The sequence below is a fragment of the Lontra canadensis genome, unplaced genomic scaffold (genome assembly GCF_010015895.1).
Source record: "Lontra canadensis isolate GAN:19392208 unplaced genomic scaffold, GSC_riverotter_1.0 scaffold13, whole genome shotgun sequence".
In the NCBI taxonomy this organism is placed as follows: domain Eukaryota; kingdom Metazoa; phylum Chordata; class Mammalia; order Carnivora; family Mustelidae; genus Lontra; species Lontra canadensis.
In genome coordinates this window covers 10280019-10351049 of record NW_022631007.1, presented here as the reverse complement: position 1 = coordinate 10351049, position 71031 = coordinate 10280019, and the positions used below count along the sequence as shown (strand labels likewise).

General features: G+C 44.4%; 2 protein-coding genes across 14 annotated transcripts in view; one reads left to right on the top strand and one right to left on the bottom strand.

The window, feature by feature from the left end:
• Nucleotides 1–19743: 19743 nt before the first annotated feature.
• LOC116867737 (nuclear body protein SP140-like protein) lies at nucleotides 19744–50617 on the top strand. Of its 6 annotated transcripts, none has more exons than XM_032857456.1 (6): nucleotides 19744–19793; nucleotides 42821–42977; nucleotides 43899–44067; nucleotides 46446–46529; nucleotides 47867–47944; nucleotides 50255–50617. In XM_032857456.1, coding segments are annotated over exons 1-6 (651 nt in total). In that variant the 5' UTR covers nucleotides 19744–19791; the 3' UTR covers nucleotides 50416–50617. The 6 variants fall into 6 exon arrangements, with proteins under 6 accessions (XP_032713347.1, XP_032713353.1, XP_032713352.1 ...); XM_032857459.1 differs by lacking the exon at nucleotides 19744–19793 and adding an exon at nucleotides 31940–32020; XM_032857458.1 differs by lacking the exon at nucleotides 19744–19793 and adding an exon at nucleotides 31945–32027.
• Nucleotides 50618–57192: 6575 nt separating this feature from the next.
• Nucleotides 57193–71031, bottom strand: part of LOC116867736 (nuclear body protein SP140-like protein) — an 87651-nt gene continuing 73812 nt past the window's right edge. For 7 of the 8 annotated variants that reach the window (XM_032857448.1, XM_032857451.1, XM_032857449.1 and 4 more), the window contains 8 exons: nucleotides 69744–69886; nucleotides 68171–68212; nucleotides 65750–65794; nucleotides 61269–61384; nucleotides 59361–59481; nucleotides 59007–59078; nucleotides 58359–58502; nucleotides 57194–57371 (listed from right to left, as the gene is read on the bottom strand). In XM_032857448.1, coding sequence (XP_032713339.1) covers nucleotides 57246–57371; nucleotides 58359–58502; nucleotides 59007–59078; nucleotides 59361–59481; nucleotides 61269–61384; nucleotides 65750–65794; nucleotides 68171–68212; nucleotides 69744–69886 — 809 coding nt within the window. In that variant the 3' untranslated portion in view covers nucleotides 57194–57245. Of the gene's footprint in view, nucleotides 57372–58358; nucleotides 58503–59006; nucleotides 59079–59360; nucleotides 59482–61268; nucleotides 61385–65749; nucleotides 65795–68170; nucleotides 68213–69743; nucleotides 69887–71031 lie in introns of all 8 variants that reach the window. The other variant, XM_032857453.1, reaches the window with a different exon arrangement.

The window sequence follows — 71031 nt, the reverse complement described above, 5'->3', positions numbered from 1 at the left end:
GTGGGATAAACCCTGAGTATCCCTGCAATGCTCCTGTCATCCCCATGTCTTGGGCAGACATCTGGGATTCTGGGTGGGGGAGGGAGAAGGACTAGGTCCCTCTCCTGAGGTTTCTTTTTTTGGGTGGGGAGGATATGTATCTGAGGAGACAGGTCTTGTGGAAGAAACATGGTCCCACTTGACTTAGTGAGAGTTTTACGCCTTCCGGATGGAGTTTCAAGGCTGATTTAAACTTTGAGCTCTTTGGATGTTATTTGCTAACTTTGGACCTAACCTCTGTGAGGCTCCTGATGCCCCTGTGTAATAAAGTGGTCATTCATTCATTCATTCGTTCGTTCCAACCATACTTACCTAGCACTTATTTGGGGCACGGTTCCCAGCCAGCGCTGGGAATACAGGGTTCCACTGTGCCTTCAGTCTGCAGATGCCCCAGGTGCTGGGGGAGGAGAGCTCTCTCTGCAAAGAGGTGGTCAGGACAGCTTTGTTTGGAGGGGTGGAACAGGGGTAGGTAAAAGAGGGCTCGAAATGAGATGGAGGAAGGGGCTTCCTTGCAGGGTGGGTGCGGGGGACACTGTGAGTGAAGGCGCCATCTGATCAATGTGCATTCTCCGGGCCAATGGAGATTAGTGGGCCTCAGGCAGGCTGGGGAAAAACCTAAAATTAGCCCGACCAGCTGGGCCTGGGCTGGGCAGGACCCCCCCCACCCCCCCCCCCCCGCCTCCTCGGATTTCAGAAAGCATGAGTGTGTGCAGGAACAGCGTGCTTTGCCTGGGTCACTGCAGGCAGAACGGGTCACCTGGGGCTAGGCTGGGCAAGGGGTGTAGCTCCCAGCAGGGATGTGGTCTCCCCTGTGGGGCCCCCCCAGTCCTGCAGGGCCAGGCAAGAGGGAAGGGGGAGCCCCTGCCCTTCCCCCTCTCCTTCTCAGTATTCCTTCCTCTTTTGCTTCCTCATTCCCCTTCCAGATCTGCAGCCTCTGGCACTGTGGCCAGGGGCAGGTCAGAATGCTGCCCGGGCCAGTGGGCAGGACAAACCCAACCCAGGGCAGAGGCCAGGACAGGCACCTTCCTGGAGCATTGGGGGAGGGGCAACCAGAAAACCTTATCTTCACCCACTGTACCCCGTGCCAGCCTCCTTCCTGACCTTGCCTGAATTTCCCCCATTAGTCATCACAAGCAAAGAGCGGGTGCTGTCATCAAGACTTAGAAGTTGTTTGAAAAGCTAATCTTGCCTTAGAAGGCACTGGGGCTGGTTTGAGATGTAAGGAGCAGTGTGGAACCATGGGAATTATGGGCGGGGAGGTGGGAGGAGATGGCCAGCCCAGTGGTGGTGGCAGTAGTGGGGGCTGGGGAGCTAGACAGCCTCTTCGGTGTCCCCCTACCCTTTTTCCATTCAGCATCCATCCCCACCCACCTCAGATGTCCCCAGCATAGCTTTCCTTGTGGGGTAAACTGGGTCCCCCCAATTTTAATGTTGATGTTCTAACCCCCAGTGCCTCAGAATGTGACTATCTTTAGAGACAGGATCTTTAAAGAACTCATTATGAGGATGGGTCCTACTGTATTATGAGAAGAGGAGATTGGGATGCTGACACCCACAGATGAGAGATCATGTAGGGACACAGGGAGAAGATGGCTAGCTACAAGCCAAGGAGAGAGGCCTCTGAAGCAGCCATTCCTGCCAACTTGATCTTGGACTTGTTGCCTCCAGGACTGTGGGGAAATAAATTTCGGTTGTTCAAGCCGCCCAATCTGTGGTGCTTATCATGGCGGCCCCAGCCCACTAACACAGTCTTTCTCCCCAGAATGCCCTGTCTAGTGTCCTGTCTTCTCACCTCTCTCCACTCTGGGGTCTTCCCTCCTGGGCCAGCAGCTCCAGGTTTCAAGTCTCTGTGACCATTACAAAAGCGAGCCCTTGGGCCCGTGATGTCTCCTGAATGGCAGGTGTGCTGGAACTTTCTGGAGAAGGAAGCATAACTCAGCATGGGCAGGAGGGCCCTGGGGGGCTTCCATAAGCAGGTGTGATGAGGGCAAGCTCCTAATACCCTCTCGTAAATGGCTCAGCCCGAGCTAACGGCAGCAGGAGCTGTCCTTTGCACAGCTGTCAACGTCTTGGAGCCCACAGGCCCAGCGACATCATCCACTGAAATATTAACTTGGGGTACCTCTCTCTCCACAACTGCCTTTGCCCCTTTTCCAACACAACACCTTGCTTGTGTGTCCCAGCCTTATGAACTGGTGGAACCTAGCATGGCCAGTCTATGAAAGACCTCAGCAAGGGCAGGCTGACCAGATTCACTAGGAAGAACAATAAAACTAGCATACAACCCCCGCTCCCCAGCTTTGCAGCCCTACTTTTGCAGAGGGGAGGGAGAAGACCTTCAAGAGGCAGCGATGAGGGGCGGTCTCCATCCGCCACCCATTGGTACCACGCTCACGGCATCAGGGAGACCCTGTGGCGAGTGTGTTTGAGAGATAAGAGAGTGGCGGTCTGTAGAAATGGGGGCTGTGGATGCTGGTTCACAGGGACCCCATGAGGAGAGGAGAGGGAAGGGCATAATGTTAGAGGAAGGGAAAAAACCTACCTACCCCTGGCCTGTCAATGCCACGCAGGCCCTCCAGACCTGCAGCCCCAGGCTCTTCCCTCTCCTAGAGCCATGGCTGATGATGAGGGGTGGTCCTGGGCTGGACTCTTGGTTCCAGGCTCTGGCCTCACCAGGAGTCTGCTGCACACCCCTCCCCACCCCTTCAGTACTGAGCTGGGCTGAGAACAATGTGCTGGACACCTACTCAATGTCTAGTTTCCCCTTCTTCCTACCAGCAGGACCCTGAGTGGGGTGGGGGGGGGTAGCCTCGGACCCAGGTAAAATACTTCCTGGGATCTTTTGGAACTGGTGGTGGCCATGTTGACCCAGTTCTGCCCAATGGAATGAGAGGGGGAAATCAGCGGGGAGATATTAAAAAAGGAAGTGACTCATCTGGCATGTTCATCAGCCCTTTACCTCTGACTGCTGACTTCACCCTATCCATTTTCTACCTTCCTAGAAGACAGATTAGGTGCCTGGAGGCACAGCAGCCATCTTTCAACCATGAGGATAAAAGCCAGGGGCTGAGTATGCTGGAGGAGGAGGGGACAGGGAGGCTGGCTGACCCGAGGAATTAGCACCAGTCCTTGACTGCCGACTCAAGCTTCTTTTTCTGTGCGAGATTAAAAAAAAAAAAAAAAAAAAAAAAAAATCCCTTCTTTGTTTAAGCTCTTGTGATTCTAGTTTTCAGTCCCCTGCAGCCAAACATGGTCCTAACTGACACACAGCTCTTCCTACACAAAATCTGGTAGCTCCTTCTAAAATCTCAGCACCTACAGCCCCAGAGCAGCTTTGCCTATGGATAGCTGGGCGTCTGCCCTGACCCCACCACACTGAGGTGATGGCCCAGAGGTGGGCGGGTGTTGGGGGTCACAAGTTCAGAGAAGGTAGGTGACTTGCCCTGTATCACACAGCTGGTAAGGAGCAGAGTCAAGCGTCCAAGTCAGATCTTTTGTCCCAGGGACACCTTTTCTTCTCCAGTACTAGAGCTGGATGGGGGGGTAGGGTGGGTGAGCAGAGATGAGGGGGTTCACAGCCCAATAAATCTGATATTATTTCCTAGGAATAATAATAATAAATAATAATAATAATAGAGCAAACTCACTGAAGACTTTGCCAAATGTTACCTAAGTGAGGCCTACCATGATTACCTCTTCAAATTTCAATCCATCTTTCCTGATCCCCCTTACCTTGCCTTCCCCTCCAGCCCCATAAATGGATCACCTTCTAGGACACTATACAATTTACTTGTATTACATTGACTGTGTGATGTCTGCCCCCTGTCCCTCCACCCCCAGGATAAAGCACCACACAGATAAGGGTCTTGATCTGCTTTGTTCTTTAACACGTTTCTAAAAGCCTGAAATAATGCAGGCACGCAGAAGGCATTTGGCAAACTGAATTAATAGCTATGTGTCTTGAGCACCAAGTGTTCTGGGCTGACTTGCGTCCCCCCAAATTCACACGTTGAAGTCCCCCCAGTAGCTCAGAATATGACTATATTTGGAGATAGGGCCTTGAAGAGGTAATTAAGTTAGAATGAGGCCATTAGGATGGGTCCTGATCCCACTAGAAGAGCTCATGAGGACACAGACACACAGAGACCGCGTGAAGACTGAGCAGGGAGATGTCCGACACAAGCCCAGGAGAGAGGCCTCAGACCAACCCTCCTGACACCTTGATCTCAGACTCCCAGCCTCCAGAATCATGAGAAATAACTCTCCGTGGTTTCAGCCACCCGCCAGTGGCCCCCAGCAATGGCACCCCTAGCACACGGACCCAGCAACCATGCCTGGAACAGTTGAGCTAGTTTTTGTAGGCGTTGTCTCATTTGATCTTAACCACAACCTGGGAGATAGTACCTACGCCACAGAGGCAAACACGAAGGCCCGGAAATGCTGATGGGGGAGCCCGACGACAGCTACCTCTTGGGGTGCTGGGCCTCATGGGGCTGGGGGCAGAAGCCACAGTCACTGATCCATCAGACCCCTCCCTCCCCTGCCCTTACCTTGGAGTTCTGTGGGCAATCAGGCCCATCCTCTATCTGCCCCACTCCCAAACCCACCCCTCAACAGGCCTGTGCTGACCCCTTGTGCCCCAACCTGTTCTACCAGAAGTTGGTTTTGTTTGTTTGTTTTTAAAGATTTTATTTCTTTGACAGAGAAGGAGAGAGAGAGATAGTGAGAGAGAGAGCCCAAGCAGGGGGAGTGGCAGGCACAGAGAGAGGGAGAAGCAGGCTCTCTGCTGAGCAAGGAGCCCAAACTAGGAATGGATCCCAGGACCCCGGGATCATGACCTGAGCTAAAGGCAGAGGTTTAACCCACTGAGCCACCCACGTGTCCCGCCCCCTTTTTAAAAAGATGTTATTTCTTTATATGATAGTACCAGCAGTTTTGTCCAGAGTTCTGTCATCTGAGGCTCTGCCTGGCCTTCCATGGCGCAATTTCAATGCTGAGGCCAACGGAGGGAGGAGAAGTAAGACAGTTTTGGGGAAGACGCATTCCCTCAGCGAAGAGCCCACGGTTCTGCACTACTGCTCCTAGCCACTGCTAACGTCAGGCCAGTTCCTCGCACGTGCCAAGCCTGGTGTCAAGTGCACGACATAGACTTTCTCATTCACTCCTCTGACCAGCCCTGCAAGATGGTCACTGATACTGTCACCATTTTACAGATAAGGAAACTGAAGCTCAGAGAGCTCAAGCCACTTGAGCCCTCGGCTAGAGAGTGGCTGGGCTGGGATCCCACCTGACTCCAGAGCTGGTTCGCATCCCCATTAACTGACATCAGTTGTATACCCTGCCATGTGCTGTCTTAGGCTGTAGTTGGTTGGGAACATTCCCCAAACCCCCCTGAGCTGGAGAGAGAATTAGGAAGGAAGTTTGTGGGGGAGAAGATGGAAGCGGCCAGCCAGTGTGACAAAGACTGGAACTCCTGAGCGAGTGCGTGGCTGGTCACCTCTCCTCTTTGCTCTCCTTGCCCCTCAACAACGTCTCCCTGGGAGCTGAGGCCATCCTTTCTGTCTGATTTCCCCCTCAAGGCCCCCTTGTGCTTATCTCAGCCTGGTTCACAGGGAAGACAGAGGTGTCCCCTGGCCCTAGCTCTGTGTCATCTGTGTCTGGTTGTGAGACACCATGGCCAGCCCACAGTAGGGGGAGGGAAGACCCTGGGCCCAGACTTGTTCAGGCCTTTCCCAGAGGAACAAGGACAGCCTGGAGTCAGTCTGAAGCAAGTACCGGCTGCTGACCTGCCTGTGCTCTGTGACAGTGTGGGGCTGTTTCCCTTTGTGCTCCAAGAGCCCCGAGGAGGGGCCTTCAGAGGCTTTGACCATCTGCTCTGTAAGCTTGGCTTTAGGCTCCGCAGCCTTGGACACTGGGGGTCAGAGTCTCGGTGAAGGTGAATTGGAGCAGTCCCTTCTTTACTCCTTCCAGAGGGCAGCTCCCCATGACCTCATGGCCTCTCCCAGGTGTGGGGGTAGCAGGGTCTGGTGGTAGTGGTGTGCCCCCCACATCTGATGGGCCTCGCTGTGTTGGGGGAGGGGTGTAGGGATGGAGTGCAGGTGCCCAGGAACATGACCCTTCCTGCGAGGGAGCCTGCCCCCTGTCAGCCACCAAGAGGTGTTTGGCATGAGAAGAGGGCAGTGGTGTCAACAGACCGGGGCTCAGAGGCAGGTCGACTGGATGGCCTTGGTGGGAAGCCAGAGGGCATGACAAGGCGGCACAAGGCCACACCCACTTGCTGGAGTCTGAGGAAGTGACCAGGCCCCAGCTCCAGTGCCCAGCAGCCACTGCAGAGGCCAAGGGCTGTGCCCAAGCTGCAGCCTACAAGGGCTGGGCTGGGTCCCAGCTGATGGAGGACAGCCTCATGGGAGGGTGTGTCCCTGTGTGTTGGGGGGGTGCTCTCTTGGCAGGGCTTTCACCTTCTAACCACACTTATCCCACTGTACAGGCTGGCTTCTGGGCTCTTCTTTAGAAAAAAGCAGTGTAACTGCCGTCCTTTCTGACCCACTCCCCATCACCTGCAACCCCTCTCAACCCCTATCTTCACTATCAGCCCCACAACACCCTGTTTCTCATCTCCCGAATGACTCTGCAGTTCTAGAAATTAGGAGCTGCTGTGTCCTGAGAAGGTGCTTTCTGACTCCCCTGGGAAGCATGCCACACATGCCTCGTGGCTCCATGGGAGCGGGAGAGTGGGGCAGGAGCTATCCCAGGAGCAGAGGGCCCCAGGGGCCTACCTGAGATGGCTGTGCAAGGCCAGCAAGACTGTTGAGATCACAGGGGGCCTTGGAGGAGGCAGGGGAGCTTCCATCTGTGGGTAGATGTTCAGGTCAGGATGGAATCGGAGACAGGAGAACAAGGAACTTTTTTCTGGAACAGCCTGCCAAGTGTTTTGCTGCTGCAGGGGTCCTGAGGCTGTGCTGGGACCTATCCCCCGAGGGGGGCTGTCAGCTGGAGGAGGCATGGCCAGCCTGTGCTGTCTGGTCACCGTAGGGCTGTGGCAGAGGCCTGTGGTTTGGAGATAATAGCCACTGGGGGGTCAGTTCCCCAGCTTGGAGGGCAGAGGCTACTAAATCCCCCTTCTGGGGACCCCTATGCAGCTGAAAGGCTAGTTTCTCCCTTTCATGAAGAGCCTGGCCTGTGCAGGGTGCCTGGGAGAGAAAGGTGAACAATTCGCAGGAGAAGCAAAAAGCCCCAGGCACCCAAAGGGGTCTTTTTTTTTTTTTTTAAAGATTCAGATGTGGGCTCTAGAGTGGGGCCATTGCAGTGGTCTGGGGTGCTGAGTGACTGTGAACGGGGCCCTGAGGGCTGTATGGGCCCCAGACAGGGAGACCCCAGGGGCAAGGATGGTGGGAGGTGCATGGGATGGCCTGAGGAGTCACAGTGACAAGGACAAGAGCTAACAGTAATTAGGGATTAGTAATTGTAGGTCCAGTCACTATGGGCATGAAACCAGATGCTTGGAGGGGCTGGCTCCGGGCCTGGTAAACAGTAGCCATATCACCACAGAGCTGGGCCCCCAGCAAACCGAAAGCCAGCCTGAGTTTTGAGTGTCAGCGAACCCGGGTGGCTCTCTGTCCTCCAACCCCTTCTCTGTCCCCACACGCAGAGCTGGGCCCTGGGTGCACCCTGCACTCCTCCGCAGCCCAGCCCTCCAGAGCCAGGGGACTGTGGGACAGCCTGCACCATTGTCGGCCCCTCCGCAGGGGACCAAGATGTCCTTTCACCTTGGCCTGGTCTTTTCCACTGGGAAAGGAGGAGGGGCAGGGGCAAGTTCCTTTGCAACTTGGGGTGATGGCTTCACTACCCAGAGCAAGATCCAGGCTGTCCTTTCTGTTACTCCAAGGGCCCAAGTGTGGTTCTGAGGTACTTTGGAGCACGTTCCAAAACCCAGATGAGGAAGCCTCATCCCAACCCCGCCCACAGGAAGCCAGGGGATCATTTGGATGACTCTCTGTGCCTCAGAATCTGCTCCTTATCCAGAGACGTGGTCCCATCACCTACCCAGGTGTTACTCTTCCCACCCTCTTTCTGACTCCTTTCTCACATGTATCCAGCCGACCTCTTCTTCCGGCCCTTCCAGACTCTCTCAGATCTTCCCTCCTCTCCTCTCCTCTCCTCTGCAGGCTCCTGTCTTCTCCTGCCTGTTGTTACATGAACGTCTCCACGTCTGGCTCCCCTCCAGGCTCTCCCCTTCTGGGCCATTCTCCAAAGAGCTAAACAAGAATCTTTTAGAAATGCAAACCCCATGCCAGAGTTCCCCTTAATGACCCCCAATAATCTTCTAGAAAAAACCCAAATTCCTTAGCAAACCAGGTGCTCTGCCCCTTGATCCTTCTCTCTCCCACCTGTCCACCTCCTGGACTTCCGGGTCCAGGCCCACTGACGTCCACCTGAAACCTGTGGACCTCGCCTTCTTGGAACTCCCACACCTTTGTACCTGCTCCCCGTCCTGGAACACCCAGGCACCTCAAGCTCTTTTTTCCCCTAACTCCGGCTCAATGTTTTCATCACTGTCTTACTTCTGTTCATTTATTTATTTACTGACCAGCAGTGTCCACTGTTTGCTGGCTGTAGGTGTGACACACGATCGCCTCGCTCAGGGGTTCCTGCGGGTGGGATATTTTCCTCTACTCTCTGTCTGCTCGTCATGCGGACTCCCCAGCGCCCGTGATGAACGCACAGGTAGTCTGCATGTAACTGTGCATTCTGCTGTTTTCTCCTGTCATATCCTCATAAATGATATTAGGTACTTAATAAAGGTACTAATGAAAATATCTAACACAGAGCAGCAAATCCCCTTTCAAAGCTATAGATCCAAGCGTGTGTATTTCAAACAGGGTTTAATTATTCCACCACTGAAGTTTGTCCTCAGCCTCCTTTCTGCCTCATGGCGGACACGTTTGCCAATTCCAGAAACCCACCACCTCGGTGACCCTCGTCCCTCATGATCCAGTTATGCTCCATTTATTCCATTTTCTCCTCTTTGCTTCTGTAGCAGGATCCGTATGAGGGTGCATCTCAGATGTGTCTAGACACGGGGGTGCCGAGGTGGGTCCCAGGGGGTGCATACTGAGGCCTCGTTGGCATCAGTTCTGTTCTTTGTTTTGCATTTGGCATCCGTCCTTAAGCCGTCACTGAGATGAATTCTCAGCAAGTTGCAAAAGACAGGAGGGGACAACCATTGAGTGCAGGGGCTGGTGGTTTCATTCATACCCAAGGGCCCCTTCCCCCTGCAAATCCCAAACCTCAAGGTTCCTCCCTGAGAAAATAGCACCTTAAGGAAGGAGGTGGTGGGTGTGCAGCAACGTATCTACCCACTTTCCACTTCCTTCCTCAAAAGTGGGGAGGGACTCGAAGAGAGGGTAGACTTGGGAGAAATGTCCCATTATCAGAAGAGCTGTTATCCAGAATGAGTCTTTGAACATGAAAAAAGCCCTGTGGGGTCCAGGTTGGTGGTAGAAGTCCTGGGCACATTGTTCTTTATAATAAAGTAGGGAGGAATATTTTTGGAGTAGGAGTGGGGGTGGAGTTCTGGGCATCAACAAAGGGGGAGAGTGGGGAGGGTAGAGGGTAGAGTGAGCCGTTGGCAGAAGGGTCAAGGAACCGTTCTAATTCACTTTGGTGGGGTGGACCCGTTTGTCTCCCTACACTTTCAATAAAGTAGGTTGCACCCAAATCGGAGTGTTCACCCTAGAAAAGGAAGGGAGGCTCTTTCCATCCCGTGTTCAAATTCCCTTCCCGAACCTGGCCCTTGGGGAGGCTCTGCAGGGAGGAAGCCGTCCTTACCCAGAGCCTGCCTTCTTGGTGTGACCACCAGCCAAGGGGTCAGTGCCTGGTACAGCAGACAGTTTTGAAAAAGATCACCTTTGAGGAGCAGAGACTCTTGGACAAACCTGGGGACAAACCCCCACCCCTCTAGGAACACATATGGCTCTTCAGTTAGCACCTGGGGTAATCTTTAGCTCAATAGACTGAAAAAGAAAAATTCTTCCCCAACTGGTCTGGGACAGAACTTTTTTGTGTGTGATGAAATTTATAATTTTCTTCCGGGAAGAAGTCAGCATTCCTGATGAAACACACAAGCAAATTTCCGATGAATTTCAGTAGAACTGAGACTGGTGGGAAACCAGTGTCTGCCTGCCCAGTTGCCTTGAAGAAGGAAGGGGGCAGCGGCTGTGCCTGTGTCTAGGGGAGGAGACATGGAACTAGCTCTTTCCTAGCTCCTCCCACAAAGAGAAGCTATCACACAAGTAATATGCCCTAAATATCACACAAGTAAATGCCCAAAATAACAATAAAACATGCGGTAGAGGGCTCACTTGTGTCTAAATGGACACCAGCAGAAACAGGCTCACCATGACTGTGTGGTGAGATGGGTCTTGGGTGGGAGCGCCACACCCTGAGCGGGGAGGGAGCTGAGCACATGAGGGTGACCCTCGGTTTCTTCGTCTGCACAGATGGTAGTTACTGTGCCTCCATCCCTTGAAGGTGGTGATGATCAAATAAAACAAGGATTAGGTGGGAACATACCTGGAAAAGCAGAAGGCAACTGGGGAATCAGGGATTTATTATTCCTATCATCGGATTCAGACCTCATCTGCCCCACCCCAGTGAAGCTCAAGATGCAAGTTCTACTCCAGTCTTCTGGAAATAGGTCTTCTTTCCAATGGTGAGCAATTCCCCAACCACCCGCCTTCAAACACCGTGTGCGTTTTCTCTGTGAGTGTTCCAGCTTTGAAGCCTCTGCAATACATAACTTCCTTCCTCCCTGCAACAGCTTCCTGAGTCTCCTGAGGCCTCCGCCCCAGGCTCCCCAACATTCAGACCAGCACAGCCACTCCCCAGCAAGCCACCCCTGCTCCATTTTCAGCCAGGCCAAGGCCACCAGAGCTGGTACTGGGAGAACGGAGCCAGTCACCTTCCTAGCCCACAGCAGTCCCTGCCAGGCTCCTCCCCAACCCCCAGCCCAGGATCGGGCGAGGTCTGCATCTCTGGGCTGATTATGAGATAGCTCATGGTTGTTAGGTCTGCTTGAATAAGCCCTTTTGTCCCAGAGAATTTTCCCATGTCAAACATTTAGTCTGTTGTGTTATGGGTCAGTGAGCAAGGAGATAAGTCTGCATTCTTAAACAACCTTGTGAACGCAAGACATCTGTCTGAAAGGCAATCAAACAACATCTGTCACACCGTCCCCAACTTTCAAGACACTTTCTTAAGAAGCAAATCATTATTTTATGTTTTAGTTCTGAAAGAAAGGCATTTCCTTTGAAAAATCCAAATAGTACAGAAACGTATACTTTTGAAGAGGGAAGTTCCTCATAAATCTGTGCCTCCCTTTCCTCCCTCCCCCAAGGCCTGATAATTATCGTGAATACTTTGGTGTATCCTGCTGAGATATTTCCCCTCTGTACCTGCTAACATAGGCAAGTATTATTATTTTCACCCTCCTCTCTATCACCAGACCATAGGTCTTGTTTGGCAACTTGCTTTTTAAATTTAACGCATCTTAAACTCCTTTCCCTATTAGGAGCTCTCAAATTTAACAATTGCGTAGTGTTCCATTGTGTCTATGAACCATTTATTTCATAAGATCCCTATGACAGATATTTGAAATTCTACCCCCTCTAACGCAGTTTTTCCTATATAGAAACAACACCGCATCTATGTTTTTACATAGTTGTGAAAGCGTTTCTATGAGTAAGAAAGCAGAAATTCTGGGTCAAAGGTAGAAGCACTTGAAATGTAGCAGGCATTGTCAAATTGACAAAGCAAGCATTGTTGTTCAGTCTGTCAATTTCCTGAAGGTGGAGAATGCCGGCAGACACCTAGAGGACTCAATGTCGGCAACAAGAAGTGGCTTTGTGTTTTGGGTGCCCTCGGGAGAGTGTTTCCCACCTGCCTGCAAGGCTTAGGACGTCTTTTGAGTGTGAAGACTAACCCAGGAGAGATCAGAGGCATCAACCTTCAGTCTGGAAAGTACAGAAATCATCAGTTGAGTGAATTCCAGGAAACGTGAAGCCTAAATGACACAGACATATTTTATTTTTTGAAGATGTGATTGGGTTTATTAATATAGTCCTCATAGCAAGTAGAGAGATGCTCCCTTGAATGACAAGGACGTTTATGAAATTGTCTGTCTGGCACCCATTCTGTCTTTTGGAACAGCACATCTCTTTGGGAGAGACCTCTTTCCAATGCCCGATTCCAGGAATTGGGTTCCAGTAGGATCTACCTAGATTACCGTTTGCCAGCCCAGGCAGGGATCAGTGAATAGAATCTCTGGCTAATTTAAAGCCTTCCCTAGAATTTTTTGGATGGGAAGTAAGAGGAAGAGAGGTCTTATTCCAGGTGAAGGGGTTGGAAATGTGTGTCCAGAGGGAGCTAGGGGCCATGGTTTCTGCCCTGCAGAGAAAGATATTTGCAGAGACTGAAGCTCACTTCTAAATAGAAACTCAGTCAAGAGGCAAAGAAAGCTCCAGAGCCTAAGCCTTGAGTGAGGCCCTGATTCTTATCATCCCCAAGGCCCAGAGGCTTCCAGTCTCTTCCCCTACTTTTGATATACGCCAAAAAATTAGTTTTGCCTGTTTTTGACCTTTGTGTAAATGGAGATGTACAATTTGTACTTATTTGTCCTGGTTTCTTTGGCATGACAGTACATGAGCAAGGCTCACCCAGGTTATTGCCTATAGCACTTTTACGCTTCAACTGCTACATAGTATTCTATTGATGCTGACAGCCCGCCCATGAATAAGATAGTTGGGCCATGTGGTGACTCTAGGCCAACTTTGAGGAACTGCCAAATGGTTCCCCAAAGCAATCATGTCATTTTAAGCTCCTACCTGAAAATATGAGGTTCCAATTTCTCCACATGCACACCGTACTTGATATTGTCTGCTTTGGATTCTAGCCATCCCAGAGGAGGTGAAGTGATAGTCCACCCCAGAATGATTTGCGTTTCCCTGATGGCTACCGATGCAGAGTGAGTCTTCACATGCTCCTTAGGCATTCGTGTATCTTCTTTGGAGAAAAGTCTATTCAAATTCTTTGGCCATTTTAAAATGGGGTTGTCTTTCAGGTAGATGAGCTCTAAGCATTCTTCAAATATTCTGGGTACAAGACTTTTATCACCTATATGATTTATAGATATTTTTCTCTTCTTCTGGGGCTGACTTGTGTTTTCAAAAGATCACTCTGGTTATTATTTTGACAGTAGACTGACCACGGGGAGGGGGCAGGGTTGGAAGTTGGGAGAACAGACAGGAGGCTCACGGAGTCATCCAGACAAGAGATAATGGCGGTCAAAATGAATTCTGATTCCCTGAGTTGTAAGGCAGATCCTTGGGTCTGCTCTAAAATCTCTGTCTGGTTCTGTCCCGGCATTGTCTTTGACTGTCCCTGGCTCTGACCTATTTATTTTTGCCTATAGTTTTGCTCACATCTGCCTGATTTCATTTTATGTCCATGTCCCCATTTTCCCTTCCATTTCTTTATGTATATTAATTTCATCTTGCCAAAGTGTAGGCAGTTCTGTAAATCACCTCATATCCCCTTTGCAATGGGGATAAAGCATGGGAAAATAAAGATGAAGAGGTGGTAGATCAGAAGATGGATGGAGGGACTCCTGGCTTCTGTGGACTTAGAGAAGTGGGGGTCCTTCTGGTACTAGCCCTTTTGCAGTTATTTATCTGGCTCTGATTTCCTGTTCCAATTCCTGGATCCCCAGTTGCCCGTGATGCTCTGGGAGGCTGGTAAGTGACTCAGAAGTGGAGGGATGCAATCAAGCGAGAGCTCTGGGGGTCAGCCTACAGATCCCTGAAAACACAGACACTCCATTCTTTTTTAGTCTATGGGCAGCCCCTTTCTAATCTGCATGTCACCAAGTTTTGATAGGCAGGAATCATGCCATGGATGGCGCACATTCCTCTCTGGGAGTTAAGAGTCAGGGCTACAAAAGTTCCTGGATACAAAGTCTGTACATAAGAATCAAATGAATTCTTACATATTAGAAACAAAATAGTAAAAACAATAATTTTAAAGAAATATCATGCAGAACAGCCAAGGCTGGGATGAGGAGGAGGCTAGGGTGGCATCTGGTGTGAAAGATTTAAGGAAGTATTCCTTCTCATTCTCTCCTCTTGCCTGACTCTAGTCCTTGCCTTTGGAAATTATTGGGTGGTGCCTGGGTGGCTCATTCAGTAACTCTTGGTTTCAGCTCAGCTCATGATCTCAGGGTAGTGAGTTTGAGCCCCATGTCAGGTTCTGTACCCAGTGAGGAGTCTGCTTGAAAGGTTCTCTCCTTCTGCCCCTGCTGTCTTCAATTAAATAAATAAATCTTAAAAAAAGAAAGTGTGGAAAAATATCAAATACCCAGGAATAAATCTAGTGAAAGATGCTCAATATTTCTGCAGCAAATATTTTGAACATTACTGGGAGAACTTAAAGAAGGACAAGATAAGGGTGTGTGGATGGCTCAGTTGTTTGGGTGTCTGCCTTCAGCTCAGGTCATCATCTTGGGGACCTGGGATCAAGCCCTGAGTGGGGCTCCCTGCTCAGTGGGAATTCTCCTTCTCCCTCTGTCCCTCCTGTCATGTGTTCTCTCTCTCTTTCTCAAATAAAAAAATTTAAAAAGAAGGACAAAATAAGTAAAGATCTCCACCTTGTTTGTGGATTGGAAGATTAAATATTGTTAAGAATTGAATTTTCAGTTCTTCCTAAATTCACCTAAAAATTCAGGGTAGTTCTAATAAAAATCCCAGCCAGTTACTTTGTGGTAATTGAGAAAATGATTCTAAAATTTATTTGGAAAATAGCCATTTTAGAATAGCCAAAGCAATTCTGTATGCAAACAAAGCTAGAGGACTTATACTACCTGGTTTTGAGACTTACTATAAATCTATAGTAAGTAAGACAGTATGGTAGTGGTGCAAAAATGAACAAATAGGTTGATGGAATAACAAAGAGAGTCAAGAAACTGCCCTCACATATATGGTACCTGGATTCACTTGTTCCATGGCAAGTCAGTAAGGGAAAAATTTTTTTTCAATAAGTGATGCAGGTCAATTAAACATCCATATGTAACAAACAATCCTGACCCCTACCTCACACCCTTTACAATGATAAATTGTAGTTTTAAACGTGAAAGTTAAAACAGTAAGCATGATGGAATATCTTGATTTTGGTGGTAGTTATGTGAACTTGTTAAAAGTTTGTCCACTTTGGGGGCACTGGGTGGCTCAGTGGGTTGAAGCCTCTGCCTTCGGCTCAGGTCATGATCCCAGGGTCCTGGGATCGAGCCCCACATTGGGCTCTCTGCTCAGCAGGGAGACTGCTTCCCCTCTCCCTCTCTGCCTGCCTCTCTGCCTGCTTGTGATCTCTATCAAATAAACAAATAAAATCTTAAAAAAAATTTTGTCCACTTTGTGTAGCTCATCTAGTCCTCTATGTTTTAAACTCTTTAAATCTATGAATTATACTTCACAATAAAATTTACTTAAAAAGCAAGAAAGAGGTATCAGAACTATAGCTGAAAATGTTTGAATTTTACTACATGTAAATTACACTTGGATTAGAAGATAGAAAAATAAAGTAAGTAAGGCTATTGGGCTGTTGGGAGCTAGCGATCTTGACATAGATCAGCCATCAACCCCAACGCTATGCACTGTGCGTCGGGTGAGCTCTGCCCCCACGTACAATTCATCTTACTCTGAGGGCACCATGGGAGGAAGTGGAAAATTCACTAGGCAGGAAGAAGTCAGAAGAGTTGTGTGATTAGCATCTGACTTTATACAGATTCAGTTTCAAGATGTGATGAACATGCAGAAGAGAATGGAAAACCCCACTGCCTCCTGTCCCCAGGTTTAGGCAGGAAACTTTGTGATGAATCAAACCCCAGTTACCAGTGTGACTGATATGTTGAATGAACAAGTAGCAAGAAACCAATCTTTTTTTTCTCCTAATGGCAACTCCAACCTGATTTTTCAAATTATCTTATCTTTTCCTGGTGTCTGGGTTTGGGTGTTCTTTGAAGCAGACCCTGAGACATGAGTTTGAGAGCAAGTGGTTTTTATGGAGGCAATCCCTGGACACATGGGTAGGTAGAATGAGGAAGTGAGACAGGAAAGTGAACCAGCCAATGAAGAGGGAGTTTTCAGGCGTGATAGTGCAGAGCTACCCGACCTGCGGGGGACAGGAAGCTGTGCCCTGACCGCACAGCCTCCTGCCCCTCATTGGTTGAAGATGGCTTCCAGACCCTTGAGCTCTGCAGCATTTTCAGTTGGCCTTGCTTGAGGTTTGGGCGCTCTCCCTGGCCAGATAGAAGCCCCCAGCCAGAGTTGTAAGTATTGGCAGTGTGCATCCTCCATCTAGGGTTAATCCCACAGGGTATGGGTGTGACTGCGTCTGTTAAAACTGCTTAAAATCTGAGGAGGGCCCATATTTTTTCCAGGCCCTTTAATCACAAGGAAAGACTCCTGTTAATAATCAAACAAGTTTCATATGCTCTAATATTTGATATTGTATCGCACTTAAATCTTCTCCCTGACATTAGCTGGGGCCTGACTTAGTCTGAGGACCAATCGGGAAGTGATCTGATGGCTTTTCTTTCCTAATCATTCATTTTCCTCTTTTACCATCTGCTTTTTTCAGTTTCTGCAGGGCTGCTGTGCAGGGGAGGAGAGAAAGGCGCAGGAAAGGCTTGGCTTGACCTGTTCCATTGTAATTTCATGCTGGTGTTCTTTGCGTGCAGAGGACCCCCACATGCTAGATTATTTTTCAGGGAGCATTTTTGGGGGTCTTGGCAAGGATTCTGCCATTTTTGGTATCTTGTACCTGCAGTTGTTCCCTTGAAGTGGGTGATGTCTCCTCTTGCTGGCCAACTGATTACCAGTGAAAGACTCCCTTTTCTGCTTTCTAATTCCTTCACCTACTGTATTCCCATGTGGGTTTCTTGGGTAGAGCCTCCCTCAACAAGACCTGTTTGGGCTCCCTCCAGCAAGCCCACCTCTGGCCGTTGGGAGATGGACATCCTATCCTTGTCCATCAGGACATTCCCACTACAGATAGCCATGTCTCTTCCTTCAGCTTCCAGCATCCTACAACTCAAGGAGTGTGTTCTAGCCACAACCTCCAGCTTTTAGACTCTGCAGGTATGGTTCCAGCCCTATGTCCTTCTTGTTGAGTTCTTCAAGAGGTCCTTTGAAAGCTCCTTGCACTGGCTGGTTTTTGGTTCCCAGCTGGTGGTTCACATTCTTCTCTGGAGATCCCACCATTTTAAGGGAGAATCCTGAAAGTCACACTGGCCTATTTTAAGATATGCCCCCCCCACACACTTAACAGTGACTCACAGGTGAGGGAATGGAAGATGCTGATGGGCTAAGCCAACCAGGGTCTGACCTGGCATTGGAGTAGGTCCCTTCTTCCCCAGTAGTATGTGGTTAGCTGCCGAAATGATAATAAGAATGTTGTTAGAAAGGTTATATTAGTTATATTAGTTGTTAGAAAGGTTATATTAGTTGCTGGGGCAGCCATAACAGAGTACCCCAGTCCAGGAGGCTTGAAACAACAGAAATTTATTGTCTGATGATTCTGGAAACTAGACGTCCAAAATCAAGTTGTTGGCAGGGCGCTGCTCTCTCTGACAGCCTTAAGGGAGAATCCTTCCCTGTGTCTTCTAGCTTCTGGTGTTTGCTGGATATCCTTGGCGTTCCTTGACTTGGAGAAGCCCCCCCCTCCGGGCACATGGCTGTCTGCACCCATGTGTCTTCTCATCGTTTTCTCTCCATGTGTGCCTGTGTTCACAAAATGTTCCTGTCCTTTACAAAGACGCCAGTCATATATTGGATTAAGCACCCAGCCTGCTAGAGTCTGACCTCATTGTAACTAATCTGCAATGACCCTATTTCCAAATAAGGTCACATTCTGATATATCAGTATATTATACTGATATACCTCAACCTATCTTTTGGGGGAGACACCTACAAGCATCTACTTAAAACTATTCTTGAAGCTTATTTTTGCACAGAATTGTTAATTTGATTATGTAACTTAATCATCACGCTTGCATCCAAAATTAAATTCGTCTAGTTTTTATAAGCAGCTTCGCTTTAAAAAAAAGAAATATTAACCCTTTCTGAAATTATTAAAAAGTGTATGTTATCTATTTTGAAGATAAAATATACACCAAAGAGGCATATTAAAAATATTTTTATCCAGGCAGCTTCATGGCAAATATAAGCAAAGCCTCCAAAGGGTAGTCTTGTGGGCACCTGCTCATTCAGTGAAACCCTTCTGGTGGGTTTGGGGAATAGTTACACATGCTATCCCCATCTTAGAGGAGCCTAGAAAAGCGTCAGAAGAAAATCTCAGTGGAGTGGTCTTTTCAGCTGCTCATATCTCAAGGGTTTCCCAACTGATCTGCCTCCCAATGGTTTTCCTGTGTGTTTTGTAATCCCATCCTTTCTCTCATATCTATGTCTTTCTATCTATCTATCTACCTCCACACGTCTAATCTGTCACTATCTTTATCATTATTTATCTATTATCTACCTATGATACATACATATTTATCCAATTTATACATATTTAAATTTTTATTACATAAATAATTCATGTTTACTATAAATCCAGTGGTTGGGGGAAGGGGTCATGATTTTGTTCCCCAGAAGATATTTGGCAATGTCTGGAGATACCTTGTTTGTCACAGTTGGAGGACTCTATTGACATCTGGTGAGTAGAGGCCAATGATTTTGCAAAACATCTGGAAAGACATTGGATGGCCCCACAATAAAGAATAATCTGGCCCCAGATGTAACTTGTGTCACTAGGGCTAAGATTGAGAAATCCTACTTTGGAACAATAGAAAATTCAAAGAAGCAAATGGAAAATCATTGCCTCTGGGCATTTTCCCAATTAACGTTTTGGCCAAATTCTTCCAGATGGCTTTTTACACATACAAGTGTATGTGTGAATAATTACAGATGTATAGGGAAAAAATGTGATTAAAATTATGCACGCTGTTTTATAACCCAATTTTTTTTCACTTAATGGTAATATTGCTCCATGTCAGTAATCTTTTCTCATTGAAAAACAAGGGTGTTTTTTTTTTAAACAAAAGCATTATATTTATGTGGTTAAAAATAAGAATTGCAAAAGGGTATACAAGAAAAACATGTTCTTTCACAAGTGCTTATGTATACTTCAGTAAATGTGATTCTTAAAAAGCCACAAATTGGATTATGCAATAAAACACTATATACTTTGCTCTCATTACTTAATAATATATCTTTTTTTTAATTTAATTTTTTTAATAAACATATAATATATTTTTATCCCCAGGGGTAAGGTCTGTGAATCGCCAGGTTTACACACTTCACAGCACTCACCATAGCACATACCCTCCCCAGTGTCTATAACCCCACCCCCCCTCACCCTACCCCTCTTCCCCCATCAACCCTCAGTTTGTTTTGTGAGATTAAGAGTCACTTATGGTTTGTCTCCCTCCCAATAATATATCTTAAGGCAATTTCCATATTGACGCAGAGATCCACCCCATTCTTTAGACGGGTGCATAACATTACCTATTACCTTATTGATGGATACTTCATTCTTTCTATGTTTTTGCTGTCCTAATCAGTGATGCAGAACACTTCTACACCACCTCTACACCAGTAGATCTGCGGATGACACCTGAAGAATTGGAACTGGTGAATCAAAATGTATGCACTGACGTTTTTAGCAGCTCTTGCAAAATTGCTCTACGAAGAGCTTGTCTCATTTACCTCTCCCACTGTTCTTCCTCCCCATAACCTCACCCACAAATATTTAAATTTTGCAAATCTGATTTAATAAAAATGATATCTAGTTTTTTCCTTTTATTTCTTTAGTTATTAATAAAGTGGTACATTTTTAATGCTTTTTTTCCCATCAACTGTTCATTTCCTCTACTCTTTTTTTTTCTCTACTGGGTTATTTTTTATGTTGTTGACTAATGTAACCTCAGTGGATTTAAGGAAAGTAGCTATACATCTATAAATACTTTCTCCTGGTTTGTCTATTCCCTTGCAGAAATTTACATTTTTTACTTGTAAAATTTTTATTTATAATTTATTTATATAATTTTATAATACATTTTTATTTATTTATTTTTATTCTATATTATTTATATAATTTTTTTATTTAGAAAAAATATAAAATTTAAAAAAAAATCTTCCCATTTATGGTTTCTGGATATGCTATACTACAAAGGCCTTTCTTTCTCTCTCTCTCTCTCTCTTTTTTTTTTTAAGATTTTACCTTTAAGTGATCTCTCTACCCAACTTGGGGCTTGAACCTATAACTGTGAGATCACATGCTCTTCCAACTGAGCCAACCAGGCATGCTATACAAAGCCCCTTTTCGTGCCAAGGACATAACTAATTTTATCCATGTTTCCTTCTTCTATAGTTTAATTTTTTTCATTTAAAAAAAACTGTCTTAAATTTATTTTAGGAGTAAGGGCAAAATGTAGCTACTCACCCTGAGACCATTCATCAAATCCTTTATTTCATTCCACTAATCTGAAATGCACCCTCACCATAGTCTCTATTCCTTAGGCATTTGGGGGCTATTTCTGGATCTGTTCTGTTTCAGGGATCAGTCCATTTTTGCACTGACACCAAACTGTTTTAATTACTGATGCTTTATAAAGTATGTTTAGATATAATAAGTCTGATCTCCCAAATAATTTATCTATTTATCTTTAAAACATAATTATGTAATAACTCAACTGTATGAAAATGTACAAAGAAAAATACAATGAACACTCAGTTTAAAAAATTAAATGTTGTTAGTAAGTTGAAGATCCTGGAATACCTTCCTCTCTTCTACTAGTAATAACTATTCTGACTCTAGTGTTTAGTTAGCATTCCATGAGCTTATAATACTTTTAACTTCTCTCTTTGCTTATGCCTATAATTATATGCAGTATTGTAATTCATGTTTTAAACCTGCTTATTTGTTATAGAAAATATGCACACTCCTAAACAAACCAACTGGTCAACTAGTCTATACAGTTGTGATGATTAATTTTATGTGTCAGCTTGGCTGGGCCATGTGCCTATGTGTTTGGTTAAACATTATTCTGGATGTTTCCATGAAGATATTTTTGGATGAGATTAATATTTACGCTGGCAAACTTTGAGGAAAGGGGATTGCCTTTTGCAATGTGGGTGGGCCTCATCTAATCAGTTGAAGTCCTCAATAGAATTTGAGATTGACTTAACCCCAAGAAAGAAAGAATTCTTCCACAGACAACCTTTGAACTTAAATGGCAACATCACTCTTCTCTGAGTCTTCAGACTACCAATACACCTTGCAGATTTTGGATTTGCCAGCCTCCATAATTGTATAGGAATTCCTTAAACTCTCTCTCTGTCTCTTTCTCTCTCGATCCTATTGGCTCTGTTTCTCTGGAGAACCCTGATAATACATCAGGCCTCCGGCCTTAGCAGCACCAAGAACTGATGGAAAGTTTAAGTTATGTTCTTCCCCATCCATGGCTCCAGTATCATATTCTAAGGAAGAGTACCCCCCTTCACTAAGGGAAGGGGTAAAGTGGAAAGTTGTCTTTGTTAAGCTTTCAAGAGTAACTGGGTAGGAGAGAATTTTCTTGTTGACCAAATAGTTCTTCGGCCCAGGGTTGATCCAGTCTGTGGTCAGCAAAGAAAGTCCTCTCTAGAAGGACCATGTCACAGATGCAAGACTCCTGCCACACTTTGAGTGACATTTTTCATGATCACAGATCCATAGAGCTACAGTTTCACAAATATCTCCTCCTTATAACTGTCTAGTTGGAGGCACTGTGTTAGTCTCCCAATGCTGCTGTAACAAATTACCACAGATTTTTATTATTACTTATTTATTTATTTATGAAATTGTCATACATTTAGCAGCTTTAAACAACACACCCTTATTATTGCCTAGTCCTTTTGGTCAGAAGTCCCAGCTGGGCTCAACTGGGTCTTCAGTTTAGGCTCTCATGAAGCCAAAAATTAAGGTGTTGGCTGGATCAGTTCTCATTGGGAGGTTCTATAAAGAATCTGCTTCCAGGCTCATTCAGTTTGTGGGCAGAATGCAATTCCTTGTGGTTGCAGGACTGAGGGTCCCATGTTCCCGCTGGCTGTCAGCTAGAGGTGCTTCTCAGCTTCCAGAGGACACCTGCATTTTCAGACTTGTGGCCCAGACCGCCATCTTTCAAAGCTAACAATGGTATAGCGTGTCTTTCTCATGCTCAGCTTCTCTGTGCCTTCCTCTTCTGATTTCAAGGGCTATGGGATTATGTTGGTTGGGTTCTCCCAGATAATGCAGGATCTCCCTATTTTAAGAGCTGCTGATTAATAGCCTTAATAACACCTATAAATTCCCTTTTGCTCTGCAAGGTAACACAACCATAGGTGTAACACCAGAAAGAGAAGCCAAAATTCTTCCTACCACAAAAGACCATAGATGTTTTTCCCAGACGAAAGGACTGGCCTCATTCAAAAGTATTTTCAGAGCTCATCTCTTGGGAGAAAGAAAATTGCTCTTCAGTGGACAATTTTTCCCACTTGGAGGAATCAAGGATTGTGGGATCACCAGGATGCAGACACAATGTATATTCTGGGCAGTGGGGATGGAGCAGAGACTAGAGTAGGGAATGCCCATTCTGGGGGCAGAGCTGAGCAAACTCACACCAGTTGCATGAGGACTTTGAGATGCCCCTGGGAAGGGGTTGGGGACCATCTCAACCTACCATCAAGACATTATAACAGGAATTCAAACAGAAACAATGAGTGAGACAAAGAGCAGGAAATGATGTGGACTTTGGGAAGGCGGCAGGAGAGACCTTCCGGGAGTTGCTGTGTAGAGGTCTGGCTTGAAAGAGCACTCGAAGAAGGCAGAAGAAGAGGTCCATCATACATTCAGGAGTCTTCCATTTAGGGGAGGGAAGGGTCATGTGGGATAAAGAAATAGAAAGACAACTGAGAAAACGAATGAAGGGAAGAAAGTGGTGGACCCAGAGTAAAGGATGTAGGAGAGAGAAGCATAAAAACAGAAAACCATGAAGCAAGAGGAATATTCTAATTCTAAAGGAAATTGCCATGAATATTATTTAAATCAAGTTTTTGGATGTTCTGGCAAAATCCATAGCCTCCAGCCGGCCCTAGGTGTGTGTGTTGAGGGGTGGGGTTGGGGGGGCTCACAGCAGACCAGCAATGCACCTTTGTCCTCCCCAACAAAAGCTGTGGAAGTTTCCAGCATCTCACAGCTTCTTCCCCACGTGCTGGGTCTCTGACTTCTCTGCCTGTCAGATTCCTCTGCACACTGGGAGCTGGCTGGGCTACAGGCAGAGAACTTGGGAATTCCCAGCAGTCATTGTCCCCAGGAATGCCCCAACCAGTGGGGATGGGAGCAAGCACAGGGATGCTGCCTCTTTGCCCCTTGGGGGCCAGAGCTGAATGGCAGGGGCAGTTTCTCAGAGTTCCCCACCAGATGGAGCCCCAGATGTCCTTTCCCTGGGGACTGGGTCATTTGCTGGCGTTTCTCCCTCCCCCATCTCACCCTCTTTGTTACATTTGTGTCTGAGTCCATCTCACAAGCAAATCACCTGTCCCCAGGTCCTTGCCCCAGTTAGTAGCAGAGTCAAAACCCCACCTCTGTGTAGCTTAGGTTTTTGGCTGGGGCTCTTTAACAAAGAGATTAACAAAAAGAAAATAATTTATGGACCCCTGCAGCACACACTATGTGAGAAAAACCTCTATAAAAGGTAGCCCAAAGCTGTGGCTTAGAACCCTGTTTTATTAGCATCTTCAACAAAGAATAAAAATCTGCAGAGAAATGACTGGATGGAGGAAAACAGTTTTAGGCCCCCAAGGGGGCTTGCTGTCATAAGGGAAATACATGGGAAGCCATTGATAGGGTAAGGTTTGTTTGCAGATTCCTTTGGTGCTGATAAGTCCATATCCAGTACAAGGAGAATTCCCATCTGGTCGTTTAGGCCTAAAGGGGGAGGGGGCAGAAAGCTTTTCCCGTTTGCAACTTCTTAGTTGCTTTTGGCTTAAATATTATGTTAAAGAGGCATATTTGGGGCGACACAGGTGGTTTCTTTCACCTGCCTCTGGAGGACCCTGAACTAGCACAGGGCCATGGGTCTCGTGCATTATAAGCAGATTTTAGAATGAATCCAGAGCACGTCACAGAAATCTGGGGAGGTGCCCCTTTAGAACAGTGCAATAACTTTAGCTTTTAGTCTGAGCAAGGTAAGAAACCTTTTAAACAAACCGTGACAAAAAGTCACACCTTCAAGAATCATTCTAGTTCCAGGCAGAGATGTTAAGTAGATAATACTGATTCAAATAAGCTCAGGTTGGAGAGCTGGCTGGGGGATAGGTTTTGAGAATCCTCAACTCTTAGATATTACCTGTCCAACATAGGTATTGGACAGAAGCTCTGAGACTGGGTGAGATCTTGGAGAAATGAGCATAGTCAGGAAAGGCAAGAAGTCCAAGAACTGGACCCTGGCGCATGTCCTCATTTATGGGGAGAAACCAGCAGGAGACTGGGGAAAAGCTGCAGGACCATTTCAATAAGATTCTCTCATTAGATTAAGAATTCAACAACATAAAGTTTGCTCCTGACCTTGACCAGAGCAAGGTCAAGTGACCTTTCTGGTCACTGGTGACTGGCGGGGTGAGACCCTTTCTGTGCTGGCTCAAGAGGGAAGGGAGGACAGCAAGTGGAGAGTGTGAAGAGCCACCTCTCTTTGGAGAATTTTGCTGTAAAGGCAAGACCAAAAATAGGGCAGTAGCTGGGGGTGGTGGTGGTAATGGGACAGAAAAGGGCATTTTTAGAATAGGAGAAACAGTCATGTTTTTATGTTGCTGAGAGGGACCCATCATAGTGGGAGACCCAAGGACGTGGTAGGCAGAGGGTAGAATTGTTGGGTTGAGTATTTAAGAAGGAATGGGTTTCACTGTGCAAGTAGGAGGTGTGCTTTAGCTAAGGACACCCATGAATTATTGGTGGTAACTTTATAGGCAATCTAATAGAATATTACGTATGAAAGTCCCATTGTAAACATGATAACAACACCTCAAAAAGAAGCAAAAGGTATGTACCAGAGTTCCTTCCCTTAGGGGTGACTCCACCTATTGGAATGATTTTATACATGCAAATTTATGTCATACCTCAAATGTTACCTCCTTAAAGAAGCCTTCCCGACCCCCAGAGCCTGTCAGAGCTCTCTGATTTTCCTTGTAGCCTTATTCACCGTCTGAAAATAGCTTGTTAATCAACTAATCGATCAACCAATCAATTAATTCTTTGATCTCCTCCTCCTCAAAGTATATACTCTGCAAGGGTTATGACCTTGACTATTTAGTTTGCTGCTGTATTCCAAAAAATAGTGGCTGGCCAGTGGTATACAGGTAGAACAACTCTCTGGAGAAAAAAAAAAAAAAAAAAAAATCCAAACCCTCCAAAACAACAAGACCCTGATTTGTAACATTTGCTGATTCCTGTGTGTAAACATTCCTACCATGGGCACTTTCAAGCTACCAATATGGCATCAGTGAATAAGGAGTTGGAAAGGAAGGAGCACACTTGGCTTTCATGAACTGGTACAAGCCAGCTGCACCATATTTGGCACAAGAGCAGTGCTCAATCAGTATTGGTTGAATGAAAGAATAAGTGAATTATCATTAGCTTGAGCCATTATTCCATTAAAGATATTCCCGGGAGGTTCATGTTTTTCCTGTTGCCTTTTAATCCTTTCCCTCTGCTCTTTTTCTTCCCCCAGACATTCTGTAGGTCTCCCACATTGCCTTGCTGAAAGCCTTCCATGACGCTACTCATACCAAACTTTCACTGGGTGTTTGAGGCAGTGGAGGGGCATCTGTCAGGTCCCGACTCTGGGGGCATCTTCCTATTTGTCTCTGCCCAGGGCTCCAGATTGCAGGCTTAGTGCCACATTGCTTTCCTTTCCTAGGAGCTGCTTCTTTAGAAACTAAATGCTTCCCTCCAACCCATCTCTTTTTGGGTCTACTCAACTTAAGCTTGGACACATAGCCCCAAGCTCATTAATGTGTCTCCTTGCCCCAAAGGACATCTCTCTATTTGGCATCTTGGAGCATCTTCTAGTATCTTGGAGCATAGTGTTGCAGCAGGGAAAACCCTACAACTCTTCTTTTTTTGATAAGTGGGGTTAAATTTGATTTCCACCTCCTTACTCCTTCCCAACAATCTTACATGTCTCAGGAGACAAAAATGACTTTTGTGAAGTTATTTTCTTTTTCAATGCAAAAAAAAAAAAAAAAGTCTTTTGTAACATGAAAGAGTCCAAATGGGAAGAGAGACAATTGTAACAGCTGTCCCTGGGGAATCTTATTGGAATGGTTCTGCAGCTTTGACTGCAGTGCCTGCTGGTGTGGATGGTTAATAAGACTGTCTTCAGTATTACCCAAATGGTTCTCCAACTCAAGACTTCAGAAAGACAACCAAGGAATTATGGATATGGAAAAGCCCAAAGATGGACTTTTGATTCCTCTTCTTAAATGAAAACTCACTTGAGCAGGGGTCTGAAATGTCACCTTTCTGGTCTCACCAGGATTTCTCTTTGGTCATGTCCTGGTTTAGCTAATTCTGTTTGTGTGTTAAATGCAGATACTATCCTGCCCTGTTCTGCCCTGTGCAGCTACTTCCTGGTACTTAGCTCTGGAACCGCAGCAGCTCCTAATGAAATCAAACTGTTTTCCAGCTGTGATGAAGAGCGTTTCACACCAGTGCCCTCTGAAAAATGACCTGTTGCCCATTATTTATAAATTTGGGAATGATTGTTTTTTTCCTCTGTGCATGGTTCTCTGCCTCTCTTTAGCACTCTTTGCTAGCTGCCTTTGCATTTTCCTGTTTTGTTAATTGTTCGCCTGGGCTGAGGTGGGAAAGGATTTATAAGTGTGTTACTTGCTTTGTGAAGAGTTTTCATTATATAACAATATGAAGGCCATTCAATTTCCTGTGTGACTCTCTTAAGCCTCTTGCCTAAGGTTAGCAGAATTTCTGTTTTATCACTTTATAGCAAGCTATTAAAACACTTTGACAATTTTATGAGCTAATTAAACATTCTTCAACTTTTCATTTCTTCTCCAAACAACAATGGAAATAAAAATAGTGACAAAAAATACTTATTTATTGAGTACTTACCATAGGCCAAGAATTCTGCCTTTTTTTTTTTTGTATATTTTTAAACTTAATTCTCAGAAAAACCCTAGAATTATTCTTATTTTAATATAAGGAAACAAACACAGAAAGGAATGTGCCCTAGGTCTCTGAAAGTAAATGACAGATCTGGAAATCAAATCCAGGTCTGGCTGATGCTGAAGTCCTTGCTGGTAACCTTCCCACTAAATTCTGAGATCTTCTCCTCAGGGCCTGTTGGAGCCAAATTATTCTCTGGGCTGGAGCCCCAATAACAAGAGCCACACTCACCTCAGTAGTGATGAACTAACTCAAAGACTAAGTCCTGCTCAAGAGATGGAGGTTGTCTACCTTTAGACCTCTTATGCTGTAATAACTTCTATCTCATTGATCAGAGTCTCCTTGCTTCTTTAAAAATTATTTACATGGAGGAACCCCTGGATGGCTCAGTCAGTTAAGTGTCTGACTCTTAGTGTTAACTCAGGTCATGATCTCAGGGTTGTGAGATTGAGCCCCCACGTTGGGCTCTATGCTCGGTGTAGAGTCTGCTTAAGACTCTCTCTCCCTCTTCCTCTGCCCCTCACCCCACTTAATCTCTCTCTCTCTCTAAAATAAATAAATATATCTTTAAGAATATTATTTACATGGAGGCCAAAGAGATACCCAGCAATATAAAAGGTATTTATTGTTCTGCAATAGGTGGCCCAAGATGACTAATGTTAGAGAAATGCACTTGGGATTCACCACAATGACGATGATGGTGGTGGTGATAGTGTTGGTGATGATGTTGTTATTGTTTGTGTTGTTGATGGTGGTGGTGGCTGTGGCTGTAGCAATGCTGTTATTGTGGTTGTTGGTGTTGGTGGTGATGGTGGTGGTAGTACTGTTGTGGTTGTTGCTGTTGGCGGTGGTGTCAGAGCCATTGGTGGTGATAATGATGGTGGTGGTGGTGTCAGTGTTGGTGTTAGTGGTGTTGTTGGTGGTGTTGTTGGTGGTGGTAGTGATGGTGTTGTTGGTAGTGATGGTGGTGGTAGTATTGGAGGTGAAGGTGGTGATAATGATGTTGGTGTTGTTGGTGTTAGTGGTGATGGTAGTGATGGTGTTGGTGTTGGTGGTGATGGTGATGGTGGTGATGATTGTTGTGGTGATTTTTTTTAGTCGAGGTTTATTTCCTGACTCAACAGCCAAAGTGGCAGATCTTGGACTTTTCTCAGATGTTTTAATTTCTCTGAAAGATATAAGGAACTATCTCTCCTGTTTATGTTCAGTTTATAATTGAACACGCTTTTTCTAAAATCAAATTATATTCCAGCTACCTTCTCTGAGAACTTGGTAGAGATGCAAATTTTTGGCCCCACCCCTGACCTGCTGAGCCAGAACCTCTGTGGGTGGGACCCAGCAATATGTCTTTTAAGAATCCCTCTAGGTAACTGTGAGGCTTGCTTGAGTTTGAAAACACTGGTGTAGACACTCATACAACCCATCTTGTCCACTTGCTTTCCTCAGCAACCTCAACCACCCCTATGGTTTCAATGACTTCCAAATGTCTGCAGCTGAGACCTGCTTTCTGAGTTCTCAATTCAATATATCTACCCACCCTGCTGGGGAGATATGCCATCTCTGCTTGGATATATCACCAGGACTTTAAATTCAGCAACTCAATAAACATTTGTGTTTCACCTTAAATGTCATTTTCTCATTGAGCTATGTTTGGCCTGCTCACTTTGTCTTTGCATTTTATTAAAATTCCGTGTTTAAGCTGGGCCTCCTCTGCCATATCAGAGCTTGGCAAAGACAGGGATCAGATCTGTCTGGGGATGGCTTACTTGTGAACACAACCAATATGTAGGTATGTATGTATTTATCATTATTTTTTGAAAGAGTTTATTTATTTATTTGAGAGAGAGATAGAGAGCATGAGGAGTGGGAAAAGAGAGAAGCAGGCTCCCTTCTGAGCTGGGAACCCAATACAGGGCTTGATCCCAGCACCCTGGGAACATGACCTGAGCCAAAGGCAGATGCTTAACCGACGGAGTCACCGAGGCACCCCTATTTATTTTTATTTTAAAGAGACAGAGAAAGAGAGAGAGAGAGAGAGCTAGTGGAGGGAGGAGCAGAGAGAGAGGGAGAGAGAGAATCCTCAAGCAGATTCCCCACCGAGCACAGAGCCGAGTGCAAGACTCGCTCCCAGGACTTTGAGATCATATCCTGAGCCAATATCTAGAGTTGGACGCACCAACGACGGAGCCACCCAGGCGCCCAAACACAGCCATACGATTTGCTATGTGTTGTCTACAACTGCTTTTGTGTTACAGTGACTGTGTATTTGCTGCAGAGAGCTTCTGAGTTTGTCAAGCTTAAAGTATTTACTATCTGGTCCTTGATAGACAAGTTTGCTCCAGGCCTCCCCTCATGCATCTCTAGAAAGGCCAGCTGCAGATGCTCTTCTGTGCTATCCCACACTGAGCCCTCAGGGATGCCAGCCTGGCTCAGTGGGACCTTAGGGGCCCCACAACTGGCATAAACTTACTTGACACAAAGACAATATCTAGGGGGAAACTACCACGGGCTCAGGATTTACAAATGAATTTGGCATTTATATTAATATAGAGGAAGGAAATGCTCATGGCCAGAGGCCTGGACCGTCATGCCCCAGTTCCTTACCACATCAAATGTACACATCCTATTTCACACATTGTCAAGAAAAATGAAGAGATTGCTGTTTATTCTTTTAGTGCAGTGCTGCCAATGCAACTTTCGTTGAACTTTTATTGCCCCAGGTATTTTATAACTGCAAGATATAGAGGTTAAGTGGCAGAGGACTGATAATAACATACATGATTCTTATCAGAAAGTTTTGTAAATGAGTCTTGGCCAGAAAAATGCAAAATGAGTTTTGTCTGGGAGAGGTACAATTGCTTCATGTCTGGTAGAAAAGATGATCTCAGATAATGTCTTGCCCAGTAGCATAGTAACCAGTTTTGTACATATTAACAAATTCATTTCAGCATTCCTTTGACTTGACGGACATGAATCTCACTTCTTCCCAGTCTCCTTTGAACCAGTTTTAATATCTTCTGGGTCCCTCATTAATTAATGAATTGAATAAAACCACTGGTACGTGTTCATTTTATATTATGAAGTTGTTTTTTATTTTTATTTTTTAAAAAATACTAACATGAATGCAACCTATTCGTTCCCCCCCCCCAACCCCCATGGATTGCTCTGAAGTTAACTGTCTGGGAAAAGCTTCATGCCACACAGGTGAGGAAGGTAAGACCCAGGGGCACTTAGCAGGGGACAGGTTGATGGAACACTGTGGTTCAAATTAACACTCAGAAGGCCATATGGAAAGAGTACCGATAACAAACATTTGAAAGAAGTGACTGTATTTGTGCAGTAAAACACTTAAAATTTTTAAAAATGTTTTTAATATTTATGCCGGGGAGAAGCAGATTAAACATTTCTTAGTTACTCAGGATTTTAACTTTCAGGATTTGGGACATGAAGTTCTTTGGTTTATAGAAGCTGCTTTCCCTTCATAGGACGGGAGAAACAGGTCAGCTCCAGACATTGTTACACCTGCTCCAGACACTTGCTTGTCCCTGGCAGCTTTTCCGGGTCTGGGGCTATGACGCCATTTTGGTTGCGGTTATCAGTCTGAGAAGACCCACCCTCTTCTCTGTAGGGGGCCCCTCATGACATACAAAGTGTTTGGTTCTTCTTTCTACTGCACATTTCACAGAGAGAGCTCCTGTTGGCAAAGAGAGCTCTTGTTATGTCACCTGTGGTGTGGAGCCCCTTCTCCACGAGCAATGGTCAGAAGTTGTGCATTAACCTTTGTTAGAAAATACTTGGGACGCTACAGGGATGAAGGCCTGCTGATGGCGTCTACCTCATACAATTATGTTTACCTTGATATACTCAGCCCTTTCTTCTCTGTTCATGTGACTGGTGAGATTCTACTTTCGGGAAGCACTCAGAGTGGAGAATCTGTAGGGCAAGCCAGTGGAAGCCAACAGGCTCTGTGCTATGATGGAGGCTGTCCAGAGTAGCTTCCAGAAATCTCACTGCTCTGAGACTTCAGATACACTCTCACCCACTGCACGAGTCCTTGGAAAGGGGCTCAACTTCAGAACATTTCAGCCTAAGGGGGATATCCAGAGGCCAGGGATATCTTGTCCTTGGGGAGCCCTAAACCCAATGAAGATTTCAAGAACCTAGGAAAATGGACAGCTCAGAAAGGGTGTGGGAAAGAGTCAAAGACACAGGGCTTCTCTCACAATTTGAACAAAGACTTCCTGTCTAGGTCAGGAAAACCGTCTCATGCACCACTTCCTTATGTTATTCAACTCTTATCTAGAAGGACGTAATGGCACTTCTAACCTTGATATTGAGCTATTTGGTTAGAGCGTTGAGAAGAGAGTTCTGTTTTTCCAGGGTGGACAACAGGATGAGTTTAGAGGAAAAAGTACAAGATAGTGGCCAAGGGTACTTGCAATAGTAAGATTATGCCACGAGAGGGCAGTGTAGACTGTCTATAGAATCTGAGAGAGGAAAAAGGGTGAGGAAAGAAGAGGGTGGGGAGCTGGAATGCAAATTTAAAATTTAAAATTCACCTGCCGAATTTAGAATAACGCCCCCACAGTAGTTTCTTTGGTTTCATTCTGCTCTGTACCTCCTGATGAGAACCATCGCCCCAGAAGGCTGAAGCAGGTTCCTGAAGGACCCACCGGTATCAGGTCCCTAATTTGGGAGGTCTTGGGCTCAGGGAGTTAGGGAGAGGTGGGCTGGCTAGGGCAGCAGGTGGTGGAAGGTGGAGGAGGGCCTGGACCACCTTCCATTTCCATCAGCAGTGCTGCAGGGTTTCAGTCTCTCCACATCCTCACCAATACTTGTTATTGTCTGTGTGTGGGTTTTGTTTCTTTTAAAAATGTTTATTACAGCCATCCTTGAAGGTATGAAGTGGTATCTCAATGTGGTTTTGATTTACATTTTCATAATGATTAATGATGTTGAGCATCTTTTCGTGGTCTTGTTGATCATTTGTATATCTTCTTTGGAGAAATATTTACTTGTTTGTTCATGTTGCCTTGAGTTATTTGCAGTTTTTTTTTTTTGTTGTTGTTGTTGTTGTTGTTGTTAAGCTTCTGAAGTTCTTTATGTATTCTAAATATGGACTCCTTATCAGAGAATGATTGCAGATGTTTTTTCCCATTCTATGGTTGTCTTTTCATTTTCCTTTTTTTTCTTTTTTATTATCTAGAAAGTATTTATTTTTTAATTACAGTTGACATACAATGCTATATTAGTTTCAGGTGTACAACATAGTGATTTGACATTTTTATAGATTATTAAATGCTCACCATAGTAAGTGTAGTTCCCCCCGTCACTTTACAAAGTTATTATAATATTATTGTCTACATTCTCTATGCTGTACTTTTTGTAGTAAAGTAGGAAATGTAGTAAATGTAGGAAAGTAGTCCCACTTTTTATCCTCACAACTTAGTTATTTTATAACTGGAAGTTTTTACTTCTTAATCCTCTTCTCCTATTTTGCTCATCGCCCTCCCCACCCACTTCCTCTCTGGCGATCACCAGCTTGTTTTCTGTATTTATGAGTCTGTTTCTGTTTTGTTTGCTTGTTCCCTTGTTTTTGTAAGGTGGTCCAGCCACTGTGAAAAACAGCTTTGTTTTTTGTTTTTTAGGTTCCACATGTAAGTGAAATCACGTGAGACTCATCTTTCTCTGTCTGACTTATTTTATTCAATGTAATACCCTCTAGTTCTATCTATGTTGCTGAAAATGGCAAGATTTCTTTCTTTTTATGGCTGAGTAATATTCCATTGTATAAATTCCATTATGTGTGTGTACACATCTTTTTTATCCATTCATCTACTGATGGACACTTAGGTTCCTTGTATATTGTTGCTGCTGTAAATAATGCTTCAGTGAACTTTAAAGGGTGCATATATCATCTTGAACTGGTGCTTTTGTTTTCTTCAGGTAAATACCTAGAAGTGGAATTGCTGGATCCTATGGTATTTCTATTTTTAATTGAGAAATCTCTATATTGTTTTCCAGAGTGGCTGCACCAGTTTTCACTCCCACCAACAGTGCATGAGATTATCTTTTTCTCCACATCCTTTCTAACACTTATTTCTTATCTTTTTGATATTGACCATTCTAACAGGTGTGAGGTGATATCTCATTGTGGTTTTGATTTGCATTTCCCTGATGAGCATCTTTTCACGTGTCTATTGACAGTCTATATGTCTTCTTTGGAAAAATGTCTATTCGGGTGCTTTGCCCATTTTTAAATTGGATTTTTTTAAATTTTAAATTTTTGCTTTTGTTTTTGGGTTTGGTTTTGGTTTTGGTTTTGAGTTGTATGAGCTCTTTACGTATTTTGTATATGAACCTCTTATTGGATATATCATTTGCAAATACCTTCCTCCATTCAGTAAGTTGTCTTTTCATTTTGTTGATGGTTTCTCTCATTGAACTAAAGCTTTTTAGTTTGATGTAGTCCTGACTGTTTATTTTTGCTTTTGTTGCCTCTGTCTGAGGAGACAGAGCCAAAAATAATAATTGCTAAGACTAATGTCCAGGAGTTTATTGCCTATGTTCTCTTTTGGCAGTTTTATGGTTTTAGGTCTTACATTTAGATTTTTAATCCATTTTGAGTTTGTTTTTGTATATGATGTAGGAAAGTAGTCCCACTTTTATTCTTTTGCATGTATCTGTCTGGTTTTTTCAACACCATTTATTTTCAATGATTGAGATTCAATGATTGAGATTTTCAATCTCAAAAGAGATTTTCTTTTCCCCATTGTATATTCTTGCCTCCTTTACCATAGATTAACTGACCTTCTATGTGTGGCTTTGTTTCTGGGCTCTCTATTCTGTTCCATTGATCCATGTGTCTCTTCTTATGCCCATATCATACTGTTTTGATTACTATAGCTTTGTAGGATAGTTTAAAATCTGGGAGTGTGGTACCTCTAGTTTTCTTCTTTGTCAAGATTGCTTTTGCTCTTTGGGGTCTTTTGCATACACATTTGCATACAATTTGCATAAAATTTGCATACAAATTTTAGGATTATTTGTTCTAGTTAGATGAAAGATTTTGTTGGCATTTTGATAGGGATTACAGTATCTGTAGATTACTTTGGGTAGAATGTACATTTTAATAATACTATTTCTTCCAATCCATAAGCCTAGCATATATTTCCATTTATTTATAACATCTTCGATTTCTTTCATCAATGTTTTAGAGTTTTCAGAGTATAGATCTTTCACCTCCTTGGTTAAATTTATTCCCTAGTTATTTTATTCTTTTTGACGTAATTTTAAATGAAGTCATCTTCTTATTTTCTCCTTGTGTGTGTTATAGTGAATAGAAACACAACAGATTTCTGTAGAGTAATTTTGTATCCTGCAACTTTACTAAATTTATTAGTTCCAATAGTTTTTGATAGAGGCTCTAGGGTTTTCCATATATAGTGTCATGTCATCTTGAAATAGTGAGACAGTTTTACTGCTTCTGTACCAATTTGAATGCCTTTTATTCACTTTTCTTGTCTGATTGCTTTGGCTAGGAATTCCTGTACTATTCTGAAAGTAGTGAGAGTGGGCATCCTTGTCTTGTTCCTGATCTTGGAGGAAAACCTTTTAGCTTTTTACTATTGAGTATGATGTTAGCTGTGGGTTTGCCTTTTCACTTTCTTGAGCATATATTTTGATGCACAAAAGGTCTTAATTTTGATGAAGTCTAATTTATCTATTTTCTCTTGTTGTCTGTGCTTTTGGTGTCATATCCATGAAATAATTGCCAAATCCAGTGTTATGAAGACTTTCCCCAAAGTTTTCCTCTAAGAGATTTTAGTTTTGCCTCTTAGTTTTGGGTCTTTGATCTATTTAGAGTTAATTTTTGTATATGGGGATTTTCACATATGGATATCCAATTTTCCCAACGTCTGTTGCTGAAAAGACTATCCTTTCCTCTTTGAATGATCATGGTGCCCTTGTTGAAAATCAACTGACTGACCATATGTATAAGGGTTTATTTCTGGTCTATTTTATTTTACTGATCCATATGTCTGTTCTTATGCCAGTGCCATACTGTTTCAATTACCACAGCTTTGTACTGCATTTCAAAGTTGGGGAGTGTGAGTCTTCTGACTTAATTCTTTTTCAAGATTGTTTTGGCTATTCAGGATCCATTGCAATTCCATATATTTTGAGAATCAGTTTCTCCATTTTTGTGAAAAGGCTTTCAGAATTTTTATAGAGATTTTGACGAACCAATAGATTTTTGGGGGGTAGCATTGACATCACAAAATGTTAAGTCTTCCAATCCATGGATGCCTGGGTGGGTCAGTGGGTTAAGTGTCCACCTTCAGCTCAGGTCATGATCCCAGGGTCCTGGGATAGAGCCCCACATTGGGCTTCCAATTCAGTGGGGAGTCGTCTTCTTCCTTCCTCTGCCTACCACACCCCCTTCTTGTGCTCTCTCTCTCTCAGTCAAATAAAAAAATAAAATCTTAAAAAAGAAGTCTTCCAAACCATGAACATGAGATTTCTTTCCATTTATTTAGGACTTCATTAATTTCTTTCAGCAATGCTTGGTAGTTTCCAGGGTACCATGGGAGCCTTTCACTTCCTTAGTTAGATTTATTTTGAAGTATTTACTTCTTTTGGATGATATGTAGATGGAATTGCTTCCTTACTATATATATTTTTAATTATTGGCATACAACTCTGGGCTGTGGATCAGCCTGAAGAGAAAGCTTAGGGTCTTTTCTGCATCTGTCCCTGGACAGATGTGAAGTGGCTTCCTTCCTTCCTTCCTTCCTTCCTTCCTTCCTTCCTTCCTTCCTTCACATCCTCCTCCCTCCATCCCTCCCTCTCTTTCTTTCTTCCTTTTTTGATTTTATTTATTATTGAGAGAGAGAGTCTGAGCACAAAGGGAGAAAGAGAGGCAAACCCCCGCTGAGCAGGGAGCCTGATGCAGACCTCCGTCTCAGGACTCTGGGATCATGACCTGAGTCAAAGGTGAGCGTTTAACTGACTGAACCAACCCAGCACCCTGCAGTGGCTTTCTAAATTCCCTTGTTTATAGTTACTTTTGAAGGTCTGAATCATAAATGGCTTCCAAAAGGGAAGAAAGGGGGGGAAAAACCCCAACCAAACCAAAAACCGGGTGCAGCTCCATTAAGTCTCCAGGAAAACACCCCAGTTATTGAGACTGCAGTAATGGCTACCCGTTTCTGTGCCTACACCTCAGCAATGAAAAGCTGTCATCAGCAATCAGGATACAGAACTCTAATACTTGGAGGACCAATTCCTTATTGGTCACCTTGGCTGCAACAAGCCATTCTAGAAATGTGGGCACAGCTGCCTGCTACTGGGCTTGGATCTGGAGAATAGATAGCTATTGTGGTGCTAGAGGTAGAAACTGGCCAAAGCTAGCCACACTTTCCTGGTACACTTTCTCCTGGAAGCTGCAAGCATTCAGATACACTCCGGAGTGCGGAAGTGGTGACTTCAGACCACTAGTATGCTAGTATGATTGCTGTCTGAGCAAAGAGACTGATTCCTGGCATTTTCTATTTTGTTGTCTTTCCTGACATCCCCTCCCATTATTAAGTCCCATAGTAAGGTTAAAGAACCACAATGAAATCTTCCCTGGTTTTTAGGCTAGTCTCCCAAAGAAATTATAGCCCCAGAGTTCTCTTCAGCCGACATCCTTGTTGTGCTCAGACTTAGCTGCAGAGGACTGGGGGCAGTCCAGATTCTCACTGCTCTGGCTGCAGTGGTCTGTGCTCCCCTTCACACTGCCAACCTAGGTGTATCCAACCCTGGGTCGCTTATGTGTCCCACATCTCTTAATTCCAAGAGGCAAGTGGGTTACCAGAATAATAAGAATTAATAATAAGAGTAAGAATGTAATTATATAAATATAAGAATATAATTAATAATAATAATGTTATTATTATTATCACAAACCTGGTTCCAACCCCCCCCCACACAAAAAACCAAAAACCACAAACTAATTTGTAGCCAAGCTAGCAATGTATAATCTGTGACAATTCCCTGATCCCAGGACCCCTATCTTCACTGACTCTAGCAAAGACTTCTTCTAATCTGGGATGTGGGGAAGAGAGACATCAAACTATCGAAGGAAGAAAAGTCACCTGTCAGTGTTGAGAGCCCATTACAGAACTTAATTTTAACTGGGCGTATTTCCCTCTTGAAGGTTGATTGTGGCACTATGTTACCCACATTCTGGGGGGGAAATCTGCATATCTGAACGGTTTCTTTTTTTCAGAAATTGACATTTGTCTTCTTGCCAATTTTGTAAATTTTCAGTGATAGTATCCCCCGTTCCCAAGGCTCCTTGGGACTCCCCTTTTCCATGCAGAATCCACACCGGATATTTAAAACATCTGGATTTCTATTTGCCCTCTGAACTCTGTGTTCTGGCACACGATGGTGTGTCAGTGTTGGACCTGTCTAGGGAGGCAGTTTCATTTGTAATGAGGCTATTGTGGGGGACTTACGGGGATCCCATAATAAGGCCCTTTACATGTTATATTTCAAAGCCACTTAACAGAGAGAGAGAGAAGGAGCGAGGTAGCTGGAGATCATAACATCAACTTTATTATGAATCGAAACTAGATTGGGAGATGTGTCACGGCAATGAGTTTCCTCATACTGGGCCCCGTGATTAGGGACCTCACCGCTGCCAGGCAGGGCCTGCTGTCACAGCACCTACACCTAGAGGCCTAGAGGCCTCCTCTGTGTCCCCAGGATGGCTCCAGAGAGACAGGCAGGAAGAGACCACACCTTACAGTCCGTGTGTCTTCTCCAGAAACATCTAAGAGCTTACCTCTCATGGGAAGGAAGAGGGGGCAGTGAGGGACCAGGAATGTTGTGCTGACCAATGTTCCTCTCCTGGAAGGAGACACTGGGAACTGGGAGTGAATGTTCCCCCCTCCCACATTTCCCAGGCTCCTTTCTGCTCTTTGCTTCCAATTCTTGTCCACAAGAGGAAGCCCAGACTGTCTGCAGCTACAATGGCCTCTGCTCCTACTGCTTCTCCCTGCCTTGAATTCTGCAGGCCCAGGGAGCCTCATGCTCTGGGTAATAAAACCTCTGTCTCAGCTCAGACTTGTCCCTCAATAGAGATGCTTTTGGTGAAGCTGACAAAGATGGTTACCTCTGTGGTCCAGTAAGGACCAAGATACTTGCTGTCCCAAATCTTCCTCTGTTTCTGAGTGGTCCAAGCTTTGGATAATCAGAGCTGTCCCTGTGGGAGCAGAAATGTCACATGTCATGAAAAGGCCTCTGGTATTACACACTTCCTTCAAGTTCCACCTGGATCTTTCAAAGCTCTGGCTGCTTCTGAGGTTCTGGGCTTGTCTTCTCTATGTGGGTCTGATGCCGTTTCTGAGAGCAGAGCATATTTTATCTTTCCTACCCTTCACGTCCTGACCACCAGGCCAAAACCTTGTTATTAAACAGATTTCTTTTTATTTCATAAGCATTTTTCTTTTTAAAGGTGAGGTTACTTTCTGTTACAAGTTAACAAATACCTTGAATTAAATTGGCTTAGAAATGAGAAGATATTTGTAGTGGTGAATCTAGCAGTAGGAAATGGGTTTCACGTTTGATCGATTCAGTGGGCCAGTGATGCCATCAGTCATTTGGGTATTTTTCATCTTTCTGGTCTGATGCCTCAGCACCAGCTCCAACCCCCAGTTGTTGGTTCCTCTTGTGGTTGTAAGATGGCTGCCAGCAGTAGCTGGGTGACATCCTGCCTTGTTCAGAGCCACGTGGAGCAAAAGACTGGCTGGTTTTACACAGTAGCACTAGGCAAGCTTCTAGCAACTCACTGGTCCATGCTGGCTTAGTCCTGACCATCCATGAACCAGTGACTGGAAAAGTAGAGGAATGGATTACCACCACTGGTGTGGACAGGTGGTCTGGGGAAGAGGAGTTTTGGGGAGCAGATCTGAATGTCTTCTTTCTTTGAGCTGAGTACTCCCAACATAGATCTGTCAACCCTCTCAGCATGTAGGTTTGTGTGAATTCTACTGAGAGTTCCTCTACCTCAACCAAGAATCATATACCTCTCCCATGGCTTATGAACCCTCATTCTTTTTTATCTGTCTGCTAATAAATCCGCCACATCTCTGGGACTGAAGCAACAGTGTTCTGCAGTTCAACACCATAGTCCACCTTCTTCCCCTGGGGGCATGTGGTTCCATCCCCGGAGGAGGGAAGATGGGGCTTCAGCAAAGCTTCACCTTTATTCTTTGTATCTGGCTGGAGTTCCAAAGGAGAAAAAGGTTAAATAGAAGTGGAGACAGTTAATAAGTGACTGTCCACCGATTCCTGGCTCAAATAGCCTGAAGACCGAAGAAGTGTGATGTTTCTCAATGTGGGGTCTACAGACCACCACATCAGAGCCACAGTCCCACCACATCTCTCAGATCCTGGTTTTATGTCATGTCCCCCCTTTTTAAATTTCATTCCAACTTACATTTAACTTCTACTTATATATTTTAAGTATTTTAAAGACACTTTAGGGCTCCTGGGTGGTTTAGTCTTAGTCATTTAAACGTCTGCCTTCAGCTCAGGTCATGATCCTGGGGTCCTGGGATCGAGCCCCACATCTGGCTCCCTGCTCAGTGGGGTCTGTTTTTCCCCTCTGCCCCTCACCCTGCTGGAGCTCATTCTCTCTCTCTCAAATAAATAAATAAATAAATAAAATCTTAAAAGAAAAAGTCATTTTAAAAAGTACACTTTAAATTGTTGAGTGATGGCAGAGTGTAAATGGAAAAAAAATCTTTGTGGCTATATTGCATTGCCTTAATTACTGTAATTTTATAGCAAGTTGAAATTGTTAATCTTTTTCAAGATTATCATGACTAAGCTTGCCCTTTGGCATTTCCATTTATATTTTAAAATCAGTTGGTCAATCTCCACAAAAATTTTACTTGAAACCAACATTTTATTGAGCTCTCTCTTCTTCTCGGAAATCTGTGCCAGCAGATTTTCTCTTTGACGTGAACATCACAGACAGGGAGGTTATGACCAGCATTCTGCTTGTTGCCCTCCCTATAACTGGTGCATGAGAGGAAGGCTCCTTCTCTGGAACAGGCCACCATAGAGTGGGCTTGGGTCAGGAGCAGAATAGGCCCAGTCAGGTTTTGTTGGAGCAGCTAACCAGTAACCACCCCAGAGGTATCAAGAGTTCATTCTCTCACCAAAAAACAAGAAAGAACTAGTATGACCCCTCACTGGTGTCCCTCATTAGTGAGACTCAAGAGTTCAAATACGAGAAGAGGATCAGAAAACAGTTAAAAAGGCAATGAAACTAATAGGCCTCCTCTAGCATGGTGACTGGGGGAGGAGCTAGCCCTGTCCTGTCCCCCTCCCTCGGCCCTAGCTGACCTGCTACACAGTTACTGCAGGAGGTGGAACCCCCAGCCAAGCAGCAGCACCAGTGCTAGCTCCATGGGTAGCACCAACTCTCACCATGGTTGGGGATACCCTGTCCCTGAGGGTCAGAAGCTCCAGAACCTCATGTTCTCCCTGGGGTTGGAGAGCATCCATAAAACTTCTAAAGACATCCCTCAGGTCTGTCTGGTTGTGGGTGAAGGCCAAGCTATGCATGGCCATCATGGGGAGCTCAGCAATGGGAGATAGCATCAATTTCAATTCTATCTCATCCCTTCAAAGATCAGCCACAGAGCCAAGTTGCTGGGTTGTCACTATGAAAGGAGGGTTTTTGATGGATGTAGTCCTTGAGATTGATCATTCTGAGACCTCCCCAGGTTCTAGGACATGTTCATACAAAGAAGCATCCCAAAAGAGCCCTCCCACCCCCCAAAGAGCAGTCTTCCTTGAGACATTTCTTCTCTTGCATTGGTGTTACCTGCATTGATGGTGGCAGTGTTCAGAGCACTGGAACCAGGAGGCTTACTATCCATCTCTACTTACGTTTTACTGAAGTTACATTGGATCTGTAGGTGAACTGGGGAGAATTTACATTTTAACACTATTTAGTCTTCAAATCCATAAACATGGTATACCTTTGCATTTATTTTGGCTTTCTTTAAATTCTCTCAGGGAATGTTTTGTGATTTTCAGTGCAGTGTTCTTGCACATCTTTTGTTGGTTTTGTCTTTATTATTGTTGGTTTTTGATCCTTTTAGAAATGAGACTGTTTTATATTTGTGTTCCAACTTATTTGCTGCAAGTATATAGAAATACAATTTATTTTTGCATATTGATCTTCAGTCCAATTGCCTTGTTCAATTACGAATGAATTCCAAAATTTGTCCATAATTTCTTTTAGATTTTCTAAGCACACAATCAATTGTAAATAATAGTTGTTCTATTTCTTCCCTTTAGGTTTATTTTTAAAAAATTGTTTTTCTCACCTTATTGCATTGGCTAAAATTTCCAGTTAATGTTAAATAGAAATGGTGATAGTGCACATTTTCTCTTATTCTCAAATTGAGTGGGAAAGTACTTAATATTTTACCTTTCAGTGTGATGTTAAATGTTGGTTTTCAGCTTTTTGGTGGGTTTTTTTTTTGGTGTATACCCTTTATTAGATTAAGAAAGTTACTTTTTTCTTTAGTTTTCTGAGTGTTAAAAAAAATGAAGAGATGTTGAATTTTATCAAGTGCTTTTTCTGGGTCTATTGAAATTACTATATGGTTTTCTCCTTCAATTTGTCAATGTGATGGTACACATTCCTTAAATTTTAAATGTTAAAGAATTCTTGCATTTTCACACTAAACCCTGGCTAGTCATGATGTATTATCTTTTTTTTTTAAGATTTTATTTATTTATTTGACAGACAGAGATCACAAGTAGGCAGAGAGGCAGGCAGAGAGAGAGAGAGAGAGGAGAAAGCAGGCTCCCTGCTGAGCAGAGAGCCCAATGTGGGGCTCGATCCCAGGACCCTGGGATCATGACCTGAGCTTCGCGAAGGCAGAGGCTTTAACCCACTGAGCCACCCAGGCGCCCCTGTATTATCCTTTTTATCTATCACTGGAATTGATTTGCTAATGGTCTGTAGGAACATATTTTTCCTTCTGCGTCTATAAGAGATAGTGACCTGTGCTTTCATTTTTGTAGTGTCTCTGTCAGGTTTTTTGTATCAAGTTATGCTGTCCTACACTAGCAAGTTGGACCGTGTCCCTGTTTTCTTTACTCCCTGACAGAATCTGTGTAAGATAGGTAATAGCCTTCCTTAAATGTATGTTTTAAATAATTCACAAGGGAAGTGTCTGGGCCTAGACATTTCTGTTTGCTTGCTCCCCCCCCATTTATAGAACTTTGTTTAATTTAATTTAATTTAATTTTTTTATTGTGTTATGTTAGTCACCATAAAATACATCATTAGTTTTTGTTTGTGTTTTGTTTTGGTTTTGATTTGTTTGGTTTTGTTGGGTGGGAAGGGCATCTTGCCATCTTGATGTTCATTCTGTCATTGTATTTTTTTCCTTAGGATGTTTTCAATAGTTAAGAACAAGGAGATTTCCCACGATGCTCTTTTGAATCTCTTCAAGCAAAATAAGGTGGAGATAGCAAACGCAATAACAAAGCCATTTCCTTTCCTTGAAAGCCTCAGAGACCGCTCCTTTATCACGGAAAAAATCTATAAAGTACGTTAAGTCTATTATATCACCCATGATAACTCAGTCCCACCCTAATTGTGTGTGGCAACCTGGATTCAAAATTTAGTGTATCATTAACTGGTTGATGGCCTTTTCATACTCTTCACGGAAAGACCTTTTTGAGTGAGTTAATCCTCTAAAATCTGGGGGTGACAGAACAGGCAGTCCTTGCTAACGAGGCTTCTGTTCTGATTGAAGCTCCTGTCTCCTGTGGGACGTCTTGCAGTGAGGTGGATGGGAACGGTGATACGGCTGAATGGAAATTGATAGCTTTTTATACAAAACCTATAGCAATTTATGCAAAATGACAAAATTAAATAAAATTAAAATAATTAAGAGAATTGGGGCAGTATTCCATTATAAAATCCACTACAGCAAATGAAACCCCCAGGGATTTTGTGCTATTATCAATCAATTTGTTCTGCTTTGTTGTTGTGTCCTTTAAGGTATGTTTTGTAAGGTGATTCTGGAGTCTTGGTATTCAGGTGAATTTGATCAGTGGGTCCTCCTGGGGAAATAGAGGAGGAGCCATCCCTGTACCCTGTGACTGTGCTCCTTACAGCCACGGCAGGACCCTCTCCTCCTTCCCAAAACCCTTGCCGGACTCCTCACACTTGGAGGGTGGGCAATGGTTATTGAGTAGCCAGCAGAATTGCTCTAAGTTCCACTCATGAAACAACCTACGCAGGATAAAAGTTCAAAAGTCAAGAAGAAGGGTTCATTTGTTATTTTAAGCAGATGATAAAATATTTAAGAAGTTCTAAAATACTATATGAAAAATAGTAGTCTATCTCCACGGGGAAAGTGGAATGAATGTTCTATGCAATCACTTCCCAGTGATTAACTTTGAAACTATTTTAACTTTGAAACTATTTCATATTCTTTCCTGTTGTACTTTTTTAAAGAAAGGATTCTCAAGAAGCCCATAAAAACTTGGTTCCTGTAGAAAGAGTGGTGTATAATATTCTCTGCTACCTCGAGAAGACCTTTGATAGGTCACTTCTACAAGTCCTGTTCAGCAGGGTTCATCTGAAGGAGTATCCTGATTTAATTCATGTTCATAGAATCTTCGAAAATGGTAATTGATATCCTCCCTTCCCTTTCGGGGTCCAGGTCTACTTGTCATTCATTCATTCACTCATTTGCTGGTTTAATAAGTATTCATGAAATGTTTACTCTGTCCCAGGACCAGTGCTTGTCAGTGTGAATGAGTCACCGTTAATAATAACAAACATGTTCTCTGGTCTCATCATCAAAATCATCAGTCATGATTACTCTGCTAGGGTCTCTTGTAGGTTTAATTACAGCCCCTTTTCTTCTTCTGGGAATGTGTGATTTATTCTGTGTCATAAGTGCTTGATAAAGAGGAAATGTTCCTGGACAAGTTGTGACATTTTTCTAAGGTGACCAGACTGTCACTGATTCCCACAGAAAACTTTCTTTGAGACCATCTGACAAAAAGCTCCCCAGACAGAGAATTGAGAGGTCAGAAGAGCCCACCCTGCCCAGAAGGAGGGCCAGCATGTGGAAAGGTGTGGGAATAAGGAAGGCTGATTCTGACATGACGGTTACAGGCAGATTGTGCATTTCAGACACCCTAACTAAGGAACTGGAATTTTATTTTCATAAAAACAGGGAAGTCACACCAATTCTTAAGCAAGGGATAAAGTCAAAAGAAGCGAAAATAAAGTAGGGAGTGTATTACTTTGTGAAAATAGTACACTGATTAAAATAAGAACAATATAATTTCTTTTCTTTTTAAATATTTATTTATTTTAGAGAGAAAAAGAGAGAGTGTGCAGAGAGAAAGAGAGAGAAAGAGAGAGGAGCAGAGGGAGGGAGAAATTCAAGGAGACTCTGTGCTGAGTGAGGAGCCCACTGCCGGGCTTGATCCTGTCACCCCAAGATCATGACCAGAGTGGAAACCCAGAGTGGGATGCTCAACCCACTGTGCCATCCAGGAGTCCCTGAGCAATATAATTTCTATACTAATACCCAAATAAGAGAAAGGAATAGAGAAAATCAAATATCTGCACACAAATTTCAAGTGAATGATTTTTAAAGCTTTATTGAGATAAATTTTTATACCTTAGGTCAATATTATATTTGTAACCAGCATGTCCTGGGCCATGGGGACAGAGAGAATGGTGGATACCTGTACTGCCCACATCTCAGGGGCTCTGATTCTCTTCATGGACTGCAGGGAGCCCCCCTTTCCAGGTTCAGTGTGCACATCACCTATGTTAGGTTCTGGGGCTCCCTGAGCTGGGGTGCCCTTCACCTACACTTGTTCCCACCCACCTGCCCCTGGGAGATGGCAGCAGTCACCTCCCACACACTGTTGTCCACGGGAGCTGTGCATCAGCGACCCAAAGCCCAGAATCTGGGGGCTGTAGCCTGGGGTGCAGCACATTCTCCTGCTGCTCAGTCCCATCTTCATCCCATGCTCAGAGCCCCCTGTGCCCCCAGGGGACCACCTACACGCACACAGACCCCTTCACCTTTCCCTTTGTTCTCCTCGAATCTTCTACCTGGTTTTGCCAGGGTCTGAGGCCAGGTCCTGGGGCGACAAATCATCTGTGGCTCCCACTGTTCCATGCAACTCACCCCTGCAGGTCCTGCCCCAGGAGGAGCTCCTGCCATGGGCCCTGGAGCAGTAGGTTCCCTGACTCTGTGGGGTCCCCTCCTCCCTGAACTCCCCACAGACATCCCCCCGACCTCCCTTCAGGCTTCCTAGTTTATTTTCTTCCTCCTATGTGTGCTGGGTCTCTCTTAAAGGCAGGAATGCTGGGCTGGTGTCCCTCCCTCCCCTGACTGGCGACCTCCCCAGCCTTGGGCAGGCCTGTGGGGAGCTCCTCCAGAGCGGCTATCCATGCTCCCTGCTCAGAGCTACAGAGTGTCCGTCCTCTTTTCCTGGTATCTGGGCCCCTGGGAGGTCTGTCTTGTTCCTCCAGGTGTCCTCTGCTTTGTGTCTTTGGGAAGCACTCACCCTCCCTGCCCCAACCCTCCTCTTGTCTAGCAGCATCTTTAGAGCAGCTGGGCTTTCCCCATGGGTATGGATCTGAGAGCCTAGCTCTTCTCCCAAAGAATTCCCTCTGTTCCTTGTACGGTTCACAGAGACATTCCACTTAACAGAATTTATACTGAGATAAGTTTTCACTTCTCTCTGGCCATCTTGCTGGGTGATTAGTTACTGTTTATAACTTTCCCACTGCTCCATAATCCTAAAACCCAACAGGCTCATAGCCTGTAAGATTTGCGTGAGTGTGTTTTTCTCTTTGATGTGGCAGGAAAAGGAACAAATGACACCAAGTTAGGAGCCGCTGAGATGAACTGACCCAGGGTCCAGAAGTCCCCACCAAGTACCTGGATTCTTGGGTGGTCCAGATTGTGATTATGAGGTGGTGTCCCTGTTTATTTGCTTGCAACCACTAACTAATTTTTTTCTCTGTTCAGTAAGTGAAGACAAATATTTTCCCCAGAAAAATGATAGTGAAGAGACACAAAACCTGCCCAACATTGGGCCAAACTCTGAACAAGGTAATTATGATAGAATACAAACTTTGTTTCCTGGTTACAAAGAGACCAGAACTCAGGAAGGGCAACTGTGATGTTGGAGAGGAAATCCAGAGGGACATGGGGCAGATGGACGTGCGTGACTTTGTATCAATTCCAAAATGACATGACTCTACTTGAATCCAAGACAAAAGGTGACAATGACGGAATTTCTGCCCAATAACCTGGAAGGTGGAGTAAGAATCTAAATGTGAATTTTGAGTTTCCAGAGGTGACCTTCAGTGTGGAGCTCTTAAGGGCTAAGAACTCCAGGCCCAGGGTCAATATCAAAGACGGGACTTTTGATGATGGCAGAAGGGACTGATTTCAATGTTTTCAAGAGCCTAGATATTCAAGGAGAAAACCAGTCACACAGAGACAGAAAAGAGGAAGTGGTAGAAAGATGGAAGGGAGGGTGTGGGTGCTTTGAGTGAGAGAAGAAGGGAGATGAAAGACAAGGAAGAAAGGGTTAGAAGATACACTAGAAATAGCTGTATTATTAACATCTCACTGGTTGAACATTTGAGGGGGCAGTTGTAGGTTTAGTGCTCAAACTGCCATTGGAGGTTAGCATTGCTTATGAGCCCATTTTGCAGATAAGGAAACTGAAATCTGGAGACAGCATGTGTGTGGTTGGCCTGGGGCCAGATGAGTAATCATGTGTGTGTTTTAATGAAGGTAAAATTCATGTAACATAAAATTAACCACTTTAAACTGTTTAGTGATATTTAGTGATATACACAACATTGTGCAACTATTCCCCATCTACTTTCAAAATATATCAATCGCCTCAAAAGGCAACCCCATTTCACTCCCCATTCCCCTTCTCCCACGGCCGGGAGCCACTGGTATAACTAAAAGGTGTATCTTTTCATTTCTGTGTGTTGAGTGGAGGAAATCAAAAGTTGGAGAGAACAACAATGGAGCCTGACGTGGAAGATGGGAAGATGTAGAGGAAGAGAGCTGGGCAAGAAGGTGGAGGCAGGAGAGTGGCTGGAGGGAAGAGAAATGGAAACACAAGGTCATGGAAGGCAAAGGAATCCGGGATGCAGAAATATTTTCCTAGGTTAGAAGCAGCAATGCCTGGAAGTTGGATCCTAGTGGAAAATGGCAGGAGAGAGAAAGGGAATGAGGTCTAATATAATGGAAAGAGGCAGAGAAGGGCTTGGTTGCATTTTGGGTGGAGTCTTGGAGCAGGAGGAGTATTTCTGCCCAAGGAGCAGCTCACCTTCGTCTCCAACCTCAGAGCTCAGTGTCTACAAACTACTCCTCAGTTTGTTCCCTGGTCACTGGCTCTGGTCTTTCCTTTTCTCTCTCTTTAGCACTGGATGAATTTACACTTTTAAGAATGAAAGAGAGGAAATCAGAGATGGTGTGTATCCCGCTGAATGATGGGCAAGGTAACTATGACTGAATCCCATGTTTTAAATGACCAGTTCCCTGGGTAGCTCATTATGTGGAAGGAGGAGAGTCCATAGACTTGAGCTCTGCCTCTAGCTCCTCTCCAAGGTGTGGGGGAGGCATGCATGCAGGGTGAGACCAGCAGGGCCTAGGGGATGAAATTTAAAGAGAACCCAAAGATAGGTGCCTCCTTAAATTAAGTTCCTTGGGCCTCTTGCCTGTCACACCCTAGCCCTGTCCTGGAGGCAAGAGAGAAAGAGGAGCAGAAATCTTTAGTAGAGGATGAGGATAGACAGGTAGATGGACTGGACCATCCAGTGGGAGTTACAGGGCAAGCCTGGTTTTTCCTAAATGGACATGAGATTGAAAATTCTCCCATTTGGTGGAGGTTTTGACAGGGAGATAGTTTTATCCTACTCTCCAGAAATTGTCACAGGAACATGGAAATAATATGCATGATGGTCAGATTGGCCAGTAAGTGGGATCCCTGAGAAGACCCTAGAGGTAGAGTTGGGGAAGGGGCCCTGCGGATGGGTCAAAGCCCAGAGAGAGACCTGGAGTGATGAAGGATGCAACCTTTGAGATGAAGGCAACACACAAGAAAAGGCTGGGAGCCTAGAGGCAGGCAGAGGGTCCAGGTAAGCCTGAGAGAAACAGAGACAGAAGGAAGACAATTTACACCAGGGATAGTGACAAAGATCATATGGAGAGAGAAACATAAGGGACAAAGCAAATGCTGGTAAAAGAGAAAGTAGGGGACGGGCAAAATGAAACCGTGAAGACAGTGTTCAGTGGGAGTGAATGGAATTTTGCTAGAGGTCAGTGTAGGAGAGAGGAAACATGGTGGGATATTTAGCATCAGGGGGAGTCAACACACAGAAGCTTTTGCTGCAGGGGGTCGTCCCCACCAATAGTGAGTTTTCAGAACCTTGAATCCTGGATGTATGTGTTGGCAAACATTACATTACTGATGTATTCGTATGGAAGGTTCTATAGAAACAGTCCTAAAGAAATGTGTTTATGTAGACATGTAGTAAGCCACCCTTGAAAAGGACACAAGAATAAACACAAAATTCAGCCAAGATAATTTCCAGCGAGTGAATGAGAATAGTAGGCTAAGAGAAAATAGCAACAACAAAAAGGTAGATTTCGGGGTAAAAAGGAAAACCCTGGAGAGATGGGAAGGACACAGAGGTCCTGACACAGAGCGAAGCAGGAAGGGAGCAGGAGAGAGGCAACATGGGGGTGGGCAACCCTCTCAGGTGGAATCAGGAGATAGGGGAACAGGAGGCCAATGATGGAGATAGGTGAGGGTTCTTTCTGGATCATTATGTATTTCAGGGGCAGAGCTCGTCAGATAAGAACATCTAGTACAATCTTGTGCTGGGGGTCTGGTGGATATACAGAAGACAATTGTATCTTGTCACCTCAAAATTAACCAAGAAGGCCAGCCAGCAGGGACAGCATATGTCCAATCACCTGAAATAATTAGTAAGGCTGGCCAAGGAAGTCTGATGTGATGATACTGTGTGTCCCAGTGAAGGTGTCAGGAGGTGGCCCAGGGAGGACAGGATGGATGCAGGAGAGGGAGACCCTGGTGCTCAGTGAAGGAACTCTTGCCTAACAAAGGAGAGCTGGGAGTGAAGTGGAAAAGTACTGAAAAGGGGACGCTAAAGAGGTGGGTAGAGCAAGATGGAAAGAGGAGATGAAGGTACAAAGGGTGCATTAGGTCAGAAGAGTCAGAGACGGAGAGTGCTGAAAAGAATGTGCTAAGCTGAGAGGAGAAGGAGGACATATGAAACCAGAAAGAGAAGCAGAGGCAGAGAAATAGGGGGAGAGAGAGACAGCTGCAAGGGGAAGAAGAGAGGGAGTGGTCAGCAAATGGGGAGCACCGCGTCCAGTGAGCGTGCCTGGAACACCATTAACCTGCAGGCCCCTGGGTCCCGTGAGAATATGGCACCATCTGGAGCAGGGACATTCTTGCCTAGAACTGATCCCATCAGGCATGTCTTTCCTGATGCCCCCTTAAGATGGGGTTTCCTGGGGGCACCTGGGTGGCTCAGTGGGTTAAAGCCTCTGCCTTTGGCTCAGGTCATGATCCCAGGGTGCTGGAATCAAGTCCCACGTGGGTCTCTCTGCTCAGCGGGTGTCTGCTCCCGCCCCCCCCCGCCCCCGGGCCTGCCTCTCTGCCTACTGGTGGTCTCTCTGTCAAATAAATAAATAAAATCTTAAAAAAAAAAAGATGGGGTTTCCTGCTGGTTCCTTGGCCCCACATTGAGATCCCTAAGGTGTTTTGTTTCTTTGCGCAGGTTTCAGTGGTGAATCCAGTGAGGAGGAAGGGCCCCCTGAAGCTCTGAGCTCTGCAGGATGCCAAGGGCCAGAGGAGGAGGGTGAGGATGAGGAGGGTGAGGACGACCAGCTTTGGGCTATAGACCCTGAGGCATCTGCATTCAGAGCTCCTGCTTCCTGACGTGCCCTCCTTTCAGTGCGCTCTACAGCCAATGGTCCTGTCAACACTCCCAACACATTTCCTGTATTTACCACTTGTGCCATTTTGGGAAATATGAAGACCAAATATGAAGACAGGGTCTTGGTCACTGAATATGTGTATTCAGATATAAATGTTACAGTAGAAATAAACTAGAATATTTCTGTTTGTTTATTTTTCCTTTCACGTGATCATGCCTATTGTGATAGAATAAAAAATAGGTATTTAGTCTTTATCCCTAGTTGCTGGCACAGAGCTCCTCAAACCCTTGGAATTTCCCCAGTGGTAAGAGTGTCTCCATGACAATTAAAGGGTTAGAACTTTCAGTTCCACCCATCGACCTCTGGGGAGAAAAGAGAAGTGGGAGATTACGTTCAATCACCAATGACCTATGATTTAACCAGTCATGCTTATATCATAAAAACCTTGGTAAAAACCCCTGAACAATGGGGTCAGGAACCCCTAACTTGGTAAATATGTTGATGTGCTGGGAGGGTTGCATGCTAGAGAGGGTGTGGAAACCCTGGCATGACCCACCCCCATACCTCAACTGATACATTTCTTCCATTTGGCTGTTCTTGAGTTGTATTCTTTATAATAAAACTGTATCATAAGCAGAGTACTTTCCTGAGTTCTGTGAGTCATCCTAGCAAATTATTGGACCTAGGTGGGCATCATGGGAGCCCTCAAATTTACAATTGGCTGGGCAGAAACATGGGTAGCTTGGAGAACCCATTTGTAGCTGGTGCCTGAAGTGGGGTCAGTCATATAGGACTGAGCCCTTGCCCTGTATGGTCTGTGCTAACTCTGGGCAGTTAGTGTCAGAACTGAACTGAATTGAATTGTTCAACACCCAGTTGATACTGAAGAGCTGGAGAATTGATTGGTGTTGGAATGACCTATTTATTGTTGGAAAAGACACCACATGGTTGGTGTCAGAAGCCCACATACATAACCATACTGATGTCTTCAGTGTAAGTATTGACTTCTGCCTTAACCAACTTCTGTCATCTGTGTCATCTGATCACAAAAAAAGGTAGATAATTTTTTATTGCCTTGCTGCATATATTGTTACTGGAAACTTGGGAAGACACAAAAAGCCCAAATAAGTCTTTTTGACAGGTGTTCTCTATCATGCCATTAGCTTATATGCAAGATTTTCCAAAAATAATTTGGGAAATAATGTCTCAGAATTCTAAAGCATCAGTGAGGAGTAGACAGAATAACTATTATTTTTATCCTTGTTTTGTAGATGAGAAAATTCTAGCATGTAACTGTTTAAGAATCTTTTCCCAAATCATATGGAGAATTAAAGGCAGAGCCAGGACCATTGTCTTGGATGCTTAGATCTCAGTTCAGCAGATGTGTTTCCTTCAGAAGGAAGAAAGGGGAGAAAAACTAATCAGACACATCTGCCAGTGTTAGTTGTTACAGGATTTATAACTTTTATCAAGTACTTATTATTTGTCTTCCATGGATTTTATGAACAAAACAAATTGGGAAATATGCCCTGGTGTAATAGCAAATAAGATAACTTAACATCTAAATGCACATTTTTTTCCAACAAAAGATCCATTTTTATTGTTTGCTGTATTTTTCGTGAGTAATAAAACTAAATTATCTTTTAGGGAATTCCCATCATCTGTTTTTAACCAACGTGTAATGTCTTGAGCCCTAGAAGTCTACTTACTATTCATGGAAACAATTCCAACAGGTTTTGGGTTGGTGAGGGGGTTGAGTGAGACTTGGGCAAGTGGGGAGGAGAAGTGAGGGCTCTGATCCACAGTCATTCTAGGATCCATCTTCCAATGTTGCCCTGGGCAAGCAATAGAGGCAGAGGAAGTGTGTAGGGATTAGTTGGAAGGATAGCAGGTAGAAAAGAAAGGTGTTAGGAAAGCCAGAGCAAGATAGAACAAAACTGCCCAAATGCCCAATTTTCTCAGCTCCTGGCAACTAAAAACAGTGTAACCAAGGGAATGTGTTGAATTCAAAGAACAGACTGGAGCGCTTGGAGTTTCATGATCTTCCCTGGTCTTTGATAGTTTTCTTAAGGAATTTCCTTCTCTGTTGGCTTCTTGGCCACGCACTAGCCATCTGATTGCTCTGTAGAGAGAGCAGCACTGTGTGGAAGGGAAGGCTGCAGAGGAGATCAGGAGCCTCCAGGTCACCACCTGGAATTATGAGTAGGATTCGAAGGGACTCTGGAGCATTAAGCAACAGAGAATCATATAGCTGGGAAAAATGAATGTCCAATTAAGATTGCTAAATTAGATATACAACTTGTTAACTTTTTATAGAAGAGTAAAGGAATACAACCTTTGCAGTTAACTTCTCTACCAGTCTAGAAAGTTCTAATAGTGTATTAGTTCTGCAGTTTACCTCTACTCTTCCCAGCTTATTCATTGCCCAAGCCTCTATAAGTTGTAAGTTGTTAATCATATGTATTGTAATATTATCCCTGAGTGGCAGATTAAGGTGTATCAGGCAATGAACAAAAATTATTCACACTTGGCAATAAGGCAATAAAGCAAAAGGATACATGTCCCAATTTGTTATTTACTACTAATTAGGGCCTGACTTTATGAGCTTACATGTTAACTTATAGATTTTTGTCCAGTAGAGATGCACATTACTCGTTTGGTAGAAAAGATAATGCCAAAGATTGTGGGCTTATTGCCTTATTAACCAATTAGGGCTCCAATTTAAGAAACTTGTTTCAGTCAGCATGCCTTTCCTGGCCAACTTTATAAACCTCTGTTCCTTGAATTCTATGTTGGTGGACCACACATACTGCAATTAACAAGGAAACTCATTTATTTATTTAGAGAACACCAGGGACAACTAATTGAAAACAAATATTGGAAAAGAGAAACAGGAAGCTTCTAGCTCACCACCAAAAGTTGTGTCAGATATGGTGTGCAAGTCTTGGGTTTGAAGATTTTAGGAATCTGAATTCAGAGCTACTTTTACCTGATGCATTTTACTCTGAGCACCAAACACATGAAAATGAATCAGTGATATTAAAATCCCATTCACTGCATTTTCTTTTCCTATTTTGTGTGTGAAGACATAAGTAATCTTTATAAATTCATATTTAATAGTATGAGCACTGTTGATTGAATAGATGTGCTCATTTTTGATGTTGTAGAAATACGTTCATAAAATGAGCGCTTTTTGATTAGCTCTTCATGCCTATCTAATACTGAAGTCTTGAATTTATGTGGTGTTTCCCACCCATTCTCTTCCACCTCTTTATCTTTTATGAGCACAGAATGCTAAGTACTCTTCTCCTGGATAGTAATATTGTTATCATTTGGTCAAAAATCTTGAAAAGCTCAGAAGTCTTACTGTCTAATTACCCTTGAAAAGAAAAAAAAAAAAGACAGAAAGAAAGAAGGAATCAGACAAACACTGGCAAAGTCAAGTTTTAGATTTTGATGGACGTCTTCCAGCAAGTTGTCCTGATTCAATCAGTTTAAGATTCCCAGGGACAAAACAAGCCTGTATTCCAACAGATTTATTGACTCATTAACAATTTGGGAGAGGACCATACACTAGAGAACCATGGACATTGCACCAAACGAAGACATAGATAAAGTTATTATACAGTTTGTGAAAGGGTGGAGTTGAAGTATAATTTATAGGACGCAGTGATTTGATAGGTTCAAACCAACCCAGAGTTGCATGAAGATCAGGCCTGGATTGTGAAGTGAACCCAAGGTCCTTCCTATTGCTGGAAAACCACAAAGTTATGAAAATGTGGAATATTGTCTTTAGAAATCCCATATTGGAAGCTGTGCCCCTAGATTAGATATCAAGATTCCATCTCTTTACCAAAATAACTTAGACCCTCTAAACAAAGGTGAGATGCTTTATCCTTGCTGATACCATTTCACCAGCAAGTTTCTGATAGTTTGTCAGTTGTGACAACAAAGTTCCTCAGTGAGTGAGGAAGCTCTAGTCATTCAAAGAAAGGTTAAGACATTTCACAGCTGCAGCAAGTTCTTAGGAGAATGTTTCGCATTAAACTTGCAGCTGGCCTTCTCTGTATCTGTTATTCCAGTCTCATGAATGACAGGGCAGATTTTTATCTCAGACTGAGCTAATTTCTACTTTTTCAATGCCATTGAGTAAGTAGTGGTTTATCAAAAGACTTTGCAAAAAGAATCTTACTTTAACTTCACCACAATCATGCGGTGTAAGGCAAAACAAATGTTGATAGCCCTGTTTTATACGTGATGAAACCAAAGCACACATGTTTAAGGTTCTCCCCTCTTTCTCTTTCCATAATGCCAAGTAGTGAATTAAAAGAACAACTAGAATTACCATCCTTGATTTCTAGAAGTCAATCCCATAGTTCTTTCTTTTCTTTTAGAAAGGTAGAAAGAAATGATAATCAAAATGTCTTAATCCTGACTGTGAAATGTCAAGATTTACCACTTTTCAATGTACAAATTACTGTTTTCCTCTCATTCTTTATAGATCCCATGGATATTGGAACTATTTTTACTCTGGACATACATGGTAGAAGAGAGACATGTGCAAATGAGAATTCTTAGTGTGCAAATGAATCTTTAATAACATTTCTACAAAACATGTGGAGAGTTGTTTGCTGGATCATTCAAAAGTAGGTAATAAATTCCAAAGAATCCAGATTCATATTTTTTATTAAAGAGGCTTTCTATTATATGAGATAGAAACTGAACATTCATAATTGCCAAAAGAGAAGTTTCTTTTTCCTCCTCCTCCTCCTCTTTCTTCTTCTCCTTCTCCTTCTTTTCCTCCTCCTTCTTCTCCTTCTTCTCCTCCTCCTCCACCTCATTCTTCTTCTTCTTCTTCCTTCCTTCCTTCCTTTCTTTTTTTTTTTTAAAGTAGGTGCCACACACAGCAGGAAAGCCCAACTTGGGGCTTGAACTCACAGCCCCGAGACCCTGACATGAAGACCTGAGCTGAGATCAAGAATCAGACATTTAACCGACTGAGCCACCCAGATGCCCCAAGAGAAGTTGTTTCTTGCTTGCAGGTATTATCTCTGTGGTCTTCCAGGCTATGACTAGAAGGAGGGGTATGGGGAGGATTGGGTGTGGATCAGTGTCCACTCTGGCTTACAGAGGATAGGCAAAAGTGGGTCCTCAAAGCTGCCGGCACTTCTACAGAATGTTGTTCTTACTGGTTTTGTAAAGGGAATGCCCGCTGGGCTCATCTGGATTACAAGTCATACAGCATGTCCCAGGCATGTCTTCATGTGATATATCCATGTGAACATTCCTACCTCTCTGAGCCTTCTGTTTCCTTCTTTGGTACTATGCCAAGGCTTTTGGGGGCATCTCCACCTCCTTCGCTAAAGGCTATCCTTTTGTCCAAGCTTCAAGGAGCCAGTTCAGTCACAGACAGGACCAGGCCCAGATGCCCTTGCCAGTGCCTTATGCTCTGATCAGAGGGGATGGCTTCCGTATCAACGGAATCTCCATTCTCTAGTCTTATATTCTACCCTTCCTGGTCCTACATCCTTAAAACCCACTCCTACAAGTGTTTCTCTCTTGTTTTCAATATACATTAGCCAGTTCTTGGTGGGCTATGCTTATGGGCAATACACAACCCTCAAGTTTAAATGGCTTAGACAACAAAGTCTTCTTCTTGCTTACTCAAAGCCACAGTGGATCTGGGAGCCCTCCTGGTGTAGTAGTGAATACACAGACGAGGCAGGGTCAATCTCTAGGCTCTGTCATCTCAAAACAAGACCTCTGTAATCAACATGGCAGGAGAGGTTACACAGGGAATTCTCACTGCCCTTCTGCGAATCAACTTGCAAATGACATATACCACTTCTGATCGTAGTCCATTGGTCAGTGTCTCAGTCATTTAGCCATGCTTACTGCATGTGGCTGGAAAGTAACGAGTAAGTTCTGTGTGGAGAGGGAAGAGAAGAAAAAACCTTAAGGACCTAATAAAGGAGTCATATAAATGGAAGCATATCATACTATCCCTTATAGGAAGACCCGATATTTTCTATTGTAAATTTCATTCCAAATTATTCAATAAGAGAACTTGACATGATAATTTTTTATTTTATTTAGAAAAATAAATGAACAAAAATGGCCACAAAAAAAGTTTGAAAAAGCTGTCTGCACAGCAACAGGCAGAACTGTTAGTGGGAGGGACCTTATGTATCAGTCCCTTATCATGTAGCTGCTGAAGACTCTTTTGGGGGTCTGAGAAGTTCTTTATAGATCTTGCATATCAGCCCTTTGTCTGTAGTGTCATTAGCACATATCTTCTCCTATTCTGTGTGTTGCCTCTTGGTTTTGTTGACTGTTTCCTTTGATGTGCAGAAGGCTTTTATCTTGATGAAGCCCCAAAAGTTCATTTTTGCTTTTGTTCCCCTTGCCTTTGGAGACGTGTCTTGAAAGAAGTGTCTGTGGCCCATGTCAGAGAGGTTACTGCCTATGGAGGACATTAGGAGAAGGAAGGGAAAAACAAAGGGATGGGGATGTGAGATCAGAGTGGGAGATGAACCATGTGAGACTATGGGCTCCAGGAAACAAATGGAGGGTTTTGCGGGGCGGGGGGGGGGGGGGGGGGGGGTAAGCCTGGTGGTGGGTATTAAGGAGGGCACGGATCACACATGTCAAGCACTGGGTGTGGTGCATAAACAATGAATCTTGGAACACTGAAAAAATAAAATAAAATAAAATAAAATAAAACAAAATACCTAATGATGTACTGTATGATGATTGACGTAACACAATAAAAAAATAAAGATCTGTGAGCATAAAAAAAAAAAACTGTTGGGGGGTGAGGGGTGAGCTACTTTATGAAAGAGTGGGCTCCAACTGAAAACTGTTCTCTCTTATTTCCTGAATTGCAAAAATGTTTCCAAAAGTCTTCATAAATATGGCCTCTAGCTCAAGTCCAAGCTTGATGAATTTCTGGTTGTCCTGAAAAAACAAAGACAAAAATGAGAATGGCCATAGCAACTCAGCTTGAGCTCTTCATGTTTCATATAATCCAGAGCTTCATTTTAGACTACCCCAAATGTTAAGCGAGAATTAATACAGTTAGGAGTATTATGTTTCCAGATAGCTTGATCATTTCTCTTTATCTAGAAGACAGAGATGCAAAAAAGAGTACTGTATTATAGTCTAATTCTTCATCAGAAATTTATTGTTAATTTTTTAAAAATACCAGTGGCTGTAGTTTCAAATACAGCACTTATGACTTGCAGCACTACAATGGTACAGAAATGTTGAAGGCAAATTCATGGCGTCCCTCTTTCTCCCTCATCCCTTGAGATAATCCTTGTTAACTTTTGGATATAGTGTTAAGAAATTCGAAAGTAAAGAAATCCAAGATTTTGAAATTTGAGAAATTCGATTTGGTATCTTCCTTTAGAGAAGAGAAATACGAGTTGCCTTTAAAATGCCCTTGGTCCAGGGGAGTGGTGTCGGAAGACCCGCTACTACAGAGATGCCCCTCCCAGCACTATGGCCCCTAGGCTCTGCCTGTAAGCAACCTCCCATGCTCTGCCTCCGAATTGCAGCACTGGGAACCAGTGGAGATAGGGAGAGAGATGTCCAGGTGTGAGGCGGAAGCCCCTGCCTACCCATTGCTGAGATCCTGGACTCCAGGGAGCAGGTGCACAGCGGCACCAGCAAACAGCACATGCGCACACTCTACGCCTAGGCATCTGGCGGGCGCCCATTGTAAGGGTGAGTTAGGATAGCCCTAAGGTAATGTCTGCAAGGAGACCTGATTTGTTACTATTTCCACACCTTGGCCCCTGGGGTTTTTAGAATACTTCCAGCATTTGCACGTGTGTTGGTTTGCCACACGTTGAGGGAAACGGTAACAGTTACCTGATACAAGAGGATGAACGGCAAAGTGGCTTAATGGAAAGAAAGAGGGATGTAGAGGGAACCACTCACCTTGTAAAAAGCCCTGTAGTTTTGAAAGATGAGACACATGTCCTCCACGAACCCCTTCACTTGGAGGTACAGTTTCTTATTCAGCTTTTTCTTGATTTTGTTTAACCACATGGGTTTTGTTTGGCCATGAGATGCATTGTTACTCTGTTGACAGAGGTGCGGAAGGGCAGGCTGTGAGCACAGTTCAAGTCCACCCCCTGTTACAGACCGAGTGTTTGTGTCCTCCCCAAATTCCTATGCTGCGATCCTAACCCATAGTGTGATGGTATTAGGAGGCTGGGCCTTTGGGACATGATTAGACTGTGAGGATGAGCCTCATGAATGGGATTAGTACCCTTATAAAAATGACCCCACAGAGCTCTCTCCCTCTCTTTCCATCATGTAAAGACACAAATCGAAGTTGGCAGTCTGCAGGATTACACAGGCACTCCAATCTCAAGCTTCCAGCCTCCAGAGCTGGGAGAAATAAATATCTACTTTTTGAGCTGCCTTGTCCATGGTACTTTGTGGTAGCAGCTTAACTGGCCAAGGACTAAGTAAGCTGACTCAGATGTCCATCAACAAGTTGGAGATAATGATGAGTGGACCCACTGGATCCATATCCCAAATTTGACAATGCCGGTTTCGGGCTTTGTTGCTGTTACTTACATAATGTGGTCTTGAGGCAAAAAAGGGGCTTTTTGAACAGCAGTAGACCTTCAAGAGGACAAATTCACATTTCTGCAAAAGAGAGAGGAGACTTTAAGTGAGAAGCAGCTTGGAGAGAATGAAGTATACATATGCTCAGACAGAATGGATGGTTCCCAAACCTGTGGCCTATGAAACAAACATGGAATGGGAATTTTCTCTGGAATACAAATTTTAGTATTAGGTCATGTGATCAAAGCACAGCAGGGGACAGCTGTTCATCCCTGGGCACCATCCCTCCAGCCCCTGCAAGACTGTGCTGCTTCTCTCAAGTCAACAGAAAGGAGGAGAGTTCAGGTTTGTATTTCAACTCACCAACTGTTCCTCAGGCACCATACGCCTCTGTAAGACCTCAGATATCTGGTGACATTGTTGGCTTTGTGGGTAACTTGGTTGAAGAGCCTTTATCATGCAGAAGATGCAACTCCATGGGTCCCTGAGAAGTTGGGCATAAGGTCAGCAAAGGTAGATTTTCTGTGACTCAGCCACAGTTTCTACAGCTGCTAAAGTCCTCTGTTCAGGAATGACTGGTGGTTTCCACACTGTATCCAACTTCTCTCTGTGCTAGAACCCCATTTGGGCATAGTTGGCAGACACCCCTCCCATTTATAGTGGTAGCAGGACTGACAGTTTGTCGAGTGAGCTGCCATGGTGGATGATGGTCTTTCATTCATCTCAAAACCTAAGAGTTCTTATCTGAGCCACTATGGGCTCAGATATGAGCCCTGCCATTTAAAATTGAGAATTGGAAATTGGTACCTTCAGCACTGGAGTCTTGGGCCTCAATGAGCCATCAGACCACAGTAAAAGGAAACCAGCTCTTGTTTCTCAACTTTGCTGAGTAAGCACAGAATTATAGGCATCCTCTCCTCTGGCACTGCCATACCTAGGCCTAGAATCTGTGCTGCAGAAACTTCTTAGAAAGAAATCTATGAACAGAGTAGTGTCAGGCATCTGCCATTTGCCTCTACATTCAATGCCTCTGCCATTCTTCTCTGCTAGGCTCCCTGTGCTGAAGGGTTCTTGATAATCAAGAGGATACAGGGGCACCTGGGTGGCTCAGTCATTAGCACCTGCCTTCAGCTCAGGTCATAATCCCAGGGTTCTGGGATTGAGCCCTGCATTGGGCTCCCTGCTCAGTGGGAAGCCTGCTTCTCCCTCTCCCACTCCCCCACTTATTTTCCCTCTCTCACTCTGTCAAATAAATAAAATCTTTAAAAAAAAAATCAAGTGGATACAGTGATCCTTCCTAGATATGTCATTTGCCTCCTCTCTCCTTGGCTACTCCAGTGCTTGCTCAAGGGGCCCATTCCCGAGTACCCGTGGTGTGAAGATGGGGACTATACATGGGCACAGCAATAAAGAAGACCTGTCTTCTGCCTCTGCAGCATGCCCAACTGCAGAGCTTTATGCAGAATCCCTAAGATGACACTATCCCTTGGGAACTACCTGGGAGCAGTTGGATTACATTAGACTCTCCCATTATCAAGGGTACAACGTTCTGTCTTCATAGGGACAGACACAATCCTGATGGAAATCATCCATCCTCCTTGGTCACAGCAATTCTGCCTACACTATCACTTACAGAATGCCTTATCAGCCTTCATGCTATCCCTCATACCGTCATCTCTGACCGAAAATACATTTTTTAAAAGATTTTTATTTATTTATTTGACAGGCAGAGATCACAAGCAGGCAGAGAGGCAGGCAGAGAGAGGGGGGGAAGCAGGCTCCCCGCTGAGCAGAGAGCCCAACGTGGGGCTTGATCCCAGGACCCTGAGATCATGACCCGAGCTGAAGGCAGAGGCTTAACCCACTGAACCACCCAGGAGCCCCCCCAAAATACATTTTAAGGCAAAGGAAATATAGCATCCATGGTTATCTCTAGGCTCATCACAGTCCCAAATTTTTCAGCTTTTTGATGTTCCCAGAGCAGGTGGTATATGCTTTAAACCAGCACTCTATGTATGATGCCATCACACCCTCAAAGTGCCTAGGTCTGGGAAACAAGTGGGAGATGTGGGGGTGACACTTGCAGAATTTTTGCTTCCCATTAATCTATTGCTACTAACACTGTTATACAATGGATATTGATACTGTAAGACTTGCTCCCTCTGCATCAGGACACAGACAACCAGAGACAAATGCTGCAGGTTGAGTGCGCAGAGTGGGAGGAGCTGTGCCACAGGAAGGGAGGGCGAGAAGGGGCCAGGGCTCACTAACCTGTTAACATCTATATGGTGGATGTGGCATGTCTCATGAAAGGACTTTGGACAAGTATCACAGCAGAACAGCTTTCCAGGTCGACGGCACACCTCACATATATTTGAGTTTCCCGGCTAGAAGGGGAGGTAATGCAGACATCATTGGAATCAGTGAGATCCCAGAAGGTTGATACATTGAGACTCTAGAATCCATGGTCTTTGCTTATGCCCAGAGGACACTTGTAGATTTCTCTTCTCAAAATATTAAGGAATAACACTGAGTGAAGATTTTGGAAGAAGACATTTTGATCTGCAGTGAAGTTTGGGAGGAAGTGGATATTAGACCATTAAAGTTCTCTTTACAAAGACAAAGATTCTGACACAGACTAGCAACAACCACAAAAGAAGATGAATTAAAGATAATCTGAGAAATTTATTATTTTGCTGGCAAAACTTGGCTTAGGAATATAATACAGTGTCTTATCTAGTTATCTACATTGCATCATCTAATTGACTCACTGAAGAGGGATTTACCCAGGACTTAATGTAAGAGATTACACTTCTGACATATCACTGCATCCTATTTTCTTGGCCATAAGTACCCATGATTTGAAGGGCCTGGGGAGGAGTTCCTGCACTACGGGTTCTGTGCCTGGAGGACCCCTGGGCCTGTGACATACCTCTGGTTTGGAAAGACGTAGATACAGATTACCAAGTGGATGCCAGGGAGGACAGAGCTCTTTGGCTCTGGGAGCCTGGGGTAAGAGGTCCCATGATTTAGCTCGGCATGTAAGGTGTGGAGGTGCCATCCCCAAATGGCCATGGATTGTGGTAACAGTGACCACCACAACTGAAGGCCTAGGACATACCCTCATTTTCTGAGCACATGGAAGACCTATACTATACTATATATAGTAAAGGAGCCACAAAATTGGTTAATGCTAGATTTTTCACCAATCACAATATGTGGGACCTTAAGCCAGATTTAATTTTCTTTTTATTTTATTTTATTTTATTTTATTTGACAGACAGAGATCACAAGTAGGCAGAGAGGCAGGTAGAGAGAGAGGGAAGCAGGCTCCCTGCCAAGCAGAGAGCCCAATTCGGGGCTTGATCCCAGGACCCTGGGATCATGACCCGAGCCGAAGGCAGAGGCTTTAACCCACTGAGCCACCCAGGAGCCCCCAGATTTAATTTTCTTCAGTGAAGTTAAACATTTGATAGTGTTTGTATCTAAGTATTGTGGAGAAACAAATATGTGTTAAAAACAATGGAATTAATAGACCAAAATAAGATTTGGTCAAGGAATGAGCCCATTGGTAGGTAAAGAAATCACATTGTTTTCCTGGTGTGTGTGTGTGTGTGTGTGTGTGATAATCTATGTGAATAACATGTGAATCCCGACATACTACAATTTCTATGTAAATAGGTTGTGTGCCTGTGCTGCAGAAATGCCCAGAAGGATGAGCACCTGGCTCTTCTCCTGGGACCACCTGAACAGCAAGAGAGCCAACTGAAGAAGACTATGTGGTAGGGAAACATTTCATCCAATGGGTGGCAGCTCTACACTTAGATGAAAATATCCTGTCTACACCATGGATTGGAAGAAGGGTTTACATCCTCTTGTGACAATCTAGGTAGAGAATAATGCACAGATTGGGGGGGTTGCTGGCAAACCCAGCTATGGGTGGTTGGGACTCTTGGTGGTGATGAGGAAGTGAGGAGGTGACAGGGAGCACCATTCCACCTCTTCCTTCTAGAAACACTCTTTATGCTTTGTTCCATGATATTATACTCTGTTGGATTTTTTTCTAAGCCTCTGCTTCCTTTTTTCAGATATCCAATTCATCACCAGTCCTGCCAATCCTGCCAATCCCATCCTGCCAATCCCATCTCCTTCTCAATGCTTCTATGAGGTCTATGACCATGAGGACGCAGATGTCCTACTTACAACACTGTCTTATTAGCCAATCCCATCCTGCCAATCCCATCTCCTTCTCAATGCTTCTATGAGGTCTATGACCACGAGGACGCAGATGTCCTACTTACAACACTGTCTTATTAGCCAAAGCACAGCAGCCTTTTTTCAGGTTCTAAATCATAACAATCAGAATACCATCCGTGTACCCAGTGAGCTGATGTGAATTGGGATATATCTCAATTTATAAATTCTTTCCATCTATAAATTCAATATAAGAAGAGAAACAAAAATCACACATAAGAGGAAATTCTAGGGTCTGTATCTTGCCCATGCACTTTGACAGGGAAAATGTATTGAATATCCTGTCAGGGACATCCCTGTATACAACCCCACATGGGCCTGGCATGGGCCATGTAAATATTTTTCTTTTTTGTCATAACAGATGACACCCATGGATGCTGACCACTGCTGGGTGGAGGTTTCTGGACCATTATCTTATGAAGTGCACTATAAGTAGGCCCTGAGAAAGAATTAATAAACATGCCAATTTTGTGTTGGAAGGTCTATAATCTACGAAGCCCACAAACTCAACATTTATCTTTTTAATCTTTTTAGCAAGAAATTTGTCCTTTTGCTTGGCAGTGGTTCTCAACCTGCTGTACAATAGAATCACTTGGGGAGCTTTAAAAAATTCTGATGCCTGAGGCCACATCCTCAGAGATTCAATTAGTTGCATGTGATTTTGATTGTTTGTGTCACCAGGGTGGGGAGGATATTGGTAGTTTGTTTTAAAAATGAAAACCTAGATGGTTTTCAGGTGCAGTCCTTAGTGGAGACCTCTGGCTTCTAAAGCAGTGGTTTCTGGATCAGCAGAAGCAGTGTCCACTGAATCATGCTGGAAGTGTAAATTCTCAGGCACAATCCCTCACTCAATGAATCAGAAGCCCAGGAAATTCAGATGGACACTGCAGACTGAACAGCCCTGGCCCACCATGGCCCACAACTTTGGCCGTGTATTAAAACCACCAGAGGAGCTTTGGAAAATCTTGACCCTTAGAACACTAGCATCAGAATCTCTGTGGGTGGGACCTCCAGTTGATTGCCATGTGCAGCCAAGGTTGGGAGCCCAAGGTCTGGTGGGATTTCTTCTGGCAAAGTGTGGGAGCTATGAGTAGAGTCATTATCAGTCTACAAAATCTGCCACAGAAAGGCTATGAAAAGGAGTGTGGACATTCTTATTAGGAGATTCTGGGAAACAAACTGAGAGTTTTAGAAGGGAGGAGGATCGGGGGATGGATGAATGTGGTGATGGGTATTAAGGAGGGTATGGATTGCATGGAGCACTGAGGTTTATACACAATGAATCATGGAACACAACACCAAAAACTAATGATGTACTCTGTGGTGACTAACATAACATAATTAAAAAAAAAAAAGGAGAAGAAGAGTTGCCTTTTTATCTTCACAGAGGGCTTGGCTGTGAGCTGTGGGAATAACCCTCCATGTCCATTCCAGTTATCAGAAAGGCTGTGCAGACCTCAGAGATGAGAGCTATTCCACTATACAAGGGTCCCACCTCCAGCAGAGGAATCAAAGTCATTTGGTTGCATCTAGATCATGCTGGGCAATGCTAGAGGACCAGAGGGCATGGCAACCCTTTTCTAACCCCTCTCCATAAGCATCCCTTATCAATACAGCTGCACATCATTCTACAGTGAGAGCCCCCCTGGAGTGGTGCAAAAAGGTGATTTGGCCCAAAATTCCCATCTTGTTGCAATGAAAGCAACTGACGTGTGATTTGGCTTAGAGGGAGGGGCCCTCTGTGATGTTGGCAGACTTTAATGCAGGCAGCCGTAGTAAGCAGGGTCTTTGGATCATAAGGGTCTGTATATAGTCAAGCACTAGCCAAGCAGTTTGAGTAAAACTGTCTGCGATTTGCTACGTGTTGATAATTTCCATCTTAGCCAGTTCAGGTTCCTGACAGCTTCCTTGAGATGGGCTCCTCAAAGGACCCTGTGATATTTATCTGCATCACCCACTTGCCCTATGTACATTTTTCTGCAGGCCTGGGGACAGGGTCTTCCCCTGAACTTGCCAGCTTGGCCCAGCCTGTTCCTTCTGGTGGATGTTTCAAACCTTCTTAGCTCTGCCTCTATCTAAGAGTGGATGTTGGTGATCTTCCTTTCCTTCCTTATTACCTTCTTTAAAATACTGTTCTTCTCTCAGATTCGCTCCTTATCTGTCATGGGCAGGCCAGCCTTGGCTATTACCACTTAAAGTCCTGGCTCTAGAGACCCCAGTGGTCTAGCGCTCTGCCTCCCATACCTACTCTCAAGGGGAAATAAGGAAACAGGGAACTTTTCCTGAACAAATGGAAAGCAAGTTTCATGCAGAGACACCAACTCCAAAATCATCTCCCTGGGGTGGATGATACGTTTGTTCTCTGCTTGTTACATACAAGGACCCACTCCAACTGAGAATGAGCACGCTTCAGGAAAACACAGCAATGACACAGGTAATATATGGAGGGACAAGGCCTGGGTTATTCTGAGGTCACAGGTGGGGGAGTCAGTACTTACATAAGGGTCAAAAAAGTCACTCCTGCTAGGCTCTGGTACTGTCTGCTGAAAAGGGAGAAAGATTGAGTGACAATATTGAATATGATTTTTCATTAACCACGCATTTGAGTGAACTTCTTTATGCAAAGGATTCATGCCACAGCCCTCCCTTTGCTTTATATCTCTGTTTATGGGTCTGTATGTCTAACTGGAGAATAAAAAATCATGAAAATTTATGTCACTGACAGTTTGGCCCAATGCAAGCTCCACTCTCTGACTGCTCTTCCCAAAGCAGGCCTTTGTGAAGCCACACAGGGAGCCTGGTCCTGGAATCCACAGCTGGAGTTGGAGCTGCAATGAGGGAATCAAGCTGAGGACTGACTATCCATGGCCCCCAGAACCACAGCACCCAAAGTCCTGGACACCGTGCATGTGTCCCAAAGAACCCCACTGTCTTCTGCAGCTCACCCAGGGCCTAGCCCTGAAAATAAAATGGATCTAAGGTCCTCAGTCCTATTTGTCTTCTTCCTGAAGCTAAGCACCTCTGCACTTTCTCCTGAATCCCAAAAGGATGCATTGACCTTGGATATCTGTGGAATGACTTGGCCTCCTTCAGTTTGGAAGAACGGCTGCCTAGCTTCTACCTCCTGCCCGAGGCAGTGAGGCCACAGATAAGCCACTCGGTGTGATCCAGAGTGCAATGACCTGGGAGGCAGCCATGCCGCTACTAGACCACTAGAGTGGTGTAGTACCCCCCACCCCACCCCAACAGTTATTGTTCCATGTTAGACAACAAAGTTGAAACAGTCCCTTGGGTCTGTCACTTTGGCCTCCTGTGCCCTGCCACTGACCAAGCATATGCTTAGTGCTTAATGTTTGTGCCACAGGTGTTTGTTGAATGGGTACAGAAGGGCACAAACAAATGAACACAGCTGTCACTCAGGAGATGAGGTTTCTTAGCAACTGGTAAACGATTAGCGTGGATGGGGTGCCTGGATGGCTCAGTGGGTTAAGCCTCTGCCTTTGGCTCAGGTCATGATCTCAGGGTCCTGGGATCAAGCCCTACATTGGGCTCTCTGCTCAGCAGGGAGCCTGATTTCCCCCTTCTCTCTGCCTCCCTCTCTGCCTTCTTGTGATCTCTCTATCAAAAAAATAAATAAAATAAAAAAAAAGATTAGCGTGGACTTTTCTGTCTTACTATATTGGAACACCTCAGCTACCATCATCAGGTTTAACAGGAATCTTATGAGCAGGGAAACTGCCAATAGCACCACCTGTCATTTGATGGTGCAAGGGACAGAAGCCTAGGGACTGGGGAAGGAAAAGGCCCTCTGCAGAGATGCTCTGAGAATGGAGGTAGTGATACCTTAAGAGTTGTAAGCCCAGACAGAGATGGCATCTGTGATAAAGGGATGGGAGATGGCCAACTCAATTGACAAACCTGGACTCAGTCACCCTTGACTCCCTAGCACTGGGTAGAGATGTTTGCTCTTTTTTTTTCCCCTTCAAGATTTATTTATTTATTTGTCAGAGAGAGAGAGCGCAAGCAGGCAGAGTGGCAGGCAGAGGAAGAGGGAGAAGCAGGCTCCCTGCTGAGAAAGGAGCCCAATGGAGGATTCGATCTCAGAATCCTGGGATCATGACCTGAGCTGAAGGCAGCCACTTAACCAACTGAGCCACCCAGGCGTCCTGAAATGTTTGCTCTTAATGAAAGAGCAAATAACGTGTCTTTCTTCAGAAAACCCAGTGGGTGCAGGCCCTTGTGACAGGGTTGCTAGCATAAAGTCAGTGGAGCAGGTAGCCCCAGAAACCAACTTTGTGAAGACTGACTTTTTGTACAGCAGAGATGGACCAAGGGGACCTCTGTTGGAGGTTAAGAAAATGGAAGCTCTTCCATCTCCTTTTTTTGCACCACACAGGTTCTTTCTTGCACTTGCTCTTGGAGAGGACACGGAAACACCAACTATCCTACCTCCTTCCTTGGAATCCATGCACCATGGAAACCACTAGTCCATGAACTCCACATGTGACTTTGAGGGAAAGAGAATTCACCTCCATAGATGGAACTGAGGTTTACAAAGCCCCTCTGGTGAGCCCTGATGCTTTCATGCAGACACCCAGCACCAAAATTATCTCTCTGGTGTAGTCTCTCCACAAAGCAGAAGATCTTCTGGGTTAGCAGTGTCTCACCCCTAGCACATCAGCCTTCCAATCTCTCTATTCTCTAAGGTGGTATCTCCATAAAGGGAGTGAATGTTCCCTTAAAGAAGGATCCCTTGGAGAAGGACTCACTGTGCAAATGCATGTGTGCATGTGAAACAGAGGAAAGATACAAAAGAAAGGGAGAGAACGTGATCTGGGTTGTTAGCTTCACCACACGACACATGGCCATTATCCATCCCAAGGGGGCAAGACACTGGCAGAAAGTCATGTGATAATTACTTTTCTTCTTCTTCTTCTTGGTGGCTCTGGTAGATATTTTTTCTGAAAGAGAAATGAGATTAATGCTATAATGGGTCTTTGTTTCTACTCTGAGAGCTTGGCATTCCACCTGCCCTCCAGATAGGTCCCACTGTCAACCCAAATTCAAGGCGTCTTCATGGAAAGTAATGTCCCTCTCCAAACCTGTAACACACTGTTCTTTCTTACCTAGACTTGGCTTTAAGGTAAGCTTTAAAAATTGCATCCTCTCTTGCTTTCCTCATAGCCTCGCCAGGCTTTCCTCACCATGTCTTCTGCACCCACTGCCTCCTTTCCATCCTCCAGGACCCGTCTAGCTTGTGTGTCTATACCTCACATGCTACAACTACTCCATGGCCACATACCTGGGGAGGGACGGACAGGGGATAGGCCCCATCAGTGACCCTGGGCACACAAAGGTGTCTAGGCCTTTGGGGAGACAAGTAGGATGAACCTTACAGAATGGGTGCGGATGATGAAGAGTAAACCATGCTTTGACAGAGTATTTTGGGATCCAGAGATGGGTGAGTACAGTAGGCTGAATAATGGCCCCCAAAGTTGGTCAGATCCTAAACCCCAGACCTCTGAATATGTTAACTTCAGTGGTAAAAAGGACTTTATGGATGTAATTAAATTAAGGATCCTGCAATGGGGAGATCATTCTGGTTATCTGTGCAGGGCCAATGTAATGACCAGCATCCTGTTGCCAGGGAGACAGGAGGGTTAGAGTGAGGAGTAGGAGATGTAATGATAGAACACGATGTTGCAGTGATGCCAGGAAGGGCCTCAAGCCAAGGAACACAGACAACTTCCAGAAGCTGAAAAAGGCAAGGAACAAATTCTCCCTGGAAGGCTCCAGAAAGAACCAGCCCTGACAACACTTTGACTTGAGCCCAGTGAAACCGATTTCACACTTCCAGCCTCCTGACCTGTTAAGATAATGGATTTGTATGGTTTTAAGCCACCCAAGTTGTAAAGGGTTGTTAGAGCAGCCTCAGGAAACCAGTGTAGTAAGAGTGTGCTGTTTGAGTTGGGCCTTGAAGGCTGAAAAGGGGTGGCTCAGGCCCAGTGGTGGTAAAGGTCAGATGAGGTCTTCATGGCTGCCCGCACTCCATCCTCCAACCCACCCTGCATTCTCTGATCAGACTAATACTTCTAAAGCAGTGTTTCACCTGTGTTAGTCAGTCCCAAAACTCCCCGTGATTCCTCCATGATTAAAGGAAGGGTCCAGACTCCTTCCTCCAGCCTCCAAAGTCTAAGAAACCCCCCAATTTAAATTACTTTCCTGTGACCCCATTACACAGTGGTGATTATTTATGGCCCCATCAGGGCCACAATTTGCTGTTCCACCTTCAAAAGGATAAGAGCTCATGCATTTAGAGGATTAAGCTATAATATAAAGCAGCCAAGATGCTTCTGAGTACAATGTTAGTAGGTAACGCATGCCCTGTGGGCATCGTGACAGTTTTCTGGACACTGAGAAATTCTGATAATGCTTGGAGCTGGTGAACGATGACACTAAACCCTGGACATAAGCCACTTGTCATTGGGATACCTTAATCAGGTCTTTCAGGGGGAATCCACCACATCTCACACTCATCTTCCAGTTCTTGGATCGTGAGTGGTTTCCTTCAACTTCAAATTCCCTGAGGGTGAACCACCTTCCATCCACACTCTTTATACACTTCTCTGAGGTTCCTGTGAGACCAAAACAAGGAGTTGCCAAGGAGTAACCCCTGCCCCCGACTGCAGAACCTCCAGGATGTAGTCTCCGCTGTGGACCTGGGCCACATGTCTTGGGCTCTGAATCTACAGCAGGAGAACTGACATGCCTTTCAGTTGCCCACAAGCAGCCTGGAAGGCAAGGGTGGAAGAAAGCTCCTGGTCCTGTGCACCCATGTCTTTGATGTTTGTGCAACAAGGACAATAATTAGCACCAACATTTATTTTTAAAAAGTATCTCAGTCTATTCAAAAGAGGAAAATCTGAATGGCTCTGAAGATGAATGAGGAGGATTCTTTTCCTCCCCTTCTCTGAGAGCCAGGCTGAGTTTCAGAGGGGGCAGACGAGGTCCCATGGGTGACCATGTGGCAGCTGTCATGACACATCTTCTTCCTCTTGCACAATATTGACCATCCAGCTAATGGAAATTAGTTATTTCTCATATTTTGGGGGCACCTGCATGGCTCAGTAGGTTGAGCATCTGACTCCTGATTTTGGCTCAGGTCAAGATCTCAGGGTCGTGAGATTGAGTCCCGCGTTGGGCTCCACACTGGGAATGGAGTCTGCTTGAGATTCTCTCTCTCCCTCTCCCTCTCTCCCTCCTCCTCTCTTGCTCTCAAAAAAAATATTTCTCATATTTTGGACTCATAGGTACTTTATGGGAAAAGTGGTTATGGAAATGTCAAGTGGGAAAAGTTAAATTACACATCTGCAATACGGTCATAGGGCTAACATTGATACTTGTTGGTGCCTAAGAACTATATTTGGGGAGGAGGGGAATCAATTATGGCAGATGAACATTTGTACTGTACTTTAACAGTTATGATTTGTGAAGTATTTTATATCTGTCATCTCATTTTCCCCCCTCATAATAACATGGTGAGGCAAGTTTTATTATTATTCCCATTTTGTATGGGAGGATCAGGGTAAGAGAGACTAGTAATTTGGCCCAGATAGAACAGACACTTGTGGTATCTGAAACTTGAATCTGGGTCCTCTAATTCTAAATTCTGTGCTCCTCCCCAATGGCACAAGGCTGTACATATGTTAAGGGGAATGGGGCTGTGAAGACTGTCACCAGATTTTTCAAATGTGTACATATTCCACCCTGATATTGAAGT

Bases quoted from the DNA above. Each gene is read 5' to 3' on its own strand.
- LOC116867737 (XM_032857456.1), top strand. The intron at 44,068-46,445 runs GTAATTGATATC...TTCTCTGTTCAG, and splicing joins TCATAGAATCTTCGAAAATG to TAAGTGAAGACAAATATTTT. The intron at 47,945-50,254 runs GTAACTATGACT...TTCTTTGCGCAG, and splicing joins CCCGCTGAATGATGGGCAAG to GTTTCAGTGGTGAATCCAGT.